This window comes from Larimichthys crocea, chromosome VI, assembly GCF_000972845.2.
Source record: "Larimichthys crocea isolate SSNF chromosome VI, L_crocea_2.0, whole genome shotgun sequence".
NCBI lineage: Eukaryota > Metazoa > Chordata > Actinopteri > Sciaenidae > Larimichthys > Larimichthys crocea.
This window is the reverse complement of record NC_040016.1, coordinates 6,870,123-6,939,980: the sequence shown is the minus strand read 5'-3', so window position 1 is coordinate 6,939,980 and position 69,858 is coordinate 6,870,123. Positions and strand designations below refer to the sequence as shown.

Here is a 69,858-nt window from a genome sequence, read left to right as displayed (position 1 = left end):
TTCACATACATAAATAACCAATATACTGACTTTTTACAAGAACATGGTAAAACTGCAGTAAGTAAAATCATGGCCTAAACTAAAAGAACCCAGACTGCTGTTGTAAACAATTTGGACTTGTTTACTGGCTGCTAAATGTTTCACTTGAAATACAACAAAATGAATGTCACAGTGGAGCTTTCATCTGTTGTATCATCTCAGTGGGGTCGTTCACTGTTCTGTTCACATCTGGGATTTGCAGTTTTTTCTCATTTGCAATAGGAAATTGGTGAGACTGTTTAACTAAAAACACAGTCAGCCGTTCAGCCACATACCAACAGCAGAGGACCTCCACTATGACTCCCAGATGCCAAACGGAAGTTCACACAATCAGTGAAGTTAAATCTGTCTGTAAATCTCTGACATAACATATTGTCATAGCATCCATTTTCTGAAAGGACTTAAATATAACCACTGTCTGTTAGTTCAGTTAAACAGTGTTATCACCAAGAGCCTCTTGTGTTCTTCCATCAGTGTCTGGTTTCAACTCAGTTTCTGCTCACTGGGGGTAGGCTGCGCTGAAATGTCAGTCCTCTGGGGAGGTGCAGTGGCTGCAACGTGTCACTCAACAGCTGACAAGATGTTCTCAGTGACATAAATTGTAACCTGAAGACTTGAGACTGAAGAACTACACTTTATTCTGAAGTTCAACTGACTTCAAGCAAGAAGAAAGTACTAACTAAAACATATTTATTTAGAAGAAGCTTCCAAATCAGTTAATAATAATTTTCCTATTTTACAGCCAACCACATTCATTTGTGTTTAAAAATCTAATATGTAGCATTTCTGAATTGAAATTGAAACTGCAGTGTAAAAACTATCCCTGACATTATCATCCACCACTAGTCATGTTCGATATCCTTGCCTCCAGAAGCCATCACAGACTCTGCACCAAAACAAAGACGAAGCCAGACCTACTTTGCCCTCACCTTGTGTCACATCTGATCTCTGACAAAACTCTTTGTGTAAACAGCTTTATTTGGAACGCATAAAATATGTATCAGGTTTTCCAAGGCCAGCACACATGTCATTTTGGGTAAGCCAAGGTGGAACATGTCTGCCACTGGAGCGTGTCTGTGGACGAAACTTTCCAAACCAGAGAAACCACACACATACACATACACATACACATACACATACACATACACATACACACAGACAGTTTGATTCAGGACACACTGAGACGTGGCATTTACGAGGGAACAAAAAACCCCTTTGAACATGATGCTCCCCAGTATTTGAAAACATCCCATCATAACATCAGGGTGCATGCATGTGCTATAATATTATAAACATCATAATTATTTTGATGACATGTGTAATTTGAAATCAGCTATGGGTTTACTGTGCAGTAGCTTTGTGTGACCACAATGCTTACAGTGGTACTTCTTTGAAGGAATGATGAGAAGGAAGCTACAAAGTATCTGCTTTACGTATGCAGAGCCTCGGAAAGTGTCTTGGACATGATGCAGGCTGTTGAGAAGAACTGCCCTCAGCAGCATTTTTTACCACCATAATGGATGTTGTCCTACCACAGGACACTATTTCTGTTGTAGTACCATAATCTGGAGTGATATTGAAGTTAGTTAAGTTCAAAAGTGCAGCAAGTTGCACACAAGATAGATCTGTTTTATTGGCAATGACATCACCCACCATTAGTGGTATTCCCAGAGCCATGCATGAACTCCCCATGTAGAATTGAATTACTTTATGGTCTGTATTGTGTGCATCAGTGCAGGCTACGGCTGATGGAAATTCAATACTTTTTGGTACAAGCCTAAACGTGTCATCAGAAACGTATATCTAAAGCTGAAATGCAATGCTTAGTCAGATTCCTTCTTTTATTAGCCGTCTGAAATGTCTAGTGGAATATCCGCAAGATAGATTGGCATTGATGATGAATGCTAATGACTTGGGTGATCCCCTGACTTTTTATCTTGCACAGTACTTTGGTTTATGACTAAATACCTGCAAAACTAAGACATTGCCATCAGACTCAGATGTACTTTGCATTTAGTGTAATTTTGAAAATGTGAGCACACTAATAAGCAGATGATGAAGATGATAAACATTATGTTTACTGCATTATATCTGCTATGCATGGTGTACCACTGTCATATGACTATAAAAAGGATGAGGCAATGTGGTTACAATCTGCTACTACACCTCTAGATATCACTATATCTTAGACACCGGTCCTAAAAACGTAGCATCTCCTTATAAAGCTGTAATGTGTAACATTACAGGAAACTTCTGATTTACATATTTAGCGACATTAGCATTTATTTGGAGTTGTGTTTCTGGCCACCCAATGAAATTAAAACCAATATTTACAATCAGTTGAACTCCACTTTAGTCTCCACCGACCTCTGAAGAAATGTCTTGACCTCTGTCAGCTATGTTCGACAGCTAATCACTAACTATGTCCATTTTCCATTTGGTGCTGGACAGACAGAGTTACATAAAAAAGGCTGTATGATGAAAAAAAACTTTTACCTGTACAGAAACTTATATTATATTGAAAACGGCATCAAAAAATACAAATCTAATACTCACCCTTACTGCATGCATACATTTATAAATCATACAAAATGAGTCTTTATGTTTACCACTGTGTTTTACCTCAAATGTCGGACGGTCATTAGAAATGTCTTCTGGCACTGAAAGAACAGCTCATGTTGATTCACTCTCTGATGAAGACATCAAACAGCAACGCATGAATGACTACAGTCTACTGTGTCCCTATGTAAACTAAGGAGATGAGTAGTGAGAAAAGTGGGAGCTGATGCAGTGGTATCTTATAGCACACATTGGTATGAGTCAGCAGTACATCCCAGTCAATTACTGAGCACATGATTCCTTGTCCCAGGGAGAACAATAAAAGTCCAGTATGGGCAAAGTCTTTGTAGGAATCAGTTCAACTGCCTAACTGTGTCCTGTTGCCTTTAAGCCTGCAGTCATACACATGATAGAAATATCTCAACCAACCACGGGATACTATGTTGCTCACATCCTCAACAAACACTATAGTGTAATGCACTTTGTAGTGGTGCACTTGTTTGTCTACAACAAGGTCATTAGGGCAGAATGGAAAGTTAAGATCAATAAAATGATTTAAAAATCAAACTTAATTAAAAGAAACTATGCAGCTGGCATGCCACTCTCTAGTCAAACTGTAATAAAACATACTCTGACAGATATTATTCATCCTCAGTATTCAACAGGGAACTTAAACTTACCTGAGATGAGGTTGCAAAAACTTAGTGAAGCGTTAACAAGCGCAAGGGAAGCTGGGACCACTTGGCGATGAGAGTGTCAAGCTGAGTGATGAGTATTATGTTCAGGTGTCCATCAGTCCATCCCTCTCATGCTCTAACTGTGCAGGGCAGCTGCTCCGAGCCCTGTGCTCGTACTGTACACTGTCCGACACACAAACTCCCAGATGGGGCAGCGAACAGCCTCCAGCTCAAACAGCACCTAGGACCGAAGCATTCCAGCATCCGTCCGATGTCTGGATCAAAGTGGGACTGCTCCCTTCCTGCTTGCATAACAACGCTCTAGACAGATGCTCTGCTGCAGTTGGTGCCTGTGGATCACACTACTTAGCCGACAGGCACTCTCTCTCAGACTTGCAAATGGACCTGGCGCTGTTCCAGCCCCAATCTCTCTGAACAGAAAGTGCTGAGCTTAAACTGGGCTATATACCTGGTGAAACGATTATAAAACTACCTTATACTACACACTGCCTCTCTCTCACTTTGTATCAGTTCAGCTTGCTTTGTTACATATGCATCTTTTCCGCCTGCCGCTTAATGTCCTGAGTCACAGCCAGAGCCAGTGAACTGAACTGATTTGAATTGTCACTGCATGTTTGTAGTTGGCTGCCTACAAGGCACAGGCTCCCTCGGTGGGAATCTGGGCCAAAGGAAACCGACACAGAGGTGTCGGCTCAGGAAAAAAAAAGAATGACAAGGGTGATGACATGGTGACAGCATGGGCTCACACACATTTTCTCATATAATCTTTGAGGTGGGGATTACAAACTGTGACTAAGACAACCCCCCTGTGTGTTGTGAGGCCAAATATTGCAAAGTGACTCACCCAATCAACTTATGTGTAGGCCAAGGACATGTGGTGGATCATGACCAAATTTAGTAAGTGCCAAGGGCAAGAAAACCGGTGTGAGGATACAAAGCAACGGGTGGTGTAACAGAGGGTAATGTTATACTTTCAACTCTTTTGCAAATTTGAGCAAATTGCCTCTCCTTCAAGTTAAATCTCTCTGCTGGATGACTTAAATTCGTGAGGAGAGATTATAAACTGAGACAGTTTGAAAATTAGAGGCCTACATCTTCTGTGGAGTCGCACACAGGAGTTAAATGAGGATTTCAGTCAAAGATGTACAACTGGCTGAACATAGAAATATTCAGAAATGTGTAATTAATACACACACACACACACACACACACACACAGTACACACATGCTGTCTAACCTTGAGAAATACAAATTGCTATCTACATTATTAGATCCCTCACACAGGGCTGAACATGCAGCTTAATTAAAAGGTGCCAAGATAAAGAATCAGTAGGTTCACAGGCAGGTACAAACGATGAACTGAGTCAATAGCAAAGTCCTTCATCCCTCACTCTACTCTCACAGCTTATTAATTGTGCACTTCACACTTCAATGCACGTTCTGCTTCAGTTGATAAACCTTGTCACCTTTGGCATCGGCATGGCTTACAGCAAGTAGTACACACCAAAAGACAGCAAGACACAGCCAGAGAGCGAGAGAGAGAGAGAGAGGAATCAGGGTGTGTCTCAGCATCACTCAAACACAATCTGTACCCGTATGTGACCTCTACTGACTAATTTATGAAACTGCATCTCTTCACCTCTCATTATGGCCACAGTGCGTGCCACAGAGCTGGAGTCAGCAGAGAGCACATCAACATGCAGCTTGATGAACCGGACAAAGGGGGTCGTCCAGCTCAGACATCCTGCCAAACTCCCTCTGCCCTAAATACCCTAAATGCAATTATCTAATTTCCTCCCCAAAATGCATCTAATGAGGTTTATTCTTTGAATAGCGGGTTATATTTTCATATTATCATGCATTTAAATGATCATATGAGAATTAGCACAAAAATTGTTGGCTACTTGTGTCAGAACAGCTTGCCTTTGTTTTCTCACACAGACTTGGACAAGAGCTTTATTGCTTAAAAGTTCAATTTAGACAGATTAGTAACTTTATTATTGACGTGCCTGAACATCGAGGCATTTCGTTCATGAGTTGGATTTAGGTCACTGTTGACATCAAAATGCCATGTTCAAATGATAAGTCAGCAAAGATGGGCTGCAGCTAACAATTCTTTTTTTAAATTGTCGATTAATCTGTTGATTATTTTCTTAAATAATCATTCGGTCCATAAAAGATCAGAATGTTGTTTTGTCTGATCACAAGTCTATAACACAAAGATGTGGTTAAATGTCACAGAAAACCAATAAACCAGCAAATATTCCCATATTTGTTGCTTTAAAATGTCTTCACAATTAAGAGATCAAAATAATTGCTTTAATTTATTTTAAATAATTATTGATATTCAGTCTGCTGATTGTTTCGACTCTACATTTAAATTAAAATACTCATGCAAATAAATGCACTTGGAAAATATTGTGAAATGAGGCTACAGGGGATTATTGAGGCAGAAATAACACACAACAACAACAACGTGGAAATCAGCCACAGTAGATTTAACACTAAACACTGACATGCACAGAGCCAAATACAACAACACACTAACGACTAGATGCAAGCACATTCTCAACTCACCTCCTCCAGCTCTTCCTTCTCACCTGACAACTTGGCAAAGCTTATTTGAAAAATGCTGCAGAAAAAGGAGACCATTACCAGGGGAGGAGCTCTGACTTGAAGTCAGGTCAAATGCCCAAAAAAAACCCCAACTGTGCCGAATTCCTTCATGAGACTCCAATACTGCACTGATGGATGGACCCACAGCCCAGCCCTGTCCCTGCCTCTTATCTTGCTTTGCCTTTTATCCTCTCCTCTTCCTCTGGATTAATCCATTGAGCCTCTGTCACTCTACTCCACTCTTCCTCTCTTTTCCCTCTCTGTCATGAGCATAATCACATGTACTACTACACAACTGGCCAAGGCGGATGTCCACAGAGCAGAGACAGAGGGCTAGTGTTGGCCAATTGCTGGCTATAAATAGGCTTCTTGGATTCATAATTGTCTCTTCCTATGATGGTGAAGAGCCTAGAGGGCTTGTCGAGAGGGAGGATCGCAGACCAAGCAGCATCACTCTCTGCTGGCTTTTACTCTCCTCCTTGTATTGACTTCAGTCTCCCTATCAGTATCACCTTTCCTGATTCTCCTCTTCTGTGGATATCTGAGTCATGCTGGAAGTGCTAACACCCATTTTTTCTAACTGAATGATGATAAAAAAATAAACAATAAATGCTCCAGAATACATTAGATTGTACTCTGAAAACAACAGGATGAGTTTATAGCTACACTGACCATGAACCACCAATGACTATAGATCTATCATAATATAAAGGTCATGTGTGATGATGATGTGTTCTAAAACAGACTGTGAACTCCCGACCTGCACGATTGTTGAATGTCAAGATCACCAATAAAATGCCAACAATGCTTTTAATGTAGTAGTAGTAGTAGCCGTGGTAGCATATTATGTCAAAACCAAACCAAATTATTGGTGGTAACAGTGGTGAAAAGAATTTTCTTCACCGTCCAGTGAAATCTGTGTAGCTCAAAAATCCATCAGCATAAGAGGTGGGATTAGTTTTTTCCTTCAATAAGGGAACACTTAATCCTTTAATAGAACCAAATCATAAACCAATCGAATCATCTGGAAAATGTATTGTTACAAAGTTGAAAACAGGGAGGTTTTTCTTCGCTCATGATAAGATGATGTTTGAGATTTTGACAAAAAAGCAGTAACTCATCAAAGGATATGACTTCTCACATATAACATTACTTTTGATCAAAAAGTGTCTATATTATAAAATTAGACGTAATAAAACTCTCATTTTTAACAACCGTCCTTCCAGAACAAGTCATTAGGTGGCGATAAGGGACATTTTAGGTACAAATCATTGTATTAAGTGCAATGAAAACATAAAATCACTCCACTTGTTTCTATAGATAGTGTAACAGTACATACAGAGATCTTATCCTCTTGGTTGAATTCCTCTTCATACATGTAAGGTTTTACAAGAACATAGTTGCTCTGTACCTTTATTGTCTCGTTTTTTTCTAAGTCGCTTTGGATAAAAGCGTCAGCTAGATGCTTCAATCTAATCTAACATATGTTTAGTGGTATAATGCTGCCTGAAGAAGTGGGTATACTCTTGTGTGTATGCTCTGTGTTATGAACAGCAACACTACTCTTGCATATTTAGCTCACAAAAAAATGGGCCTCTTAACTTCTGCTGCTTCACTTCAGGGAGTAAGGATCATTATGAAATTATTGTCTGTAGAAGAGGTTCAGATATTGCAATAAATACTAGCCAACAGATGGTTGAGACAGCTACATAATTATGCATTTTGAGTGAAGTATGCCATGCCTTCACAATCTTAGGAATACAATGATGCACACCAGAGAGGATACTGTATAGATATGGAAACACCTAATCCCTTAAGATATAGACTTAAAAAAATAAGTAGGTTTACTCTGTATAGCCTGCACTACACCACTGCACATGAGGAAACATCAACCAACCTTTATATTTGTTGCACTGAAATACAAAAGATTTGACAACCTGTTCATTCAAATACTGTTTAGTTTAATATTAGTAGTATACAATGGTACGGTCGAGTATAAGGCTCAAGAAAACATAATAATTAATTATGTTAATTGTTTTTATGCATACAAACGACGATTGAGTTAACATTTCTAGATAAATGTTTGACTGACCCATCCAAAAGATCTTTGAGCCAGCAAGTAATCCACAAGAAGGAACATCCCACGCTTTCTGCAGAAACACCTTGTAAGGCAGCATCAGCATCGTTTCTGCTTCTTAGATCGGCCAAATTTAGGCTGTCACTGCTTCTTATCATGCTATGTTCTTTATTAATGGTTTTCAGACACACACAAAAAGGCATCAGCAGGGCTGTCATTTAGCTCAGTTGGTAGAGCATCCGCCCCATGTACACAGGCTCAGTCCTTGCCGCAGCAGCCCAGGGTTCAAATCTGACCTGTGGCTCTTTCCTGCATGTCATTCCCTGTCTCTCTCTCCCCATGTCACTCTTCAGCTGTCTCTGTCAAATAAAGCTCAAAAAGGCCATGTATATATCTATATATATATTATATATATATATATCTATATATATATATTATATATATATTTATATTATATATATATCATATCTAAAACAACAAACAAACACATCCAACACATACAGTATGCACTAGCCTACAGACAAATCCACTGCAGGAGCTGTCAGAAAATGTCAGATGTGGTTAAGAGCAAGAATCTCAATTGTTATTATGAAATAAAAGAGTTACTGCATGTTAGTTTAACAAAGTATAGCACATTATGTTTCTATACTCAGTTTAAATCTCACACATTAGTGTCAGGACAGTGTCTCTGTTTTCGTGACTGTGGAGGTTAAAGTGGACTTTCAGCTTTAAGAGTCTTTGAGGTTGTTCACATCCATATTTGATGAACAGTGCAGGACCTGTAGCCTTTTTCTTTTCTTTCCCACTCGCTTTAAGACAAAAGCAGCAGGACAATAATTTCAAACTGATGTACAAAGCAGACCAAGTTTTCAGTGCCAAACAGTGGAATGTTCCCAACATGCCAAATCAGCCATGTGACCCCAATTCAACCAATCATGTGTTTTATTTATTAAGGATCAGACAGATGGGAAAAAGACAAAAATTCCTTAAAACAAGTGAGAAGGAATGATGGCTGCATTACAGGCCTGGCAGAGCATCATCAGGGTGCCTGCTAATATTTGTGGTCAGTAAACTGCAAAGAATTCACAAATTAAAACCTTACATGATTTTTTTTCTGGCCAAGCTTGAAACATTGACATTGGCTTTTTATGTTGATAGGGTGAGCTCGATAGCAAGTTACCCATCAAGCAGGCCGCAGCAACATTTATACAGATAATTCTGGCCATCAGATGAACACAAGTCTAAAATTCACCCTCCTTTTAGCTCTGTTTAGGTCTCTACCAAACACCACCAACCAAATATCTGGCTCCTTACCTGCTACGTAGTTCACAGTGTTCACCAATGAGCCACCAACATTGTCTATCTTCCAGTTGGGGAAGCAAGAATTACAGATTTTGATGGCATGTTTCTAGTCTAATGAAAAACACGGTTTTGTGGCTATAATGAATTCATTTTTTTTATATAATTTATTGTTAATTGTAATTTGTAAATGATAGAAATCAGGAATCAGTGTAGCTGAACCTTTACAGTTACAAAACTGAACTGCAGTAACCTACTATTTCACAGCTGCTGAGACTAAGCTGAGAGTTCAAACAATTATTGGTATGGGAATCCTCAAAACTCAAAATGGTTACCACTTATTTCCATGTGGGATCGCAAATATGCAGAAATACAATGTATCACAGACCTCAACAATGTGGGCTCCATAATAGATAGAAGAAGTTACCATCCATCTATTGATGTTAACAACATGTGAACACTCGACTGTTATCTGGAAAGAAATCTTCTGATTTCACCAAGTGGGGCAGTTAATAACACATGAGAGATGATGGATATCTATCTCTTATAGTCTCCCACTTTTCCCATCCATCATAATCTTCTCTCACTTTCTCCTCCTTTTCATCCCAACTTGTCTCTCCCTTGTTTTGTGTCTGTGTCCCAACTCCTCCCTCAGCTCAGCCTGGTGTAAACTCACACCTCCCTCTGCTTCCCTCCATCAGACCAGTGTCTCCTCTCAACCCAGTCGTCTCTTAATACCACAGAGAGGATCAGCTTTTCACATCAGCTCAGGTAGGTTTGTTTAAGTTGTAAGAAGTTAATTAGCTCAAGACTTAACTGGATTGGAATTAATTTAAAAGTAAATGTACTAGAAAGCATAAAACACTTTCACTGAGGTCAAATTAAGAATAAAATATGAAATGTGAAATGTGAATTTTCTCACAATTTCCAAAGATATTTTGAAACAAATAGCTATGAAGTAGTCTGCATGCATTTAAGAGTGCTAACTTTAAAGTTGGAAATTTCCTGTTATTGTCTTGATAGAATGTGTTTTTGTTTCCAACGTGTTTCCTGAGCATCAACAGGAAAGGTAGATAAGAAACACTGCCACTGTAAAAACAACAGAAACAAGCTTGGATATTATGCTGAAACTAACCCCAAATATTGTTTTAATTTGTTATTTTCTAAAAGATCGATTGAGTAACCTCAATCAGATCATTGTAGCTTGTCGGGTCCTCTGAGGTCATGACTACTAATGTGCAATAACAAAATTAAATAAGGGGAATTTCCTGTTTATCCAGGGCGGCTGACATTCTCTCTGGATGACAACATTGCATAAAGTCGTCACCATAAAAAGACATTTCATTTTTATTGCTCAGAAATGACATTGGTGTGGTGTCCATGATGTCATTTTATCTGTGTGAGGTCATCGCCAGCAGACAATTTGCATTTTACAAATGAGGAATGAACAGTTGTTCAGATATCCACTCATACCTACACACTGAAACAAGGAGAGGGAAAGAAAGAGCAATGTCTGGTACCTCTCCTTTTATAGGTATTATTGCATCTAGTCGTAAGTGTTGCAGATGGTCTCTGTCTGCTGACTAAAACTGCTCAGTACTCCAGAAGAGAGATGTTATATATACAGTGAATGAAAAATGTACACAACAGGCTCTCCTGCATGCTTACAGAATGCCTTTCGGAGGAGGAAACAAATGCGGCTGCTGCCAGAAAACTGTCTACTTCGCTGAGGAAGTGCAGTGTGAAGGGAAGAGCTGGCATAAATCCTGTTTTCTGTGCAGTAAGTATTAAAGTTCTCAGGTAATCTGCTTCATTCGTCTCCAGACTCCCAACTGTGAAATCATGCATGCCAGGCTGGAATGCAGAGTATTTGGCATCAGAGTAGGAAAGTGAGTATATGCAGGTTTTTGCTCAGACATCTCAGTCCTTATTTGGACTCAGGGGGAAACATGTGACAAAGTCTTCCTTATATGGCAGAGGAAGGTACACTTACTCCTCCTCCAGCACAGACAACTATTTATCTGAATCATTCAGGCACATAGTTTTTCCTTTTTTGAAACGTCACACAGAACTGATAAGAGCTGCTTTTGAGAGTTTACTTCCTCTAGTTTCTGTAAAGATATTTGTGAGCTACAGACAAAAAAGTTAATTTGTATTGAGTTTTTTCCCCCCTTTTTTGTTGTTGTAAGTGGTCTGTAAGAAGAACTTGGATAGCACAACAGTGGCCGTTCATGTGGATGAGATCTACTGCAAATCATGCTATGGGAAGAAATATGGACCAAAAGGCTATGGCTTTGGAGGTGGAGCTGGTACTCTGAGTATGGACACAGGAGAAGGACTTGGAATCAAGCCTGAAGTGTGAGCAAGAACAACACTTTTATGAACACCATCAAGCTATACTGTATACTTTAGGTACATTTTAGAACAAAACTACTTCTCCATGTGCTAAGGGATGAAACATTAAAAAGGATTCACATATCTGTATTCAGTCTCAGAGACATCGTCTGTTTCCTCCCTAAGTTGGCCTTACTGTCTTCTATAAAGCTTTGTTTTTTTCTTGACAGACAAGGCCCTCATCGCCCTACAAATAACCCAAACGCCTCAAAGTTTGCCCAGAAAGCAGGAGGATCAGATGTGTGTCCTCGATGTGGGAAAACAGTGTACGCAGCGGAGAAGGTTATCGGAGGAGGCAATGTAAGAACAATCGATGCATACTTATCTCAGTTTACGAGTTTTGCTGCAAATTAATAATAAATGTGTTGGTTGTCTGTATATGTTTGTTCTTGATCCATCTCTGTGCTCTCTCATCAGTCCTGGCATAAAGGCTGCTTTCGTTGTGCTAAGTGTGGCAAAGGACTCGAGTCCACGACCGTCGCTGATAGAGACGGAGAGGTCTTCTGTAAAGGTGTGTGTCAGCGAGGGCTTAAATGATGCTTGATGACAGAAAATCAATACTTTAGATTAGTTGATTAATTGATTAGTGGTCAACTAATAAACTAATATTGATAAATCATTAATTGGCTTGGAAAAATTAAAAATACTTTTAGTCTCTTTGACAGTAGACTGAATACATTTGAGTTGTCGACAAAACAAAAGATTTGAGGATCAAACTGGATAATGAACCAAACAACCAATTGATAATTGTAATTGATAATGACAATAACAGTTCAGTCAATTAACAATTAACAGTCTCAATCCTAAATCGACAATTCCCTTAGCTCTTCTTAAATGTAAGGATTGAGTATTTTCTTTGTCTTATCTCAGGGGTTTTGGACTGTTGGTCAGACAAACGAAAGCAAGTCAAATATGTCAATTTGGGCTTCAGAAAATTGTATTTGTTGGTCTATTTTATTGATTAACTGAGGGAAATCTACAAATCAATAAATGTGTTACCGTTCTTACATCAAAACAAACAAATGCAAATGGGGGAATCATGAATGAATCCATACATTAAAGAACCTGCAGTACAAATATACAACAAAGAGTACTTTAGATGTCAGTGGTTGAGTTAACCTCAACTAGTAAGACCTGAATCTCAACCTGCAGATCATCTTCTAAATTACTTCAGGCAGAGACCCAGTGGGTCAGTAGCCCCTCTGATCTTTTGCCATTTAATATATTCCTAATCATATTCGAACAAGACTTCATTTGTCATTTACAGTAACTAGTTTAAAAAAGCTAGCTGATAACTAAAATCCTCAGTAGTTCTGAGAATGTGGCTCTTCAAACTAAGGTTAAACAAACCACTAGTCAAACTAGTGTGTTATGCAGTGTTTCTCAGTTTCTGTATTGTCATTCACAGGTTGCTATGCAAAGAACTTTGGTCCCAAGGGATTTGGCTTTGGTCAGGGTGCAGGAGCTCTGGCTCATTCCCAGTAAAGCCCGAAGCATCGGCTCAGTCTGGGACTGACATCTGCGCTCTGATAACATCGCTTCCAGGATCCTTCAGTCAATATCTAGCCTACTCCACTCCAGCTAAAGGCAAATAGGAACGATTGAAGCACACAACACAGCTTTCACCAAGTAGATTTTGCTCTATGTGCTGCATTTGAATCTGATTTATGATGTTGCGGTTTGACGCTTTAAGAAAACAAGATATGCTAAACATTTATAAAACACACTGAATTCTAACTCTAAGTCGGATGTGCACATGCGTGTGTTTAAACCAACTGGAGCCAAGCTGGCTTCATTCACAGAAGAAAAAAAGAAAGCAAATTAAACTCTGCTGTTAGAATACTAAGAGACACAAATGTCAAATTTGATTAATATCTCCATGAGTTGGTGTCTGGGTGAGAACAAAATAGGATCTGAAGACTGACAGCTTTGAAAAAACTGCCTCACATCATGCTTCAGTTACCGTCTTCTTCTCCGCCTTACATGTCAAGTGATGTACATACTGTCTTAAGACATGCATTATTGCAGAGACACAAAATAAATATCAGGCAAAAAAAAAAGAAAAAAAAAAGATGCTAAATCTGGCATTTCTTCCACTATTGTCTTCTTCCTTTTGTGCTTCTGGTCTGGTGAAATCATGTGAAGGTTTTGAGAGCGCTTGTTGATCCTTGTTATCATCATCAAACAGCCAGCTGTTGAGAACAACAGAGTTTCAGTGCTCGCCCTGTCTCTGCCTGCACCGAGAAGGCACAATGACCAGAGTACCAGGCAGCTGTAGTAGTGGTGGTGGTGGGGCCTGCTGTTTGTTTTGGCACAGACTTCAACACGTGAGTCACATCAACAGCAACACTAAGTCTGAAATTCACACAAAGATTGAAGTGTTACACTGGGAACTGCTTCAGAGCTTTCACGTGTTTAGATTCTTAATAATCAAGTGAAACAGAAATGTGCTTTTTTTACGTTTCATGAAGTTTCCTCTAGATGTTCTGCTGGATACCATGCGCATATATACAGTAGTTTTCTCTTCAGTTTCTCACCCACCAGGAGGCAGTATGGAGACCTGATCTGTCTGACAGTGACTCCATCAGGTGAAACGATTCAGTCATTTCCAAAGAAAGTGTTTTATTTACTGTGAATAATCCACTATGATTATATATACTATACTAATTGCATTATTTTCAAATGTGTTTGTTTGTGTCCTGTTATATAAAATCAATTATCTGTTTGCTAAACCCCAAACAGCCCAATCATAGCTTGGCAACTGTTGCCAGACACCACAAGTTTTGGATATCTCCACATGTGGAAGTGGTATGCATGCGCATATTTGGACTGAAAAGTGCCCTAACTGCTCCAACATGAGCTGCTAGCTTTCTACCTACTATAAATATCAACTTAACATTAGAGGCTCTGCCGTGTTGAATTTGGGGAAGTTCACACTTTCAGTTTAATTAAGTTATAGCTTAATTAGCCTTCGCATTGTAGCCATAGCTAACAGCATCTGCTAGTGATAGCATTCATTACAGCATGCACAAATTGACGGTGACTGGCTGGAAATGTGTTTTAAATATGTTCAAGTTTTAATGGCAAAACAGCCTGTTATTATTGTAAACTGCATGTGTGAGAACTGGAAGCTTCACACAGTAGGTAATAGTCATTTCCCTTTCATATCAGACTTTACATAAACATTCAAAATAAAAGAATGAGCAAAATATTGCTGTTGTTTCGCAATTATATATGAGAAATTCATGCATGTTACAGCAGCTGTGAATGTTTTTAGTCATTATCCTGTTAAACAATATATTTTACAGCAAACTACTGTACGGTAAACTGCTATAGAATCCACTGGCATTTGTATATGAGTCCGTGTTAAGTTTCCTAGAGACAGTCCCGCAAACACACAGCACTTTGTTAAGCCTGCTGCCATATATACTGTGGAATTATAATCAGCTGCCATAAGCCAACAGCCTGGATCTCTGCTGTCATAAATCAAATCAGCATCAGGGACTTTAAAGTTCTGACTCAGCAAGAGCGAAAGAACAGTTCTGCGAATTTTAACAAATCTAACCTGACAAATAAAAAAGAAAAAAAAATAAGAGCACAGTGCAAATGCAATCATCTCTAGGCTATACATCCATAGATCTATTTCACTATAAAAGCTGATTCAGTGCTAGTGATGTAGGGTCCCATCCTTGATGCGAGTTTGAATAATGCACACTGACTATAAATATGAAAATGTAATAAATAGCAGCGTTGGTGGCCCAGCAGGTCACACTCACTGTGGTCTCAAGAGGCTGACAGCTTGCCAGTTATCCCATTGAGCTGGCTCCTGCTCCACTGTAAGAGAGAGACAATACAGCAGCCACACATGTTCCCTCAAATGCAAAGCATGTGGACAGTTTAAAATGCAGCGGTATTAAAATGCTGTTTTTAATAATACTGACATTTACTGAATATATGCGGACGGGCTACAAATTAAAGGGAAAACATGAATTAATGTGTGGAAGAACACAACAGTGCAGATGCTTTCATTGAAGAGGTCACAGAATATGAAAATGATGTGAATCATATGGCCTTCACAGTCACAAGATGTCAACTCAGTTCAACATCAAGATTTTAGACCGACATGTTTGATTGGACTCTCTGCCCCCATCATCAAAACACCAAATCCAGCAGAGTTCAGAGACTTGAAGAACATTATGCAATGGAGCACTGAAGCTGTTCTGCCGCCACTAGCTGCGAGCCAAACTCAGTAAGTGTTCAAGACGAGAAAGTTTGGGTGGCTGGCTCAGGAGGTAGAGTGGGTGGTCCACTAATCAGATAATCGGCGGTTCGATGGCTTCTGCATGTCGACGTGTCCTTGGGCAAGATACTGAACCCCAAATTGCTTAAAAAGTGTGAATGCATATGAATGGTTAGTTACTAAAACTGATGAGCAGTTGGCACCTTGCATGGCAGCCAATGCCATCAGTGAATGAATGTGTGTGAATGGGTGAATGAGATATGTAGTGTAAAAGTGCTTTGAGTGAATGAAAGACTAGAAAGATGCTATATACTGAAAGGACAGTCCATTTAGCATTAAAGTTTTTACTGAAAGCAGTGGTGAAAGTGTGAAAATATGTATCTCTAATGGCTTTAATGATTGTGGTTACATGACACAAATTGGCCATAAACACTGAGACTGCGGCCGGTCAATCGGTTCACTGTTTTTGGAGACACAGCACAGCTCTTTGAGATCAAAGCTGCTGTGTCACTGAGAAGTGTTGCTAAATACGTGACCGACTTTCAAACCGGACTTCTAACTTTGTGCCATCAATGTACAAGCTGAAGACAATTAAATCTCTAACACAAACACAAACCAGACACAAGTGATTTAAGGTCTTATTGTCCTCCACGAGCTAACTGTATGTTCACAGTCATCTGTGTTTACATTTTGCACACACACAGGTCACACAAACCCCAACACATATGCAGGCCGTGTCCCAGTATCAAAGAGTGGCAGCATCACATGTTGCTGTAATTTGTCTATGTTTAGTGGGTAGGCCTTAGCTAAATGTATACTGGAAACTGCATTCCTGGCTTAAAACCACAGCTTAGCATTGTCTGCAACTATTATCCTAATCAGACCAAAGGGGCCCTGCAGTCTCAGAGGGAACAGGGCACGTCTCCAACATCAGACTCAGTAGCCAAAGAAAATCTCTGAAAATCATCCTCAGTAACAAGAAAACAAACAATTTGGATATGGCTGCTTAATGCTTGTTTCAGGATGGGAAAAAGTAAGTAAGTTCAACTTTAGCTTTTTGTACACAAAGTATTGGTCTGTGAGGATGAACAAAGCTGGTGTACAAAAGCAGAGAGCTAGTTTACCCATGTAAAAAACTGAGTAACAGCTGGATGAAGTGAAAGTCAGCTAGGATGCTCTTTATCTGGTCCTGGCACATTGAAAAGTTCACACACATTATTATACAGCAGCAGAGAGCAGTGACCTGTCAACACAACACAAGCATCACAATCACTGTTATCCTGAAACCAACCCCACTCATGGAGTGTGTATGTGTGTGTGTGTGCATGTGTGTGTGTTTCTATTTAAGTCTCCTTGTGACCGAGAGGAGGGACAATAGGGGAGCAGGGGATACATTTTCTGGTACGTTCTCCTCTCCATCACTTTGTGTCTGTCTGCATCCACAGCATCAACACAGAGAGGTAAGTGCGTGAATCTTTAAGATAGTGCTGGTTTGATTTGAGAACAGAGCTTTACTTTTCAATCAAAGTCTTACAAAAACGTCGTTTAGGGCTGCAGCTAACTAACTAATCATTTTCTCGATTGATCATTGGGTCTACAGAATATCATTAAATAGCAAAAAATGGCCTTCACAAGTTCCCAGAGCCCATGGTGATGCCTTATCAAACCTTATTAAAACCAGCTTTGTTATCTTTGCTTAAAAATGTACTTACTATTAATCAATTAACATAATAGCTATCAATGGAATTTCTGTCCATTAACTAATTGATAAATCAACATTTCAGCTCCAATTGCAAATTAAAAAGTTTAAATGAAAATCATATTGCATGATCCCGAGTAACTTTTGGCAATGAATTGGCAATATGTAGAAACTATTTTATTAAAGTGTATGTAGTTTTATACTGCAGTATTGATAAATATTGTGAATAATAAAAACTACTGCCCACATTGCAATAATCAATGAATCATTATCAAACTAACTTCCAGATATTTCCTAACTGCAGCTATTTTAATTGGGATTATATGTTGGTTTTCTTTGTCTTGTGTGTATATATATATACTATATATATATACTGTCAATGTAGAAATCACCCAAAGAACATGCACATTATTTTCATCCTTTTTCCTCTTTGTATTATTTATCAATGAGACAATTTCCTGGTAAGATCCGCTGGGTATTCATAAAGGCTTCAGTTGGTCCTGTTCTAAGAACTGGCGTCCCTGTCTATATTTGTGTCTTTATCCAGCGGAGAAGTGGGAGTGAAACCAGGAAATGTTATCTATTTGGAATAGCTGCCTTGTTGGGGGCCTTGAATGCTTCTCCTTGTCTGCCATCACTTAGCTTTTTAGCACATGAGTGTGCTATCAGCGCTGAGAGGTGACTGGATGATTTTGGCCAGCAGACCTTTCCAAAAGTATGACAAAACAATGCCCGATAAACAAAACATAAAAAAAGGTTGTTGGTGTGAAACGTCACATCCTTTAGTACTTTAATAAGAATTCACAAATCATTGCTAAAGAATTATAAAAGTAGTGTAGCCCCAATCAACACTGTATGTCTGTAAAAGCTGAATATCTCTATATATACGCACTGTATCTTTCCATTCTTGTAACACTACACTGTTGAACAAGGGAAACCATAGTTAAGACCCAAGTGGTCCCCACGGTTGAGCACTTCAGAGGAAAAAGGTTTTATTTTTGTCTTCCAGGGGGAGCTGAAATAGCCAAGATGCCTGAGAAAGCGTAAGTGTATTGTGTTTCTGTTATTGTTTCCATTTCCAAATTAGAGGATCAGTTTCATACAACAGATGGGATTTATCTATAGAAACACAAAATGAAATATAACATAATAACAAGTTTTTGTTATCTGCAACCACATGCTAACACTACATTTCTATGTCCTTTCTGTATTTTCTATCTACAGGCCGGAGGTAAGATTATACAAACCACCAAGACATCTAATAATTTAACAGGTGCACATATTAAGATTATCATTAGGGTACAAAAAGTATCAGCGTTAATTAAAAAAAAAAAAATTCTTTTCGCAGAGGAAATCTAAGATCTCAGCCTCGCGCAAGCTCATGCTGAAGGTGAGTCCTCACAGATTGTATCTTCAGTCAGAATCAGACAATTATTATCAGCACATCTATTTTGTGTTTATTTCAGAGCTTGATGGTCGCCAGGGCCAAAGAGGAGCTGGAACAGGAGATGGAAGAAAAGGAGGAAGAGAAGAAAAGGTATCTGGAAGAAAAATCTCCTCCTATACAGACCAGTGGCATGTCTTTAGCAGAGCTTAAGGTATCATTTATCTCTTTTACTGAAATAATGTTGCTAAATATCTCATATTGATGAGAAAGAGGATGAGAAAATTAATATTCAATTTCTCTTATTTTCTTTGTAGGCACTGTGTGAAGAGCTGCACACCAAAATAGACATGGTGGACGAGGAGCGGTACGATATTGAAGCCAAAGTCTTGCACAACACCAGAGAGGTAACTGAACCCTAGTTAAGGAGTGTAACAATGATCAGCATTGACGTGATCTGTTGAGCAAGCACAGTGTGTTGAAACATTTACTTTCTCCACAGATCAAAGACCTCAACATCAAGGTCCTGGACCTGCGAGGAAAGTTTAAAAGACCCAACCTGAGGAGGGTCAGAGTCTCTGCTGATGCCATCCTGCGCTCACTGCTGGGCTCCAAACACAAAGTCTCTTTGGATCTGCGGGCTAATCTTAAATCAGTCAAGAAAGAGGACACAGAAAAGGTGAGTTCTGAAGTCAAGAGAGTGTTTTTGGACAGAAGACAATGACAAAATTTATTCCCAGAAAGATGTGGCAGAGTTGTTTGGCGGTGATAATTTATATTGTCATTTTAAGACTTTGGCTGATGTCGGTATCAAGGGTGACTGCCAAAGTGTGAAACTGATTAATCAGCTTTCTGAGCCAGCCAAAACAAAAAGTGAAAAACCACAGGCATGAGGGTCAATAGATCAGATTATGTTTAGCAAGATACAGCCCTGTCTCTGTGTAATACAGCAGCTCAGTCTGAAGAGATGGGATCATTTTAGGGTTACACATGTACATTTTAGACATGGAAAGACTTTGAATAAGTACAACTCTTTGGTTCTTTCTGTGCAGGAGAAGACGGTGGAGGTGAGTGATTGGAGGAAGAATGTGGAAGCCATGTCAGGAATGGAGGGCCGCAAGAAGATGTTTGACGCAGCAAAGGGCCCCAACCAGTAAACAGATGTTATTCAAGAAAAACAGCTGGCTTTCATTTTATGTCAAATACACAATTACTTAACAGCACAAAACATACATAAACTCTCCAGTGCTTCACATTTGTATTTTATATTCAGTACATGTTTCCTATGACACCCACATTTTCTATGTGTTTTGTTTCATTATTACTGAAATAAACACAGCATGCTGAGAGGGACTTTTTTTGTGTCTATTTTGCCAAAAGGAGGAAAGCCTTGCACTCTCACACACACACCCACCCATCAATCAGCTGTTCTTTAGGGTATTGTTTTGTGCATGTGCTTTGTGGACTGCTTGTCACGCACACATTTTAAGTGAAGATGCAGAAACACAGCTGTTTTTAAAGACACAGTCATCCAAGTCGGATGACTCAAAGGCTGCAATCAGTGGAATACCATGCAAGAAGTAGTATTCACTACGTACTACAAGACAAGATCAGCAACAACTGAGGCTATAAGTCACAGTTACTTACAGCTTGACATGAATGCATGGAAAAACTGAAAGATTAATTCACTATTACTACCAATACAAATAAGGTAGATGATCAGCTCCACAAATCCAAATCTGTCCTGAAACAACACGACTGGACTGTTGGAAAGTTTCATCATGAATTAAACGCTAAATGATCAGTGGGCAGGGCAACAAGAGAGCCCGCTTCAACCCACAAGGGTTTGATATATCCTACAACAAGTGGAGTATGTCATCCGTCATTAACACGATCCTAGTTTGTTATTATTATTATTATTATTATTATTATTATTATTATTATTAGTCCAAATATCAAAAATCTTACACCTGTAATCATTAAAAACTGTTTAATCCTTTTTTCCCCTGCTATTATCAAAATGTCATTAATAATAAAAAATAATATTTATTATGTATATATAATTATTATTATCAGAGCTGAATTAATAATTGTTCCAGCTCTGATCTATATCTTGGATGAAGATATAAAAAAAATAAAGATGGCCAACGGTGCAAACAGATGCTTTGGGTGCAGCTCCACCAGCCTTATTTTCTTCCACGAGGTGGCAGCATCAGCTCACAGTTCACTGAGGAAAATTACAGAAATTTTCCAGTTTTTCAAGTTTCAGTCTGGAAGATGAAAACATGAATCAAAGTCACTAACTGAACACACTGTTTACTGAAAATGACACATTTTTAATCAATCCTAAAAATACTGGGACTTGCTGAGTTTAAGATAGATATCATAAGAGAGCTGGTGCCATGTCATGATTAAACAGTAGGAGGCCTGAAAGCTTTGTATTGTTTTTTTAGTTGACTCAGGTGCCAGATGGGTGGGGTTTGCAGCAATACAAGCAGAGAGAGAAAGTTTATTCAATCAAACTCAAGTATTTAGAGTTCACTGTTGTGATTTTCTGACTTCCTGTCGATGCCTTCAAGATTTCGTCACACCTGGATATGGATATTAATGAAGTCTAAACATTCAAACACAAGATTATTTCACTGAGTTGTTATTAAAGGAGCGAAAACCATCACCACATGTAAAGATGTAGGTCTTTCCTGCCTATGAATGACTTCTGTGGACATCATGCCATTGTTCTCTGAGCTCACTGATTTAAATCATCTGTTCTGTATCATAAAGATATGTCAACCAGATGATTACTCAAAAAAAGGTGCCAAAATGTTGACTGATAGAACTAAAAAAAGAAATTATTTTATCTGAGTTATGAGCTCTTCCAGATTCCATAATACAAATTACAAACATGTTAACATGCCAGCTGACTGCTTCTCTTCAAACACCTCAGGCTTTAACCAAGAAACACAACTCAAAAATCAAATCCACACAGAAGTGACACAGAAAAGGTTTCATTCTCTATTTAGGTGCTCACACATGGTGTCCTGCAAGAAAAAGTTGAGTATTACATCATGTGTATGCTTAATTGTTGCTTATACAGTATATCTTTTTTAAATATTTTTAAATGTTAAAATGTTAAATATTTTAAAAATGATATAAAAATGCAACATTTTAATATTATTGTAGCTTCACTTTGATGTTATAATGAGCTGGTCGAGGGTCAAATACACTAGCCCATAAAGTTGGAACAAAATATTTTTACCTCTTCTCGTGAAATGATTGTGATTTATTCTTGATAGATAAAGTGTATCTTCTCAAAACGTTATTGATCACTCTCTTTCAAACATATCACAGTGAAAATTAAACCATAGTTAACCCGATGTGTATAAATAAGAACAGAAAAAAGGAAACAAAAGGAATTTTTTCCATTAATGTAATAATAATAAATCAGACCTGAAGAACTTGAGGCTTCTTTGACAACTGATATGATCTGAAATGATTTGTGACTTGACTTCGACTTGTCTCGACAGACTTGAGACTTGCACTTGCCAAAGAAAGCTGCACGTGTAAGCACATCCAGATTTGAGGTGAAGGGGTTAACTTCAACGTCTGATGAGTCATAATCCCAATGGTGTGGTCAGATACAATAATAAAAGAAAACATTGGGAGTATCAAAAGACTTGGCATGGTCATAAAGGGTGCTGTTGATAACACGTTATTGCATGTACTGCATGTACTGAAGGGAGAAATTGGTACTGGTAAAGGGAGTTTTTAGTTTACTCATTCACTTGGCAACCCGCTATGGGAATAATGCTCAATGATTTGATTGCACTTCCAGTTTAGTAATAACTTGTTGCTGTTATATAAACCTGAAAAGTCAAACATGACGAACATGGCGTCGATCAGCAGCAGAATCACAATGACAGTAAATAACGTGAGCTTAAGCCGTCTCTTTGTGTATTTGTGTGCACGCAGGTGTAGCTTTACAAGGATTATTTCTAACCTTCGACATGTCTACCGGGCCTGAGATACTGAGAGTGATAATCCCGTTCTGTATAAGTCTAGGTTTTGCCGTGTAAAAATAGACAATGTCCATGGAGAATGCATGTTTTCCCCTTCTAGTTAATGCCATCTGCCATCTGTTTGCAGGTATGTGCCCACCCATTGTAGATTTGGGCAGCTTGCCGCCATGTGATCCATCACTGGGTTTAAAAGCTTATGGCCAAAAGAGAAGGGCACAGTATACAATTCTCCATTGAGCCCAGTCTGAACTGCACATCGCACTCTTTTGGTAAGTCTGTGTGCTCTTTTTGTATGTTTCTGACATTAAATTGAGTTTTTGTCTATTTTTTTTTATTCTATAATCTCTCAGTGGATACATTTGTCAGGCATGTGGGCTAAACTTGGCATTATTAGATCAGTCAGGCAGTCGTTGATGCATTATCACTCACTACCCTCCTCTCAACTGGACTTACTTGTGCAGGTGCTGCATCCTAAACATGTCAGACACAGAAGAAGCCACATATGAGTGAGTAAATCTATAGGCAGGAGGGTGATGATAACAATATGATGCCAACAAAGGTGAAACCAATTTGACAAAATATCTTTGGTGTGTGTGTGTGTTTTTTCTTCTTCTTTCAGGGGACAGCGTAAGTCTGTTTGTCAGCTCACACACATATGGGCGACATGTGTCTTCACAGTTTGTAATTGATGTTTGGCTGCTTTGTCTGACTGGCTGGATGCTCGGCAGCTGCTTTACAAGACAGTGCATGAATATTGTGAATATGTTGCATGCATAGACACATCAGAAATGCATTCATGTCCAGACTCTTGTATAGCTGACCTCTGCTCTTTACCCCTCTCTGTGTGTTCTCTGTGAAGAAGATGAGGATATTGTTGGTATGTACTTTAATACAAACAATATCTATGAAAACAATGTATTGCTTCTAAATGCATCGACCATAAGAGGCCACTTATGTTTCCGCTGCCACTTTGTTACCTGCTTTACACACTTGAGCCTTGCATTTAAACTTTGTTAGGCACTTAACACACTGCATCTGCTAAGCTGCTGGCTTCACCACACACCACACTGTATTTTTGGCATGATGGTGCCACCGTAGAGGCATCTGCTGTCCTTGAGCTCCTCTGCAGGATTTGTCCTCTCAGGCAGCCCTGTCTGTCTGAGGCTGGAGATAGTTCACCTAGTATGAACATCCCAGGGGATCTATCCTTTCAATTGAAATAGTGCAATGGGTCGCCATCAGAGAGATAAAGGGTCGTACCTCTATTTCTGTCCCCTTTTGTGAGGCTGTCCATGTGGGCCACTGTACAGAGAGGCACCTGTCTCCCTCTACATGGAGTACAGTCTCTGTTAGGGAGCAATGTAGGCCAGCTTATGTTCTCAAAAGAGTACCTTAGGGAAGATAGCAGCACAAGCACAATGCCCACTTTCATTTTTATGCCTGTTAGAGGGCTTCTAAAAGCAGGTTGGCTTACCTTCTTTGCAGGGGAAAGAGGTTGAGTTACACTCTCTGGCCAACGGGACTAAAGGCTTGATGTCACTTTTCCCACAGAGGCCAAATGTGAAAAGCAATGTTGGGAACAAAAAACACGGCACTTTAAGCTCTTTGTAAATAGTGGAGCTAATTGTAACTAGTGGAATTGGTACACTTTCATTTTTTAATATATATTTAGGAAATCAGTGGATCAAACAGCCCATATTAAAGATTCAAATGAAATGACAGGTTGTAGACTATACGAAACAAATGAACAAGTAAGAAAATGCAAAAATGTTTTTTTTGTCTTAGTTTTGAAGGCACTGTCAAAAATGCATGTAAACGGCAAAAACATGTTGATCTAAATGCTGTGTGAGATTGTCACATTGTTTGCTTGTTAACTCTACATGCTTGCTTTGCACAGAAGAGGAGGAGGAGGGGGTGGAAGAGGTAGCAGAAGAGGAGGAGGAGGAGGAGGAGGAGGAGGAAGAGGTAGCAGAGGAGGAGGTGAAGGAGGTAGTAGAGGAGGATGAGGAGGATGAGGAAGGTAGTACCGCTTATGCTAATATCTGTTTGCATGATAGCAATAAGTAAACATGACTTAACACCCTGTTGGCAATCATGGAGTTTAACCACAGGCAGGATATTTTGTTGTCGCTGTCCAAGTACAATCTTTCTCCAAAAACGTCATGAACTGAAATATCAGCTTCATGACGATGCATTTTTCAGATAATGCAGTGGTGTGTTTATGATTTATTTTTTGCTTAATGTTTAATATTTACACCTAATGAGTCAGTTCTTCTGAAAAAATGCCTGTTCTGACTGGACAACAACAAAGTTGTGATACTATGATGTGGCACTACTGTATCTCTAATATCATAATGAACCTGTATACCTGCAGAAATTTAAGTTATTGTTGAAATTTTATGTGGTTTAAAAATGGAAATGTCAAATTAAATAGGAATCTGAAATCATGTAGATACATGATATGTAAAGGTGATGATGATGAGTCAAATATTGCAGACTCTAAGCACTTAGTAGCAGCAGGACAAACATATTGTGTACATAGTTGCTTTTCTCTGTGTCTCATGTTATTTATTACTCTGACAGCCTTTAATGTATAAACACACACACACACACATAAACGCATACTTCCCTGGCTCCAGTCCATCAGCACGGACAGGAGCTGGTCAGTCATGTTGCCTGTGTCACCTGTTTAGTGTCTGAGGTCATTAGACTCTAACGTTGTTGACAGCTATTCACTGCCTTTAAATTACAGAACAACCAGAGGGCAATGTGTGTCACAGTCAATCAACAATGTCACTTCATTTATTTGCATTACAACAAACAAACAAAATTCTTTATGTTAATTTAACACAATCACATTTTTATATTAGTGTAAAAGCAAAACACATATTTTATCCAAAACATACACACACACACACACTATCCAAGGACTCATACATGTAAGAGAGATTCAAAGTATTACAGTTACTGCAGTAGTAAAACTTGATCTCTGTCAACACCAAGATATTGGACAATAATAATGACATAAATCAAACTTAAATACTTTTATACAACCAAAGGAGAGTCCCCTGTAAGTCTGTCATCATGCACCTTTTTTTACATGACTCAATGTTGACTTACTCTCTCATCTTTCAGCGAATGCTGCAGAGGAAAATGAAGGAGGTATGGGCAGTTTATTTAAATAACTACAGAGGCTCTGTTTGTGACAAACTTTGTTCTGTGTGTCACTTCATATACTTGATTACTTCATATACTAAGATTTTTTACTTTGCTTTTTTGTTTTTATTGATACACAGAAGACTCAAAGCGCAAGTTAAAGTAAGAACAGAGTTTTAAAATATCTAACCTGAAACACAATCTTGTGTGAGAGACATACTAAGATAACGAGATTTTTAATTCTATCCTCCTCAGGCCTGGTTTTTTACCCAGCTTGGCACCTCCCAAAATCCCAGAGGGAGAAAAAGTGGACTTTGATGTGAGTTAATCTGATTAAAGTTACACCTGAAAACTGGCAGACAGTGCATTAACATTTTAGCTGACATTTCACTTCTCTCTATAATTTCAGGACATTCACCGAAAGCGAATGGAAAAGGATCTGACGGAGCTTCATGCTCTGATTGAGGCTCACTTTGAGAAGCGTAAAAAGGAGGAAGAAGAGCTTATTAGCCTCACAGATCGCATTGTAGGATCATATCTCATTCTTCTGCTGCAATATATGCCAAATTCTTTATGTGTTGTCTTTTGACATTTTGAGTTTCTGTTCTTTCCTTTCCAACTCAGGAGCAACGCAGGTCAGAGAGAGCAGAGCAGATGAAGATCAGGGCAGAGAAAGAGAGGGAACGACTGGCTAAAGTAGCTGTACGTACATTTACAGATCATAACTGTGAGACAGACCAGCTTCCTAAACCCTGCGAGGTTTCTTGGAAACTATCAGCTACAAAACTTTTTTTTAGAATATGGCTGTTTGCTTGTCCTTCCTCGTAATTTTTATTTGCAAAAGATTAAACCAAAATGCTGACAATACATAACAGAATATTGTAGATGAATGAAGAAAGGAAGGTACTATTCTTTTTTTGCCACCAGGAGGAGAAAGCAAGAAAAGAAGATGAAGAGGCAAAGAAGAAAGCAGATGATGATGCCAGGAAGAAGATGATTCTGTCCAACTTGAGTTTCACTGGATACAAGGTCATGATTTTCTTTGGGTTTTTTGTGGGGTTTTTTAAATGTCATAGACTGATAAATAAAAAAAAGGCTCATGACATCCTGTACAAGCACATCACCACAAGTGTCCTTTTTCTGATCATCAGACACAGAGTGGTCCAAAAAGACAAACGGAAAGAGAAAAGAAGAAGAAGATCCTAAATGAACGACGCAAAGAGTTAAACATTGATCAAATGAGAGAGGACAAACTCAGGTATAAATAAAAACACAGTCAATACATACAAAATACTTTCCATGATCAGTTTTGGATAAAATAATTAACCAGTCGACATTATTAATCAAATGAGCATGATTAAATGCTTTCATTCCCTCCTACCGTTACAGAGAAAAAGCTAGCGAACTGTGGGACTGGGTGCGCCAGCTGGAGGCAGAGAAATTTGAACTTCAATATAGACACGCAAAGCAGAAGTATGAGGTAAGACATGGTATAACTCTTTGTAGAGTTGTCTTAATGATCAATCATATGTGTCCTTTGAACAAACAGATTCTAGGATACAAGCCAGAATAGAAGCGGACCATGACGGAAAGATTTCTGAGATAGCGCAAGTGGAGCTCAGCCAAAGATCTATTGTGTCAGAAATAGATGACAAGGCAGAAGAAGTTGAAAAAAAATTGAGGAGCGGAAGAAATAATATCAATGCCCTACCAAAGCAGAGGCCAGTAACTCCCCCACATACAGCATTAACTGCTGCCTGCAGAACAGGGTGTGGTTTGAGTACTTTAACTGTCGAGTTTAATCCCATCCACCATGAATTAACTGTGGGATTTAGGTAGTGTTACATTTGTTTCATTGTTTTGGTTTTGGTGGCACCTCTGTTAGCTGTGCAGCTAGCATCTTCACTTCACAAAAGCACAACTCTACAATTGTATTCACTGATTTTGGTGAAAGTGGCGATATGGGGCTCTAAATTTGAAATGAAGTTACTGTTTATCAGGACACAAATGACACAAGAATTAGGTTTTAGTAAGATTTTGGTAAAACTCAATCATAATTTATGGAGAAAATGTTTTTTTTTTTTTCCTTCTGATGTCCTCTGGCTTTATCTTTAGCAACACTCACTGCTGCTAACCGTAGCTGCCGTTAGCTAAGTTAGCCGTGCAGCTAGCTAGCAGAGCCCACTGGTGCTCACACTCATGGCTCGGGCTCTGGTTCTCCTCCAGCATTCCTCACTGGGTCCCCCTTGCCTCGAGCCTGAAAACTTTCCCCTCTTCTGGAAGTCAAAAGCTTTCTGTACTAGCAAGAACAACAGTTCCTCGATGTTGCCAGCTGAGACAGAAAGGGGGCTCTAATTTTGTTTTCATCCAAAGAGGAGCTCAATGCACAAAGTTAGCATCCAATCACAATCAACATTTATCCCCACCCTAATTGGACAGTTACACCATATCATGGCGCAGATGTGAAAGTCTGTCACTGACTTACAGAGTGAAAGTTACACCAATGGTTGGTTGAGTGCCGAAGGTTCCCCGCTGACCGTTGCTCTTTCAGAACGAATAGGTGCCAGCAGTTCTCACTGGACTGGTTGCTGGAAAAACACAGGTGGATTTAACAATGGCTCAGTCCCAGTAACAGTGACAATGAACCAGCCATACTATCAATGAAACCAACATGCACAACAGTGGAACCTCTTTTCTGTGAATGCAGCAATCATTAATTGTGAGCTTCTTGCTATGACACGTCGAAATGTCTGCTGTGCAACCAGTCCATTACATCCTCAGGAGTCTTTCACAGTGGCACGGGCCCTCAATTACATCAAACTGATTCAGCTTTGACCAAATGTTCACTGAAAAGATAACAATCGTTGTATATTTTTAGTTCAGAGGATGAGGATCACATGTATCACATGTATTTCAGTAGTTGCGATCAAACTGTAATAATTGGGTTGTACAAATATTTTTCATTTCAAGAAAATGTACAAAGAACGAATAATAGACTTGTGCTTGATTGTGAATTACTTTTTTTAATTAATAAATGTAATATACTTTTTGTGCATTACATTGAATGGAGTGAAACAAAGCGGTGGAGGTTAAACACATTATTTTCCACAGGTCACTGTGCTGAGAAACCGGGTCAGTGATCATCAGAAAATGTAAGTCTATTTTATGGATGTATATATTATGATTTTAATAAGTAGTTCTGCAGTGAATTGTCTTAAGTGTGACATCATATCACTTCTTTATATAGCTACTCTTTTCATAATAATCTGACACCTAATGGATAACACATTGTTGTGTTTTTGGACAATAGAGTAAACCTTTCATCAAGACAGGTAGAAAGATAAAATCATACAGCAGGCACCTACAAAAAAAATAGAAAGTAAGACAGACCCAGACTCAAATCCGCTCTGACCTCCTTGTGTTTCCACCTCCTCCTATTTCAACTTCCCCTCAGCTACTCACACTGCACTGATCTCCATTTGTTCAAAGCGGGGTCAATAACAGCTGTGTGTGCCAGCTGTCTGACAGTAGACTAAAGTTTCTTAGCCAAACAGGGGTATGAAAACAAAAAAGGGCTAGCACACGAGAGGTGTTTTAACAAAGGGCAGGCTGAGGTATTTGAACAACATACATGCACTCAGTCTCGAAGGAGAAATGGATTGTCATGGAGATACAGCAGCTGAGAGATCTCATAACTGCTATGTGATATCATCTGTGTTAATGTAGCTCTCAATAACACAGTGACCATCCCCTGGTGCCATCCAAATCATGTGGATCTCTTCTCCTGATCTTATTTAGGCTGTGCTGCAATGATTGCTCAGGCTCTAAACAAAACTTTAACAGGCTGATAGTGTTTTTTTTTCTGAAAAATATCTCACAGCAGTACTGTGATTGGTCACTGGTCACTTCAAAACAAATAGAGCCTCAATTTATATATACATTTTTTTTTATTTTCTAGTAAAATAGCTACTATTCATTTTCAGAAATGGGAAGAGCTGACAGTGATATTTAGTCAAATATATTGTCAGAGACTCTCCTAAAATACAGAATCTATGTATTCATAGGGAAGCCACAGAGGGCAGGTACCTCTGTAGCAACAGTAGATAAAGATAGCAGTAAACTATTTAGTAGCAAATCCCCTTCCAATGGCAGGCAGCTATGAAAAGCTTTCAATAGCTTCAGTATCTGAAGCCAGCAGCAGCTTTCTGTAGAGCTTTGTTTCCCAAACTGGGGGTCGGACCCCGGGGAGGACTCACAAGAAGATTATTTGGGTAGAAAAGAAGAAACTAAAGTTTAAAAGAAAATGTGTCCATCTTTGATTGTTTTCCATTTGAAATCCTGCAGAATTATACCTCTTCAAGCTGCTAAAATCATTAAATACAAATCTGAAAATCACCCTTTGAACTTAACACAACTCACTGACATGCACCCTGTCATGAGGGGTCACAACAAAGAGCCCAGTGATAAGGGATCAAGATTTTGGTTCGCTGCTGTAGAGAGATGAACTACATTGAGACCAGACTTTACACTGACCTGCTAAGACTGTAAAAGAAAGTTTCAGGATGTCTATTTAAATATATTCCGGTCTACAGTTGTTTCATGCAAGTGCAAAAAAACATCTAATGGCCACATTCTGAACTATGAGCATACACTGCTTTAAATAAAAAGGTTAAAGATATAAATTCCAGCTGTTAATACCTGAAGGGTTGTTTGTTGTTTCATACAATGATGAGCTGTGACTTACATTCCTTGTCTGTGAGGAGAATTTCCCTAAAACAATTAGAATTTCAAATGCAGCTTCAGAGAGTGACTTATTTGCATCAGTAGAATAGATCAAATTCCTGAAATTTTAAGAAACAAAGCAAAGATATATAAAGTATTTGCTGCACATATTTCCAAATGCACGACAGGTTAGTTAAGTTGTGTGCTGGCTTATGTGACAGATCTCTGTTGTCTTTTACTTTATTCTCAGCTCAAAGGGCAGAACCAAGCGCGGCCTGAGGAAGTAACATCTTACATCAACCTGATGAATACTGGCACCATCTGAGTCCCGTTCAAGTTAAGAGTAACATAAACCGCATTATGATGTTTTCTAAATACATGAAAGAACAAATGACGATTCCAAAAACATCATACGTTCTCTTAAATATGCTTTATCTGTGAAACAAAGTGCATGTTGAGTATATCTGCAGGAATGTAGACAGTCAGATTGCAGACTGATCAGGCAGCTTTTGTTTGTGACATTTAATTGATCTGAGGTGTGTAAACACATGATTAATGTTATCCGAAATTATATGTCTGTCATTTTTAGAGTAATAACAGTGAGTTATTTGTTGAGACTAATTAATTGGTTGTTGTGTAAACAATTTTGTCCAACAAATTAAAAAAAAAAAACTTTAACAACTCGGAAATAGTGTCCTCTTTCTTTTAAGTTGAAGTCTTCACTTGTGGGAGCTTTGAGACGATTACTCACTGCATGGTAATTATAAAAAGCCACACCTTTTATAAGACAATTGTGTTTGTCAAAACAAGAGTTTGGTTAACTCAGAACCAGTTATTATGATTGGCACCGATGGACTTCAGTTGATTTTGACTCTTTGTATGGCTTTTTACAGTATGTTAAATATCGTGGCAGCCTTGATGTGTGCCAACTGTGTGATCAGTTTTTTATAAATACTTATGAGCACATAAATCTGTCGGTGTAAAATAAAATGATTATGAAAAAAGATCAGCTGTGCCAGAAGCCTCGTAAATCTAAGTATCATCCATGATCTCTGAATTCCCTCATGGCTGCTGGGTGGATTACGTGGTTTGAACTGTGTCGGACCAAAGTTTAATTCAGGTCAATGACTACATAATGCACCGACTGCAACAACAGCGGCAGAGTCTGACTGTACAGACTAATTCTTTAGCGTAATTACATAAATTATAAGGGTGGAGTAAACAGAATTTAAAGTGTTTCTCATTTGCCTAGGAGCATTTCAAACTTTTCAGCCAAAAGTTGGAGGGGTGTGATGAGATATGTAAGACTGACACAGCCCTTTATGCTTCACTTGTTACCATGTCAAATGACTAATAATGGAATATTTAATACCTCATAAATTTTACGCCACAAAGAGTAGAACTCTGTCATCTTTTATTGACACTTTTAAAGATAATACAAATAGATGATCAAGATCACACACATAAATGTGAAAAATAAGATTGATACACCACATAAAAGTTGTCTTTACAAAATGTAAACACACATTGCTGCTTAAGACAATGCTACTGTTTTTTTATGGCAAACTTTAACACAACAGAAAATGTCCTCTATTGTCATCTATGTTCATTTTATGATGTTTTTACAGTGTTGTGTTATGATATCAAAAACAGTAATTTCAGTGCAAAGTAAGATCCTAACCCTTATGTTATTATCTAATATATCAAGCTCATGGTACCAGATTGCATATTGCAGGTACACGTGAAGAATTTACATTCAAAGACGGCAGTTAAAGCAAGAAAAGCAACTAAAAACTTGAAGTCTAACATCTTAACCTTCACCTTTATTCCAAAATAATTACAACCTTACAGCATACATACAGGGCTACTGGTTACTGTATGTAACCATTTATTGATGGAATGATTATGAGGATATGTAATCAATAATTGTAATCAGTAATTCTTTGTGAAATGACAAAGGATGCTGCTCAGCCTCAGAGCATATAGATCCCGTGGATGTGCAAAGGAACGTCCAGGTGACTTACTTCTTTAATAATTTTCAGAGCTCCATTTAGAACGTCGTGTTAATCGACAACTTGAACCGACTTGTGTGCCGCCATGGTGACATCATTCACAAAGAAGGACTTAACCATCCCTTGCTGCAAGACAAATAGATAAATATAAATTAGTGTTTCTGCTAAGTAATCATGCTGAACTTTGCAAAGAGTGATGCACACTGTGCTCATGGAAGTTTCTTGATGTTACACCACCAGCTGCAATTAAAACGAATGAGCATCCTCAGAGTTACAATGCGTCTCGCTAATGTGCTATAGTACGTGTGCAAAGACAAGTTTCCTCAAACCTGAGCTACGAGATTCCTCAACTGTGTCACTTTAGTGTCTCATTACCACTGAGCATTTCCCAGACAACATTGTCTAATCCATCAATCTGTATCCCTCTGTTTCTCACAAATACCTGAGAGGGGTGTGGAACCACAAACAGGGTAGGAAACAGAGAGGACACACCCAAACACTGACAGATCTTGGCACTCAGGATTAACCTTTAACTCACTTTTTTCAGGAAGCTTTGCAAGTCCTTTTCTGACCAGAGGTTGTAAAGAAGCAGAGCTGCGGCTTTCCTGGATTTGGGGAGATACCTTAATGGAGGGAAAACAAATATTAGAGATCAGATTCAACTTGTGGGAAGCTAATATGCAATTGTAAATCCTTGATGAGTAATCCCTGTATCATGAATAATTATTATCTATTCTTTTAAGTAAGTCTGCGGGAATGTTGTGTCTCTGCTCACAACAACCTCACCCGTTTTTGCTGAGCTCATTTAGTGAGTTTATCAAGTTGTAGTTCAACAGGGGCTTTCCTATCTCGGGGTCCTTCATAAACAGGCAGTTGGCGGTTTGGCAGGCCATGGCCAGTGTGTCATCAGACTCATTTCCTTTCTTGGTGCCTTCACTCAGGGTGGCCAGCAGCTCTGGGAGAGCTTTACGAGCTTCAGTAACAAGATAAACAAAACTAGGCGTTTAACACATGCAAACACTTGTAAAAACTTGTAAATGATTGTTTGAGATAGAGAAGATAATGGCTTCAATGGAAATGACCCATGTTTGAAATCTACTATGAAGCAAAACTGTAAAGTCTAAAAACATTTTTCTTCTTATTTCATATATCTTATCATATTTACATTTAAATATGCTCTGTTAAAACAAGCAGCAGTTTTTGATAAAGCAACTTGACGTTTTGTCTTGCGGCTGCTTCTTACCTATATTATTGTGCAGATTTGGGTTCTTGGTCAGGTTTCTTACCAAAGCCACTACGTTCCTCTGCAGATTGACTTTGTTTGACTTTAAAAGGGGACTGATGGTTTTCAGGCCATTCAGTTTCTGCACAATTATCTGGCTCATTACACCGGAGACCTGTGAGCACAGAAAAACATATAAATCTAAAACAAACAAACTTACAAGTTTCTAGAAAAACATTTACAGTAATAATTTAAAGGGAATCCAAATTGGTTTCCATGAGCTACAACTGCACAGATGTAAATCACATTTTTTTTTTCTCCTGGTCATTGTGCAACAGCACAAAAAAAAAAATTCTTACAATGCCTTCATTTGTGGTGAGGTTCTGTAACGCTCCACAACAGGCTTCCTGTGTTTCTTCTTGCTGGCTGGAGCCAAGCAAAGACAGGTAACTCTGCAGAGTTTTGGAGTGAATCAGCCAGCCTGCACCACTTGGCAGTGGATCCTCAACAACCGGGAAATCAAAGTGGCACTGGACAAGAAAGGGGACACATCATCTTCAGCATGCAGACATGCAGAATTTCACATAGGATCTTTAGAAACATATGATCCTAGTAAAATATAACATGAATTTGAAGTGATGTGTAAAACACACGGTCACTGTGCTAGAGGCAAACAGGGAACACAATGAAGCCAGACGTGTTTAATCTTGTGCAAATATTTAACTCAAAGTAAAAGGTGACAGTTTTTCAGACAGTTACTCTGAAGCTTTGAGAAGCTGGATTGTAATTATCAACATCACGATTATTATCATTATGATTATTAATGAATCAAGTCACGCTAAGGGATAGGACTAACGACACAGTGCAGACTGATAGGTGCTTTCTCTAGACAAGATGACACTTGTGGTATCTGCGGGTACTGACTGGCATGCAATTAGAACTGAAACTATCTCTTAGGCGTCAGTGTGTATGTTTGTCACTGTTGTGCACCGTCCATGTCTCACCTCCTGTTCTAGTTGTTTGCTCTGTGGGCTGAAGCAGCCGATGGGCCCGGCGTCACCCTGGCTGTTGTTCCTGTTGACAGGTTTGGCCAAAGCTGTGATCCTTCCAAAAAGAGCCGGAGCCTCGTCCTCTAGCTGGAACGTCAGGTTGTGCAGGATGCAGGCGCAGTTTTCTACAGGCTGTTCCAGCAGGTCGAACAACACCCAGCATAAGGGCACATTGCAGATTAACATGCGTATATGTGTGTGTGCATGTGTGTTGTATCTTGACTAGATGCAGCCACACAAATACATAAAATAATACGTTCTTCAGATGTACACAGGGGTGGACACAGAATTGCCAGTGCTAATGCTCAATAATGCTGTTGAGTGCTAATATTATACTATATATTTAACTGCATTATATTGTGCACATTTTACTGTCACTTTGTTAAATTCTGCGTTGAAATATATATCTAATAATTAAGTTTTACTAAAGAAATAAGTCATATTAACCATTTAAATATATTAAGTTATATTAAGTTAGTTATATTAAATTGATTTGAGGCAGACAGCGTAAAACATATTTTACTGCCTATGGTGCAATCAAAACAATTCTCTAATTACACAAATGAGGCTCAAGACTAAAGCAACATAACATTACAAGTTGTCAAACAAATCAGTTATTCTGCTTGAGAAGTCCTATCATTGACACATAATCAGCATTTACAACACTGTACAATAATAAGCATTACCAGCCTGCATATACATCTTGTCCCTTATCACTGGTCCATATCCATGACAGTAAAAAGGCCACATACTGTAAATAGTTTCCTGCGTATGACTCAGTTATACCTTTTGTTGCAGCAGAACGACTCTGTAAATTACAATAGTCCTCTAACATAATGGCCCATAAAGGGTTGGTGAACTGCTGTTCCTCGGTATAGTTTGTTTTTTTTGTCAGCGTTCCACATGAAGGTGTGATACATGCACGTACCTGACAGACATGTGAGGGGCACAGTGTAACAACTGACAGCTACAGTAATATCAATACACGTTGTCTTTTCTCACAAATTACCTTATCATCAGGTTTTCCTGCTTCCACGCAGTCTTGAAGATATTTGACCAGAGAGTCGATCAAACCTCGACATTTCCTCATCGCCTGTCTGTTGTTTTGCTTTGCACTGCTCAGGTTTCTGTTAAGAAAAGAAAACGTTGAATGGGATGTGAAGATGTCAAACAATGTTTTGACACACACACTCGTATTAATATAAGATGTATCCAGTGGTTTTATTCAGTGAAATATACAGTACAGTCTGTAAATATTTAATTCATACTCTATATTGGATTTATTTATTGTTCATGTCCAAACATTTATGGAAAGGCCTTGCAGTAAAGGTTAAATAATAATCATAATAATATATTGTCTGATCATTTGTTTAATTCATAATAATTAATTTAATTTTACCTTGCCTGGTAAGTAATAGTACGTGTGTACAATCAGTAAAATTAATGAAAAGAAAGCAACCAAAACGATTACAGCTTTCCCAAAATGATAGAGGAAGTCTGCTGATGTAGTACATAACTATTATCATACTAATATCACCTGTAACTCTGGTCAGACAGATGATAATGTTCTAGATTTACATTCAAAATTACAGTAGTTAAAAAGCCTTCAGACTGTCTGAGGCACCTTAAAGTCTTTTTTTTTTTTTAAAGGTTTCACGTCAATCCTGGCTTCTCTAGAGGCTTTGTGTTTGAGAGTTGATTTTATGTGGCTCCAAGCTACATAGCAGACCTGTTGACCCTTTAAGTGCCAGATGGCAGTCTGAAATCTGAAATGCCATCAGGGCTCCTTATCTTTGGACTGACCTTGCAGAATCAGTGAGTCACTTTTATAGACTTGCTTTTACGTTATATTCATTCATTTCTTTTATTCTTTATTTATTTTTTTTTAGCTTTAGTTACTTTTATCTTATTGCATTTATGCAATGTATGCATCTTTATTCTCTTGTATTGTCATGTTTCCTAAAGGATACACCTCTGACCATGCCTATCTTGTCTTCCACCTATCATGCTCTAAAATCTTCTTTGTTTGGCCGCAGTGAACAACTGCACTTTGTAAACCCTGTTGCTCTATAAAGGTTAGTACTATTAAAAACAGCATCTCTGACAGGAAAACCTATGTATTTACCGTTTGAAAATGAGCTTGTAATGATTTGGAAAGCTACTGATGGCTCAAGAAATGTGCAAGATAATTGTTTTTATCAATAAAAGCAGAATAAATATTAGAAACAACCATATATAATATAGCATACAGTAGTATAATGCAACACATGCAAACTCAGTGCAGCCTCAAAATGAACTTAAGGTTCAATCAACATCTCTAAAACTGTTCAGTAAAAACTTTTAAAACATGGAAACAGGATTACACACATCAAATAAAAATAAATAAATTAACCTATATGTACTGTCACTTAATTGAGAAATGTATTTATCCTGGGCCCAGTCTATAATGTTCATTACATAGTCGTTTGTAATGCTGCCCTGCAGATCAAAAATATATATATGACGTTGCTGTATACTCCACACCCCTGAACATCACGTTTAACCCGCTCCCATCACACTACCAGAAATAAGGAGTTTGTAGTGTTCAACATCAGCAGTCAGAGTAACAGTGGTAGCTTCACCCTCACCGCCGCCTTTCAAACATGTTAATAGAACGAATTGCCCGGAGGAAAAAAAAACGGTTTTATACCGACCAGTCTCACAAATCTTTTCTCCACACATTACCACACTCAAACAAAATAAATCTCTACAGGAAAACATCCTTAAACGCATATTAAGTTACACGCCACTAACCTGTTATTTCCAACTGTTTCAACTACACAGAGGTAATAAGATCCAAAGCCTTAATTCATTTTTTGCTTACCTTAGACACCCGGTGGCATGGAAGAAGGCATCATGATCATTGTTAGTCCGGTCAGGACCTGTTGTGTAAGGCAGGATCACACGCTCCATTAAGACAGGCAAAGCACTCTTCAGCAGGTCTGGCTTCAGGCTGTCGACAGAGGACAAATTCCACAGGAGACCTAGAAAGAAAATTAAAACATCAACTGCACCGTGTCAATCACACCGATGGCAAAATGATTAAATTATTTTTAGATTTATTATTTTTCACTGTCTATGGTAGAAATATAAAAAAGGTTTGGGTACATTTTACTATCCTATTAAATGTTTTAATTACAGGAAAACTTGAGTGTTTGCCCGATAACAGAACTAAAACTTAATTCAATTAATGTTCAGATGCCATCACAGTTTCACCCTCTGGGATCTGAGCAATCACTTACGACTGCAAAAGCAACAGATAGGGGTGTTGATGGGACTCCAGAGGGTTAAACATTTAATACATTTGCATCACTTAGAATGAGGATATGACAGAATGATTGACAGCAGGATTATATCTATAACTACACACATGTGGCTTACTGTCTAACTTGGACAGGTGTGTATGTAAATGTATGTATCATTGACATAATTACATACTTCAGAGCCAACTTGTACCTGTCAGCTGTTTCTGTATCTCTGCAGAGTCTGTGTCTCTGAGCAGAGTCACAGCCTCTGTGATGCCACCGCAGCGACTGATCTGCTCCTTGCTATTGTTGCTTTTGAAGGACAGGTTACGTAGGGCGGCCGAGGCTGTCTGGTGGACCTGCTGACTGGAGCTGCGCAGCAAAGCCACCAACGCAGGGATCCCATTGAGTTTCAACAACTGTGGGACAAGAGCAGAGCTTAGGAGGACAATATTAAACACAAGACAATATATTTCTTCGTCCATATGAGGCCACTATTTTCTAACACTTTGAGTCAGTGGCAAGGCTAGGATACAAACTGGGAAAAGCAGGCCCAGAGGCCTGAGACCCATATGAAAGAAACATGTAGTTTCCATTGTTAATGGTGGAGTCTGTCATTCCCATGCAGGATTCAAGTTACCAAACCAAACAAGTGGGGCTCACAAGAAGTCTCAAATGTTATCTGACTGACAGGTTCACTGGTTATTGTACTCCTAACACCATATCAGAGCTGTACTAAAAGATACTGTTAATGCAAACTGAACATTTAATCTAATCTACCTTCATCTGCTGCAACATAGGGTGGCAATTATTATTATAATAAACTCTTTGTCTTGTCCATCACAGTTAAGGAAGTGCCAGAGAACTCGGTTAAACCAAAGTTAAAAATCCAAGCAGACACATATGAGCTAATTTGAAGTTTTAAGAACTACTTTAATTGGTGTTAATAGAATATTAGTTTATATTGTGCTGCTAAATAAAGTTGACTTTAATTTAACTGCAGTGCAGAAGGCTTAACAGAAGATAGAACAACAAATTAGTAAGGTAAAGGTCAGTAGCAGCTCAACAACAAATTTTCCCCCCTTGGCCCCTGAATCGGTGAACCTATCCATTTAAAATTCAAATTCAGCACACCTACTGGCACGGAGCGAATAGATAGAATTTACATTTTTCATTGTATTTTTCCTCCAGTGTCAACTGCCATTTCTCAGACTTTGCCCTGAATCTCACGCTTCCCTAAAATGGTAATGAAAAGCACACTGACAACGTGATAAGATAACGAGAAAAAACACCTCCTCTTTGGCATTATCGTCAATAAAAGTGTTGTGCTGTATGTAGGAAGCACCGCAGTGCTGATAGGTTTCGTCCTTGTTGGTAAGGTACTCCACAGCCTCTTTCATAGTGATATCAGCAACTCCAGTGTTCCCATTTGACCTGTAAGAACAGTACAGTACAGTACAATACAATGAAAGCATGCATATTCCGTGAAAAATCTTATTTATATTATTTGAAATTAACAAAATAAGCCATGTGCATTACAGAAAGGTTATTCTCCGACTTACCCAGAATCTTCTTTTCCCTTCAGACCACTCTCTGTAACAGGAGGCTTTGAGGATTGTTTGGAAGAATCAACTTTGCTCAATCCAAACTGGGTATTTATTTTGGTCTGGCCTATGCCATTAACACTGAATTGAGACTGAAAGAGAGGAGTCTGGGTTGTGGGGCTCACTACAAACATACTGGTGGGTCTTTCTGCCTTGAAGGTGGGCCTGTTGGAATGGAACCTCTGCCCAGCAACAGAGCGTTTGGTGCGCTGCCAGGCTGAATCAGGCTCGCTGCGGCTGGTGTTGGCTTGACCAAACCGCATGGCGCCACCGGTGGCGTGACTCCTCTCTTGTTGATAGGTAGAAAATGTGTTCCTCTTCACAGGGGAACCCTTTATGTTGTTGATTGGTTGACGGGTGGTGTTTTTTTCTAGGTTGAGCTGCAGAGCCAGAGAATACATGTGTTTGTAATGAAATATAATCTTAAAACGGATGATTTCAACAGAAACTCAGCAAAGAGACAGAGTGACTGACAGTTGGCATTGACAGATGAAATTGTGAAAGAACATTTTAATGACTGGCAGACTCTATGGGAGGCTGGTAAACACATTTTTTTAAGACAGAACGATTCTTGGAAGAGCTGGAAACGAAGAAATGGGAGAAGTCAACTGGGAACAACCCATTTCTCAATCATCGATGAGAACTTCTTATTTGGATAGCTTTAGAAACATGTTTCAATAGCTTTTTAGCAGAGATATAACACCACTGTGGTGAAGATTTGGTTAGGTTTAGGCACAAAAACATCTTGGTTAAGGTATGTCACATATCCTTAGAATCTGCAGACAAAGTAAAACAACAGATCCAAACAAAGCATTACCTGGTCAACCTGGAAATATGTTTGAGGTTCAGACAGTTTGTTGGACAAAAATTTTGAAGACATCAGATTTTCAAACAATTGAGTATTTGTCAGATTAACCAACCATGGAAATAGTCATTAGTTGCAGCACTAATCTAGATAGCATTCTAAACACACTTTAACAATGCTAATCCACACAGATATCAGGTTCTAATGAGCGAAATCAGCCTAAAACTCAGAACTCGCAGATACACTCTCCTCAGTAGTAGCTGGTTCAGACAAACAGAATAGTCAACCTTACCAGTTAATGTTTTGATTTAAAAAAAAAAGAAGAAAAAAGAAAAGATAACTCCACAACTCACCGCTTTAGAAAAGCCATTCCCAAAGAAGACAGTTCCATTAGATGTGCTCGACTGTGACTTTGAGGCATCACTGAACACTGAGTCATATACAGGGCCTGAGGGGGAACGTGGAAGTTTATCAGCTGTTATCATGCAGAGTACATACCTAAGATCAATGTCATTGATTTACTGCCTTCACTTAAGGAAAGAGGAAAACTGTTACCTACAAAGATTCCGTGCCCATGATGTATTTAAAGAGAAATTAAAGTCATAAAGCTAAAAGTCAGCGAGCGCTTTACACTGGTAGATAGCAGTGAGAACATGAAAAAACAGAGCTGTAAAGGTCACAGTGCAAATGATCAGCATATTCTGTTTGAATTAATAACCATTTCTATCTTATATTTAAAATGTCAGACTTCTGGACACCGTGTAATTCATTGATCTGCGCCAGGTTTTGAGATTAGCTTCTATCTTTGATAAATGTTTTGTAAGTCAGTCACTCCGGATCAACATCCTATGGAGTGCAAAAGATTTAGAGAGGTCTGGACCAGGAGGTTGCCAGGATTTTAGAAATACAAAGGTCATGAGTCAGCAAAATCTGAAAAAAAAAAAAAAAAACTAAAGCTTATAAAATTTCTTATTGTTCACATTTTATATATTCAGCTCACAAGTTCCTTAAAGGAAAACTGCTCATAAAAACGCAACAGATTCTAAACTTCAACTTTAATAGCTGTTTAATAGAATTGTGTCTCAATTATCTCTATAATTAATCAGTAAAATCATTAAACTGTAAAACTATTTTTGATCTGCTCAAACTCAAACAGCTTTGGTGCACTAGCTGCTCTTACTTGTTGGAGACAAAGAAGTAGATAAACTCCTGCTGCTGCTGGACTGCCTGGATTTGGTCCTCCTGATGGTTTGCACTTGTTCGAGGACGCGCTGCTGTCCAGATCGATACTGGTTCACTGAGGGCAAAGCCAACGACGTGTCGTCCACACTCGTGATGGAAATGACGGATTTCAGCGGATACTGGTTCGTCATTTTTTTTTTTCTTTTCTTTCCAGCTGTCCAGGTGGCCCCAACAACAACATCCAAAGGAGGGCTCTGCTCGTACGGGAAACCAGTCAGCTGCGGAGTGTTGTCTGAAGTGCACAGGATAAGCGCACCTTGCCCTGCCCAGCCCTGCACGATAAGACCGCACCCATCCAGGCACAATGCTGCAGTCAGGCATTATGTCCCACTCTCTGCACTTTCTCTCACTTGTCATGACAAATACTCGATTCATGGTGGAAAGTAACTAAGTACAGTTACTCGTGTATCTTACTGCACACATTTACTTTACTCGCTTGTACTTTTTTCTTGTTTACTTCACCACAGCTTCAGTAACAGATTGCGTTACAGATTAAGATTATGCATATCAAATATAAAACATTATGCTTTGTTCATAAATTTAACTAGTTTACTTTAGTCAATTTGTCAATGAATGACAGAAAATGAATTGGCAACTATTTTGAAAATCCTACATTTTTATTTATTTGTTTGTAATTTATTTTAATAATGTAAATAAATGTTTGGACACCTTTACTTAACATTTTAAAAGCAGAAGTTATAATGGAGTATTTTTAGAATGTGCTTTGTGCTTTTATTTAAGTAAAGGATCTGAAAACTTCCTCCACTGCTAAAGTACTATTAGAGTACTTATACCTTACTTGAGTATTTCCATTTAATACTTATACTACAATTTTATGATACTGTATATGTACTTTGTACTTACTCCGCTACACTTGTTTGACTGCTGTCAGGTATGATGACGAGCCTCCAAAAAATGCAATGCATTATTTAAACTACCTACCAGTATATTAGCTCCTACTCCTGATGATAAATGCTTCACTTAAGTAAAAGTACAAATACAACAATGTAAAAATACTCAAAATCCTAGTTAATTAAAAGAGAATCAGCAAAATGTAAAAAAAATAAAAATATCAACAGCAACAACTTGTTTGGCAGTAAAATGATTTATAATCATTTAAGACATTATTAGATTATTAATACTGATGCATGAGTGCTAAGTAGTATTTTAGTGTTGTAGTTTGTTGAGATGAAGTAATTACAGTCTTGTCACATTTAAAAGCACATAATAGACATGTTCATGACAGACACAAAAAGCCCTTAGGTGTACATGTGGAATGAGAGCTTACCTGACACTGCTGCGAGAGCTGGAAAACGATGCCATTACCATCATACAACATACACTGCAGGAGAAAATTATTGATTTATTTTTGCAAAGATGGTAAAACAGGATGAAATAATTGAACAGGACGGGACAGGAAGGTAAGAATCTGGATAAATATTCTGAGTAATAACCACCAAATACCTTAGATATGCTGTGACTTGACTTAAATATGAGAGAAATAAAAGAAATGATATTTGTTTAAACTGCACAAGAAGCTGTAAAAAATTGTGCATTTTTACTGGCTCTGCCTCCAACTCCTCTCATTTAAATGTAAACACTCATGTGCATATGAAAGAACAACTCCAGAATTTGCTCCAAGTTAATTTGCATTAGGTGTAGGGCTGCCTAATTTACATATAGTATGCATATTTTTCACATTTAGGGTCATGTAGGCTTAAATGTGCGTAGCTCTAGCAACCTATCAATGTTTTACTTATTGGCCAAAGCAGCTTTTTGGGTGGGCCGTGGCACTAAATGTTCCAGTTTAATTTTATACCTGGTGTGAATCCAAAAGGCACTGATCTAATTTGCTCTGGGAAATAAATAAAAAATTGAAATACACCACACCCATGGGTGCTCTTTCCCTGAGGGTGTATATGTGCCAGTTGGCACACGAAACATCTGGCAAATCAGGCTCGTCTTTTTCCTCTCACATGCTCGGCACATTTGTCTCGCTGCCAGTTTGGTGTTTCATTTACTGCAGAACAAGAGGTGTTTTCATTTGAAAGGTTCACCTGTCCTCGTGTACTCAGACTGCTCTCTAGTGGTGAATGTTAAGTCCTGTTGTGTATCAGTTAGCCACTGTCACATTTATCCAAAGCCACAGCAGTAAAGTAGGGTGAGAATAAGATCTTTATTATTGCTTTCATAATCGTGCCCATTACAATTTTCAGTTGGAATGAACATCAGGTGTCCGAAATTCTATGACTAAAAAAAACAACTAAGAACTACTAAGTGCATTTCCATCGCAGTGAAAGTTAAGAATAAAACTGAACAGTTGCTGTCTTGTGGAGTCATAATACTGCTTCAAAGAGATGTGGAACATTAAGTGATTTCCCAGCATACATAAAAGAAAGTGGTTTAACAGGTTAGTCAAGTTAAGTGCACAGCACACTAAAGATATATTAATATATATAGATAAGTTAAGCATTTGTGATTTCTACAGCACGGCATTTTTGTAAAACCACAAAAAATTAAAGTTAAGAAAGTTATTATTAGTGTATATGACTGAGAATATCTTCAGCACATTCCCACTGCTATACATTGGGAAAGAGGAGTGTAGATTGTACAACATAAAGATACTTTCAGGAAGTGTAAGACAGTGAACATGATAACCAAGAGATATACTACTGACAGTACACTACTACACTGAAAAGTGTCATGAGGTTCTGGAAGTGCTACTGGAAGCCTGCAGCAATCTGTCCTTCCTCAAGTGAAACAAACGTTACTGACCAAAATGTAAACCTTCGGAGTGTGTGTGTCTTCCGTGTAGTGGGGACTACAGGGCTACTTTCTGTAACTAAATCAGCAAACAGTCTGGACCCGCTATCATTGTGTGGTGCACTCTCCAAAAGGGAAGCGTGGAATTTAAAAACAGAAACAACTGGTCCCGCTGAAACTACTGGTGGGTGGAATGCAAGTCGGACCTCAAAGGGGGCACGTTTCTGACCTTTAAGAACAGCAGTAGCACAGAAGTATCATACTATGTCATAGGAAGCATGTTTGCTGAAGTGAAGTGCATAGAGGGAAATCTAGGGGTAGAAAAGGCTAAAGGTGATTATATAAAAAGTTTTAAAAAAAGCATGTGTCCTGCAATACTTTCGGAAAGGTCTTTCAGAACTCCTTCATTCTGCAGTACGGATCTAAATCTCAAGAGTATATAATACATTCAGGGGATAAATGACTCTTTGAAACATCCATCTTAAAGCTCACTTCAAAGGCTTCGCTTTGACCCAGTTGGCTCCAGCTTTATTCCTCTGGGTCAAAGGCACTGGGCTCCAAACCCTCTGGGGGCCTTCGCTGGGTGCTGTGGGGCTGAGCCAAAGGAAAGCCCCTGAGCTTTTCTTGTAGACTACCTATAGCCAGCCTCATCTGGTCTTCAGCCCCCTGAAGAGATTTTAGCTCCATGGTTTTAAAGATATACAGCAGAAAGGTAGTCAGAAGGATAGCAAAGCACAATCCAGCCAGCATGTAGAAGGAAGTGAGAGGGAAAGGTTGTTCTGCTCCCAGGGCCAAATACGGCACAGCAGCGATGGCCAACTCCAGGAACAGCAGAGCCAGCCCCATCACTCCGGTGCGTGTTGCCGTGTATCGCATCCTTTCAGCACAGTGCAAACCCACTTTGACTTCAGTACGTGCCTCTGTCATAATGTCGACCAGCTCAGCTACCTTCCCTGAAGACGTGACAGAGACAAAGAGAATGTCAAAACTCTTGCAACAGCTCAACACAAGCAGCAGCATTGGTGTGTTTAATACAGGTCAGCTGAACAGTGAAGTCCTATGACTATGACACTAGTCATTTTAACCATGATGAAATTACAGGATGTGAATACAGGACATTTAGGCCTTAAAGAGAAAACCAATACCTACCTGTACTGACATAACAACAGCCAATTGTTTCCACCTTTCAAAATAACTAAAAGATGTTTTTCAAAAGGAGAAATCTGGACATGATTGAAATTAATTATGCAGGTAGAATGTCATAAACCTGATGTATGTGCACAAAATCTTATGGCAATCCATCAACAATTCTATGCCATTTCAGTCAAGATGCCGATAAACAGAAACTGCCGTTTTTAAAACCACCCTGTGAGCATGGCTTGTAGAAATACCTGCAGCAGAGTCATGTTTCCATAATTTCTTGTCACTTTGGGCCTCAGATGGAGTGTGTGTCTCCAGCCTAAGTTCAGCCGTCAAAGCTTCATGGTCGGAGTATGGGAATGGATGGTCGGGTACGGAGCCTTTGGTGGTGCACATGTAATCACAATAAATGTTCACTTTGGGAGATCCCTGGGAATAAATAAATAAAAAAATTAAATAAAAAAAAAAAAACATTACAAATTCATATGAAAACTTCAACATCTTGCTGTGAACATGAAGGAACAGAAGTAGAGCAGGTTAGACTGCACAAAGCGTTCACCCACCTTGTACAGGATGTAGTCAATTCGAAGTCCCTTTTCGAATGGAAGAATCTCGTTTTTAGAGATAAAAGGATTGTCAGCGATTAGAGTCATACCGTCCTCACATCCCTGCAACAGAAAATGATTTTTAAGTGTTGTGGATGAGAATATCAGACTTCTTGAGAATGGTCGTCCTGCTTTTACATCCACATTGCTATGTAGTGTGCAGCACTTTTGTGACTATTTACATCAAATTTAGCAGTCTCTAAATAGGAGTCTCGGAGTCCAGTGGAAGTCCTCAGTAGTCTATTACCCAGGTCTTGAGGGTGCATGTTGAGATCACCACCTAAAATCACCAAATCTGCTCCAGCAGAGGTGTGGCTAATAGACATACAAAAACATATTATTACCAGCGACACAACATAAAGATGGAGTGAAAGTGAAGAACACTGCCGGGCACCAACTGACAACAGACATGCATGCAAATATATACCAGAGTAAACAAATATAGCATTAGCAGCTATGTATTATGTGCGGTATAAACAAAGAAGAACACAATACCGAATGAACTGCTGCAGCTCCCATGCCTGAACCACTCTGTGAGGTAGATAAGGATCCTTGTCTCTGCAGTACTCTGCATGCAGCTAAAATGAATACGCAGGGACACCAGCTGTTCAATAACTATAAATGACATGTACATAAGACTGAGAGCTGATGTTATGATGCCTTACGTGAGTAACATAGATGTTTGCAATCAGGCTGCCGATGCTTAAGACGGCCATCCCGACAGCTTTCCCTCCAAACCAGTCTCCATGGTGAGCCTAAATATTCGGAAAGAGAGAAAGGGAGATTCTGCAAAGAGAGGTTTTAACACTTAATAATCACATATCCACTGTGAGCCAGTGTATGGGACTAACTGCTGACTTTCTTACTCCAGTTTAAGTGCAGCCTGAGTGCCACTGATAGGTCTCTATAAATAATTCCCAGGTCAAGAATAAAAAGCAGAGGAGATCTGGCCTTCGCAGTCAGTGCTTCTCAACTCTGAAATGACCGGCTGGAGAAAGCTGGGCGAGCTAACTCTTTATATGTGTTTAAAACTCAACTAAAACTATGATTTTCTTTGTGTTTTCTTAAATTGTTTCTATTCAGTTCTTTCTGTTAAATTTGCTAAATTTTAGTCTCAGTTGTAGTACCTAGTTATTGCACCAAGCACCTCTTGGATAAACCTGTGTTAAATCATATTTGTATACAGAGTAGAGTACAAAACACAACTCAGGCTCCCCACACTTACCATGTAAGGATAACCATTCAGCGAGTAGCGGTAAAGAAATGTGTCATGGATTCTGTGTTTGGAGAAAATGGCCAATCCACTGCCTATGACTCCACTGCAGAATGAGAAGTAAGGCAAAACATGAACAGAAGTTTATGTTCCACACCAAACAACAGCTTCAGCAGTACCTGATTATTGTTTAATAAAATCACATGAATGTGAAAGTGTTATCTACAGTAGACGTGAGAAATCTACTAAATGGGCGTTCTTGTGAGCCGCAGAGGGGATTAGACCCTTTAATTAATGTCAGTGTTATGCCTTGGTTTGGCAGTCAAGAAAGAATTAAGCTTCAGAAGTTAATCCTTATAGTTAAGGCCTAAGCTTCAGTTACATTTTGCAGATGGATCAATGCCATGAAAGTACTTTTTTTTACACTAAGGCACGTCATGGGGCCTTTGGAAGATATCACAACTTACTCATGAATTTTAATCATAGATTGGGCAGATAACCGGTTCAAAAGTGTTTGCACAGCAACTTTGGGTTGAGAGTAAAACTATTACCTTTTAAAGTAATGAGAGTGAGGATGACAACTGGCAAGTTTCTGTTTCAAGGAGAGATAATCTTTCTCGCTCCAAACCTGCAAAAGAAAAAACTATATGTCACTTGGAAAGTAGATTGTTGCGTAATTAAGATTTAATACGAGTTTACCACATTGATGTATTAAGGTTTCAGAAGATATCAAATTCAAATAAACGCAAGACTTTATAACATTGTAAGATGCCACAAACCTCTTGCAGTAAGACGATATCATGCTCCTTCTTGCACAACATATCTCCAAGCATAGCATAGCGCTGAGAACAGTGTTTGCTAAGGTATCGGATCCCCCTGAGAAAATAAACATAGTAAGGACAATGTGTTCTCGCTTGTGTTTCCATACATGTATAAAGACATAAAAAAAAAAAAACGCATGCACTGACCAGCAGTTCAGAGAGAAGACCTGGAGACGGACAGACTCTGCATTAGCCATGCTGGCAGGTGAGTCAGGAACGATGGCAGGAACGATGGAGTGTCAGATCCGATGCGATAACTGGGATAGTTCCTTAGTGTGACACATGAAAACGATTGTTAGATGTTGATTTTTGATATCCAAATCCCAAATGGACATATCAGGTGGACTATCTGGGTGCACAAAACCTTCCAGCATATTCTCATGAACAAAAAAAGTGTGTTTTACAACTGGAATTTGTAGAACAAGGGAAAACACACACGTGAATTCAATTAATAAAATATTTAAAAAACGTTATCACCTGAAAAAGCACACAATCACGAGTCACGGGAAAGAAGAATAAGCAGAAAGAAAATTAAAAAATTAAAGATAAACATTAAGAACTGCATGGTAAGCACCAAAAGTGCAAAACAAGCACATGACTATCAGCCTGACTATAGTTCCAGCTCTGGGTTTTAAATTGTCAGCAAATTTTCACCATTTGATACTGAAAAACTGTAAATAAATCAATTGTTCCTGTGGAGAGTCAGACAGTCAGATCTGAAGACATAAGCAGCCGAGCTGACCCCAGCAGGCCTCACTGTGCCATGCAGTGAGAAAATGTATTTTAAAATTAAAAAATGAGACAAAGTAAAGAGGCATTGCATTCACTCCTTTTCTCCTGGGAGTGAAACAAAGCACCAGGCCCACACACAGAGTGCTGACATAGCTTTGCCCTGTCTGGAGAGGGGAAACAGCAATGCGATGAAAAGAATCAATGGGCTTTTGGGTTAATGGTCTCCTTTGAACGAGCAGAGCTGGTTAACCACTGTGTCAACACAGAGAAAGGTAAATAACACAACCCATTTCCTCGTATATCTAAGACTAGCATGAAGCTAAAGTCCCTGGACCTGCAGCTGAGGGGTGCTGCATCATTCACACACACACACACACACACAAGCTGAGGGGTGCTGCATCATTCACACACACACACACACACACACACAGTAGATGTCATGGCTGGATAACAGACTTTAAATCCAAATTAAAGTCATTCACATTAAAAAGTCAGTAAGCTGCACATCCAAATGAATCCATGATTAAGTTACAAGCGACCCGACATGTCTGACAGGAAATGCAGAGTAACTTCAGGCAGCACGTACTGTAGGTAAAGTTTTGTCCAACGTTGACAGTCAACATAAACCCCAGCCCTGAACTGAACAGATGTTTTATTATTATTTATTTATTATGACTTCAATATTACGCAGCTATGCTCCTAATCACTGCAGGTGGCCTGTTTTAGATCACAGCTGCTGAATAACTCTGTCCAGCTATCCGGCTAATCTCTGTGAGCATGAAACAGGCTCCGGTTTCTGTTTGACATGTTGTCCAAATGGTTTGTCCATCAACTCGGTTAATTTAACTCACCCCGCGAACCTGTTGACGTCAGCTGTCGTTAACGGGGCCGTTTCATGCGCCGTTATGTCGTCGGACACTTCCTGTGCTAGCTGTTGTAAAACTGGTTAATTATTATACATGGTCGGCTCTGGCCGCATTCAGACTGCGCACACTAACTTGACGGTGTTTAGCCTTTGCTCCATTGCTGCGGACTTTTCGCTTTTCCTGCCGGCGGAAAGTCAACAGGGACAAAAATATTTGTTACGACTTCCGGTTGGAGTTTCCCCCTAAAAATAAAACACGAGCAGAAAGAGTGCTTTTCACTTCCGCTTTACTTCCGTGTTCCCTTTAAAAATATAAATAAATAAATAAATAAATAAATAAATAAATAAAATAAATAAAAACACAGGGCGTGAATTAAGATGTTTACTCCCCCCTCCGCTGCGCATGTCAGCTTCTACCAGATATCAAGCGCGCCATACACGGCCGGTGTGACCCGTTTCTGTAGCGTGTTCACCCCGCCAGACTGTGTTTACTAAATATACATCTGCATGTGTAAATATGCTACGTAGTTAATCAGTTTAGCTTTTTGCTTTTTGCGCGGGGTAGTTTATTTTGAAAGTCCACCGGATTCTCTTTGCTCTTTCTTCCGCCCGCTCGACGTGTTCTGTGTGAAGTGACGCGGACCGAGGCTGAGCAGGTGGGATTTGATACATTGACTTGAAAACATAATAAGATAATAAGATAAGATAAAGATAAGATGTATTTTATTAAAGTACAGGAAATTGTGTTAGGGCTGCTCGGCATACACGCAACGCTGCGTGTCCGGTGCTACTGTGGTTGCCGTAGTTACGGCGGCTGTTTAAAACAGGATGGGGGTGTGTAGCTGTCCAACAATACACAAAACAGACGAACATGGTGTTTGTTTTGTTTTTTTCGACATTGTAACGTTAATGAAAAATAAACAAAGCCAAGGAAATTTATAAATCACCACCGTAGTGTTATGTTATTCCCTGTGGGTACCAGGCTGTGCTGAGCAGAAGTTATCATCAGAGGGAAAACCAGCAAATATGCTGTGTATAAAATATGATACAGTTTAATCAAAATCAGTGAATAAAGTTAAAAAGTTGTGCTTTTAAACAGTCATCACTGGGGCCCATATATGCCTAACGCAGCCCTCAGAATCATTTATACATTGTATTACAAGGTAAGTTGGTGTGACACCTCCATGAAATAAATACTAATTTGCACTTTTTATTCAGTAAAATTTGTATTAAAAAAGCTCACATAGCCAACTTGTTGAAGCCAATGCATACACAATATTTGTTTTCATAGGCCTCTAATATCAGTATGAAAAGAAAAATCATGGACAAAACAAATTTACAAACATGTTTAATAAGTTTTCTGGGGAAAATGGCCCCAAAGGCACCATGCGTCTTTTATTGTTAGATACATTTGTTTGATTACATAGTCCAACCTCTACTTTGAAGTATAAAATTGCAATGCACAATGGTAACAAAGACAACAGTAAACCACCTTAAACCAAAAAAACAAAACAAAAAAAACAACAACAAAAAAACTGCCCACACCATTCAGAATATGATACATTAGATATCTCATTATTAATTATCAATATCGGCACAATCACACATTATTTTCAGTGAAGCATATGGCAAACACTGAAAGTCAAAAAGACAACAGAATCAAAACAAAACATTAATCTTGATAATGGCAAAAAAAAAGTCTGTATAAAAGATACATTGAGAAACCTGCTAGAGGAGTGTTATTGTATCTAGCTTGTGAAATATGACATTCAAAGCCAGGTGCAATTATTTCACCGTACAATATCTTAAATTTGAACTTTTATAGCACAATTGTCCAGTGAACCACACAGAGTAGACACTTGTCTAGCAGGATCAATGGGATGACAGTTCTCCTGTCTCTATGAGTCCTGCAATACTTTTAACATCTCCATCACAATGGAAAATGATCAATACATCTCTAGTACCCCACCCTGCCCTCCCGTTATTTATTTTCCAACCCTATAAATAACAATCAATGGTCATACTCCACAGCACAGAGACAATAGCTCTCATTCAAGACAATTGTTTAGTGTGATTTAAAAATTATGTCACGTGTACTGTCAGTAAAAAATTGTCTTAAATATCAAAAGTCAACTTTTATCAATGGATGCAGCTTCTCCACACATTCCACGGAGAAGGGTGAAGCAAGTGAACCGACTTCACAGCATACAATCTCTTTTTTAAACAAAAGAAACAGTGATTAACTTCTCTCCACTTAAACCATGGTCTCTGTGCTGAGTTACTTGATCACAAATATGAACATAAGTACCCCCCAAAATACTCCTATGTAACACATATTCCTTTAGCATCCGCTGACTCACAGTACAGAAACAATTCATTTTTTCCTTTAGGCTACATAACTCAAGGCAGAAAATAAGCACTGCTGTTGCTTCACCCCTCCTCTTCTTGATCTTTTAAGTGCAACCAAGCACACGTCTTCAAACAGAGAGAAATAACAGGGGATCTCGTAAGGATGGCAAAGCCCTGGCTTTATTTCAGGCTAGCAATGGTACAAAGCATCCCTAGTGTCACAAGTCAGTTATAGATAGATGCTTGTAAGACCTGATTTTAAACTGTGTAATAAAACATTAAAAAAAAAAAAAGCAGAACCTAAAATAGTACGGTAACACAATAAAGCTTCTCCCTGTACACTTGGACTGTAAAACTTGGGACGATTTGTGTTTCTAAAACAACAGGCTACATGAAAATTAGTTATCCCATACCATTCCTCTGTGTGCCGGAATACAAAAAACTGCCTCACAAGATGTTGATCTGAGAGGTTTCTTTCCAATTTTTTTTATTTTTTATTATTTTGACAAAATACACCTGTCTGACTATTTTCTGTTTGTCTAAAAACAAGAGGTAGTAAAAAAAGGCAATCCAAAGTGGCAGGCAATGATATAATCTTTGGAAAAAAGGCACTTGCTTTACTAACAAACCTACTGCAACAACACCACTTGGCTCTGGTTTTCCCCCTTCCGTGGTCCTGTTCTCTCCTTGCTCTTATATACACTTCTCTTATTGCTCAGAGTGTGTTCCCTTGGATACTATAAGAGTCTTTTCAACCTCTGCACACATTCTCGTTCCCTCTATAAAACATTTCAAGCTCCATCAGTTAACTTGGGAAAAGTGACCCACTTCATCTAAAGCATGTTTAAACACATGGAAGATAACTAGTTGTTCGAAAAATCCGTAATTCTTCAAAAATTTCTTTGCGTGTCGGCACGTTGATATTCACTCTTTTTTTCCCTTGCGAACAAGACTTTTTTAAAGCAGAAAATGTGTCCATGTTAGTTCAGGCTAAGATTGTTTGAATGTTGTTTTGTTTTTAGTTTTTCCTGGATTGTTGAGCTGGTCGAAGAGAGATTGTGTCACGCTTTTATCTGGCTTTTCCAAAACCTCCCTGAAGAGCCGTTAGTCTTTAACAAGTCTGTAGACATGATACTGAGCTCCATGTTCACTTGTGGAAACCTCAAAAACAAACGCTATACAGAGCAAGGTCTCCTGGGTGTCACGGTTCGTCACCACCTGAGGGGCAAAGGGGAAAACGTCAAGTGAGAAATTTGTGGCAGCACAGTCTGCTTAGAAGGTTTGGTGAGTTTGACATTTTGGTAAACTTTGGCGAATTGGCTTCTTTTGTTAAGTTAAATGAGAAAATTGATACTACTCTTACGTCTGTACACTAAATATTAAACTACCTACCAGTTAGCCTAACTTAGCATAAAGATAGGAAATACAAAAACATGTAGCTTGGCTGTGTTTCCACCACCTCAGCTCACTAATCAGCACACATAATATCTTGTTTGTTCAATCCCTACAAATATACATGTATGTATGTCTCCCTAAATGTCAAACTATTCCTTTTAAAAATGCAATACAACTGAGTGTATGTTACCTGTAGGATAGTGAAGTTTTCAAGAACACTGTTCATCATGTATTTTTCAGGCAAGTGTTTGAGTTTGTGGATAAAGTTGATCATGTACTCGCACATCGGAGAGCGGTGGATCCTGTAAACACACTTTCCTCCCTCCAGGCGGGCGTACTCTGTCTGAAACGCATGCAAAAAACCAAAAAAACAACCAAGTATGAAAAGGTGAAAAATGTAAGACATATCAGTCGTTTCAGAGGAAAATACAGAATCAATGCACATACTTACCTCTACTTTCTCAACAACCTGCTTGCCAAACGAGCAGACTTTGGTTGAAACAGTGATCGTCATGTTCTCAAGGCTGCTGTACTGGCTGCTGACACCGTAGAAAGAACCGGGGCCATCCTGCATACCGCTACTGTTCAGATCAGCCTGCAGAGGGCATACATTTAATCTCATTAGTGATGATCATCACATATTCGGACATAACTTAATTTCCTCATAGCACATGAATTGTGAGGTTGTAAGAAAAAATGTAAGGTATTTCAACAGTGTTTGGTTTCTGTGCAACAACACACATCTTGAGACATTGGCAGCCAAACCATTGCTGTGTCATAAGAAAAGGAAGCAATTTGCATAAGCTGTACCAACAGTTGTGTCACTGTAAAAGTAGGTTGTACGTTAAAATGGTCAAAATATGGTTTGGTATGAGGTAACTACCTGAAAATGTATGACAAATCTATTATTTGTACACGTTGGTACTGAGCTAACAGCTTGTCCTACAACCCAAACAACCCACCCAGAATTTAACTAGGAAGAACGCATTCTGAGGGCCTTTCTCATAAAGCTCTTTGAGCCCGCCCTTCTTCTCAGGAAACTTGTCGTAGATCTGCCGGATGTCCACAGCTTCAAGGAGCGGGTCGCTGTAGGAGGGGTTCGTTTGTCCAATGTGGACAAACAGGTGTTTGCTGTACTGCAGTGGACAGAGACAGAGGAGACAAAGGAGGACGTGGTTAACCTCAAGAACATCAGCTGCAAAACTTAATATATTGAGTTATACTTTTGAGTTATAGAGTGTTGTAGCTTTCCGGACTGGTTCTAAAGAGCACTTAAATATTCGGCTGTCCTTAGCTTTTGTTGTACCAGATAGTTTCACCACATCAGGACAGACGGGATCAGAGCTAACCAGAATCCCATGTTTAGTTGCCCTATGTGTGGATGGATTATGGACGGGCCACTAAGCATAGAAAGGCTGCCCACCCTTTCTACTTAGGAGCAAGACACCCAGACAACAAACAACACTGCTGGGTCATTTTTGTCATTTTGTGTCTCTTTGTCGTTGTTTGGCATCTTCACATTTCTGTGATATTCTAAAGTATCTTGTCGGACCAAAAGCCGCACCTGAACTTCAACATTAAATTCACACTTCAGATAAAGAGAAGCTGTGTGATTCATGTCTGAACTTCCCATCTAAATACTAAATTAATACTAAACACTACAGTCAACTTTACAATATATTATAGGATACACTCAAAGAAAGCCAGAGATACTGGGTCTATTTTCCTAAAGCAGCTACTACACAAATGACCAGGAGACCCTTGCTTTCATCTGAACTCTTTGACTTTCAAACAGGAAGTCTTCAGGAAAACACTTCAAACAGTGGCTCAAGTCCAGTGGTCCCCTGACCCTTCCTGTCCCCTCTATGTCCGTTCAGTAATCCATCCATGTCTGACGGTTGGAAGCCTTATTATAAATTTTCACTCACGTTGTCTGGATCTCTCTGGACCTCCATGAAGGCTGAGTACTCCAACATCCGCAGTTTAGAGGAGGCGATGGTCCGGTCCTGCCACACTGGCACTGCGGTAGCAGTTGGTGCAGGAGGAGGTGCCAAGGGCTCATAACCTGGATGGCACACAAATGTTTATAAAACAATAATTTATTTAATTTCCGATAACAACTCACAGACTCTCACCTCATACTTACTTGGTATGGACTGCGGTACAGGACCTGATAGGCTTGGGTATGGGGGCTGTGCAAAAGGTTTGATACTGAAAGACAATGAATAGTTCAGTGAGACAACGATCTCTATTGGCCAAGTATTAGACGTGTGTGGCACATGGGTCGGACTATATTTGTATTTCTGATGTTTTTTTATTGTGAAAATCTGTTAATCAAAGTGTAAGCATGTGTTGTTGCACCAGCTAGGCGTAAGTCCACCTGCTTCATTGCTTCTTTCTGATGCAAAATGGCATCAATTATTTATCATTTTACGGACAAATCTGAGAAAATTGATGAAAATATTTATAGATTTTAGTACTTTCTCAGTGAACACAAGTCAATGAGGATTTGTCTTCTCTAGTCCTTTTTTTCTCAATCAAATTTGAAGCAGTTAATTTGCCTGGTGGTGGTTTACATCAGTGCAGGAAACATACAGTACAATACAGTGTAGAAGAAAAGTTAGTGCTGCTTTGTGTTCACAGTTGGGCCTTGGCTAGGGGGAACTTACGCATGGCTGGTGCGGCCAAACCCAGGAGTCCTTCCCGGGTTGAGATCTAGAACCAGCCTGGTGTGCAAAAACGTGATCTGTTAAACATGCCCTGCAATACCCATCTGACATTAGACCTACACCCCCCACCCCAACATTCACTCATTCGTGTATTTACTCATCTCTACTACCAATCTCTCTCTTCAGAAACTAAATGCACCCTGATGTTACCCCATAAACACCCTGTGGGTTCAGTAGAGGGGTTTACTTACTCCTGAGAGGGTCCAGGCTGTCCTGGGATAGCAGGCCAGAACTGGAGAGCAGAAAAACAATGTGAATTGTTTTTGTAGTATTAATAAATCTTGTAATTTTCATTGCTAAAAACTGCAGCAAAACATGGAAATATGTCTTAATTGCAAAGAAAATAAGTGGTGTGCTCACTCTGGCTGGTTGGTAGGGGGCAGGAGGCAGTGGTGGAAGATGATTCTTTATCATACTCGGGGAGACGATCTGTGCAGACGACAGTGCTGCCATGTTCTGCAAGGCTTTGTCTTTAGACGCCTGATCCTGCAGATTGAAACAAAGGAGTGACGGGAGTCAACCACAAGGTGGCACCATAACATCAACATTACCTGCCTCTGTGCTAGAGTATATAGACTTCCACGCTATAATCAAATTATTTGTAGCTATTTAATCCATAATAAAAACATCTGAATTCTGAGGAGAGCTTCTAGGAGTTACAGTAAGCCTAACATGAGTTATCTTATCACATGGTAACTGTTTCAAAATGCAATAAAGAGAACATTTTTTTTGAAAGAGCAGCTTGACAGGCTAAAGCAAGACACAGAGAAGATGAAGCAGTGTTGCTCCAGTGCTGGTATCTGGTATTTAAGCTTGGGTGACGAGACAAATTCAATGTCAGTGAGTTATTGGGATCACCACAGGAAAAAGAGAATAAAGAGTGCATTGGTTTGGAATACAGATTTGCATCAAACAGCATACATCAAAAAATTCAGGTTTTACTATGCAGATGAAGGTTGTGCTATATAAGTGAAAAAATAGGTAAAGATACACAAAGTCAACCAGATCATGTCCATGGTGCATGATGACTTACAAACACATCAAAACTTTTATTTTAACATACGAAACACAATTTTAAATGCATCCTCTTCCTCGTTTTTCATGTTTGCAGAAAAATCCTAATCAAGCTATGACTTTGCACTTAGAGGAAAGATGCCTCAGAAGCGAGACCCCAAATCAAAGAGCGACACCTTATGCAAAGCAAGCAAGATTTCGGCATTTGGCAGAGGCTGGGGGGGATTATGCTACATCAGGCAGGGTGCACAGCACTATTGTATTCAAAGTGTGGCTGTTTGCTAAAAGCATTGCTTCATTACAGGATAGCAATGGGATGCCATGCCAGCAGAGGGCCATAGCAAGGGGACAGTGAACTGGTGCTGCCAAACAAAGGGGTGTAGCGAAGCATATTGCACAAGTCAGATTCACTTACCAAATTCATCGCCTGAATCAAAAAAGAGAAAAACCATTAGTACTGTGCAGTTCTAAATGATGTGTTAATTAAGAGGTTTGGTTTACAGTGCTTGACTGTGCATTTCAGTCTAGGTTTGCTTCTTCTGTTTTTATACTGTATACATGGTGTGCCTCCAAATATACCTCCAAATCCCATGTTTATCTAAACACACCACAACTGACGGCTTGTTCTGGTTAAAAGGGGATAAGGTTCAGTAGAGAGCAGGGTTAGAAGAAAGCTTTAGTACCAAACCATCAGAAAATGTTGAAAAGTATTGGGTATAGCAATTTTGCCAAATCTATAACATTACTTTGTAACGTAAATTCTTCTTTATTTAATTTAATTTCATTAAAAAGCAGTAAAAAGTTCAAATGACCCCCAATAATTTAATTAAACTCATGTATGAAGACTATAAACCATGTGTTTGCAGAAAGTTCCCAATAAAAGGGTGTACTTTATATTTACATCACTTCATAACACTAAACATTTCCCCACTTTGAAGACCAACAGAAGAGAAACATGACGCAAACAGTAGATAAACAGAGAGTTAAATCCTTAGAGTGTTCAGTGTATTGCGTCAAATATACAGCTGGTACTACAGTGTGTAGCCATTTTAGCACCCACACTTTTACGTCATGTTTGTTCAGCTGATGCTACAGTTTCACTTATTCCCAAGAGGAAGGAGTTGCTCTTTGTCAGCCTTCTGATCCTAAAAGAGTTTATTGGAAACTAGTTTGGCAAGAATGTTTTTCTTTGATAAATAAACTACTTTGGCTTAACTTCATAAGCTTGGTTGATTAAACATTCGGACAAGATGTTAGTACGGCTACAACTGCATGTGCGGTTCATTGGTTGTTATTTAATATTTAAAAGCTACAAGGGGAAAAAAAGAAAGAACAGCACTGAAAATTCTCTCAAGTGCCACAAATGCTACTATCTAACAAAGGTGAACTCACTAAGCATAAAAACACAACTGACTGGACTAATGACATGTTGAGGGAACTCAAAGTTACAATAAGTAAAATTTCTGTAAACTCAAATACGTTATGTTGTGTGAAGGATGCAAGACACTGACGGTTTTATGTGCCAAGATGTATCACAGAAAAAACAGAATAAAACATGATGAATCCCTTTCAAGCAGAGAGGATAAACATCACCGCACAGTATATTACACGCCTGAGTTTATGCCATTATACTGCTACCTGTTAGTCCATTTTCAAAGCATATTTTGTATAAAATATGGAGGGTGCAGAGTGTGTCAAATGTATGACATGGTTGCCAAGAAAACCCAAGAAAACAACAACATAAAGAAGTCTTTTCATTTCCAGACAAACGGCAGAGAAAGGAAAGGGAAGATATGGCTCACTATGAATAGAACAAACGGAAAGCTCACAAACTTGTATGACTGGATGAAAAACTTGATTCTTCCTACTGTATGTTACGCAGTCACTAAAGGATTGCAAAGGTGGCTACATCCGTTTCCTTTTAGGTTATCACACAAGCCACTGCTGAGCGAACTAAACAGTGAACATCACTAAAATAATGACTAATGTGTCTGTTACAGTTACATTTCAAACAACTATATGTCACTAGTGTCCACTGGAGGATTAGTCTGTATGAAGGGGTTCATTTAATTTGAAGTTAGCACTACAAAATGCCACAATGTCTTCAGTATTTACAAGTGTCTGCGTTGTGTATATGCAAAAACAATAAAAAAACATTAAAAGAGACCAGAGGTATTGGAAGAACTACAAGACGAGTCAAAGGGACAGTAAAAGATGATTTTTTTTGTGACTGTTTTACAAAACACACAACAAACAGACACATTAAAGGAACTAAAGTAGAGAGAGTTTTAGGGAAAGAAGAAGTTTCAGAGAAGTACAGTATGCTGCAGAGGCATGGCCGGCACAGAGGACAGATACAGAGCTGGAGTAACATGCAGCTAAATGAAATGTTAACTGTACGTGTGTAGTAGAAGCTTTAGATTCACCTCCTATACTTTCACTCCTGAGTGATGCCTTTGAGTTCATGCAGGTCTGACATACAGCAGTTAAAAAGCTGAGTGTGCGCTGCATGCATGGTACAGAAGCAGGATTGTGATTCCACCTTAAATATACCTCTATTATCTGATTAATCTTTAAACTGTGTATTTTATTTGCCAAGCTTGCATCCATTTATCTAGCAGGAACTGGCCTTGCATCAAAGCAAGGACTGATAAGCTGTGCACAACTTAGCAGGTTAGTGCAAAGCCAAGCCTTTACCAGCCCCGCCGAGCCCGCGGTGAAGCGCATACCTTTAGCTTTGACTGGATCTCGCGAGATTTTCTCCGGGCGAGAACCTGCAAGTGGCTAGAAACCTGCACAGAAGAATAGCCAAGAGGAGGGAAGAGGAAAAGGAGACAGGGAGAGAAAAGACAAGGGAAGAAAGAGAGAAGCCGTAACCAAAGAGGAAAGAGACGCCCAGTCAGTGTTGCCGAGAGGCAGGTTTGCGGCACCTACCTTTATACCCGCCTGGTATTCACGAACTTTCTTCCGTGCTAACACCTGTATGTGACTAGACACCTAAAAAGGGTGTGAAACAGTTTTTGAGCTTAAAAAAACATCATGCACTCAGATGCATGCACACACATGCACACAAGTGCAGACATGTACACAGACATACTTACAGAGATACACAGTGAGAGTTCGTGCAAACAATCAATGTGATTTAAAGGATAAGCCTGGTGATAATCAATATTACTCTTATTATCAAAGAAATCCAAAAGACCAAAACCATCAACACGTACTGCCTGTGTAGCTGAAGTCTGACATAAGTCCCCCGTAGACCTCAATGGTTATACATTGAAAATACATCAATGAGCCACACTGTTGTATTGTATTTTATTTAGAGTCAGTCCCAGAAACACCAACCTGCTGACTCACTACAGCATTGGTGGGAAAGTATTCTCCAAGGGGAGGCTACATGCGAAATCAATCAGGCTGCTGTGGGCCCGATACAAATCTGCTTGCAGTTACCTGAATGAAACCATACAGCTAAAATTGTTATCCTTAAACGTAACTCCTTTGTTTGTTTGTTTTTACCATCTGTGCAATACTGTTGCTACTTGTGAAACATCTCTCACACATCTCTCATACTGACAAACTAATGGACTGGCTGTGATGTTAGTTAGCATTACACTTTTCAACCACAGGATGTCAGTGTTGGATTGTAATTGTGAACGTTACACGCAGACCATAACATTTTCATAATTTCTAAGAATTAAATAGTCACAAGTGTGCTGTATACGACACACCAGTAATGCATGTAGATGTAATCCATGAGCTAACAGCTGGCTAACACAGTAATGCACATCTACTCTTGGTCACCCTTGTAGGTTACATGTAACCTTTCAGAGGCCTGCAAGTCTGTATCTTTGCCCAGGTCTGCGCTAGAGCATAAAATGTATCTGTATTAATCTGCAGCTAAAATGAGCTAAAAATGCACTTCAACTCCTGTTTGAATGACATTAAAAATTAACTTACACTGCACAGCTCTTTTCACTACTTTGCCTATTAAAAAAAACAATCTACATATCAGTGAATCACTGTTAAAGATTTACGTATTCGGTACAAAAAAAGGGGCTTTGGGGCTGACAGCTACAGGATAAGTCAAGCGAGTGAAAGACAGACCGTCACATTCTTGGTTTTGGTCTTTTTATGGAATTTGTTGACAATAAAATATATACAATAAAAAAAATAAATCCAGACTTGCCCTTTAAATAACTTGTAGTACATTTTTTGGTGATTAAACATGACTTCATAAATCAGACTTCATCTTCTGGTGATTTGTAATTTGTTATGTCTAGTACTGTTAGTAACTAAAGCCAAACTCATGCATGATTTTTTTGATCTAATAAATAACTGAAACTTGTTTACCTGTTTTCTTGTGCGGGTTTTGCCTGTCCTCAGCTTGATGTACCTTGCTATCAATTCATTGCGGCCTGTAACAAAAAAAGACAGCAAAGTCACAAACAGAAAGCAAGGTCACAAACAAAAACAAGGATACACAACAGAAAATTTAACGTTTATACGTGACTGATAGATATAATATTCCAAACCAGACAGAAGGTGGCACTGTTGTCATACCTTGAATATACGTCTTATGTCAAACGAATAACAAAGTGACCTTTCCCAGAGCTCCTCAGACCCAGGGTAAACACACATTTATCACAGGTCATAGGACACAATAACACTTCTGTTCCCTATATAAAATGTAATTCCTTATTTAAATAAGCCAGATATTAAAAGCTTGATTTTCTTGTTTTCATTAACTTGTTTCACACCTACTTATTGTCTGCGCACGTGGCCCTGTAGCGTAATTAAACAAAAAACAGAACCATGTTTTTCATGACATAACATCTCCTCTCGACATTCTGCACAAACAGGTTGTGCAGAGAACAGGCTTCTATTCTCGGCTGTCGTGGTCCTCTTTACATTTTGGGCCGTGCATCAAATTTAACAAGAGCTGCCTTTTTAGCTAAACGCAGCTGGGGTTTAAATAAAAAAAATCATCATTGGTGTATAAGAAGTGCATAAAGCATTATGTTGTCTCAAGGGAAAATCAGTCCATCAGTCTTTTTCACTTCTGTTCTTTGCCAAGTCACGTTTACTGGGTTTCTGTGGCTGAAAATTGGGCCAAAGGGAGAGGTTGAACCGCTGTATCATTATGAATAATGACCCAAACTCTTCTAAACTTGCTGACAGAAATTTACACCAACAAAAACTGGTCAAGATGTGCCTTCCTAAACACACACAGACACCAACAATAGACTGTGTGTCTAAGAAGTCTACGGTTTAACAGTCTTTAGAGTATCCAGACACATAATGACAGGAGAAACAAGTCCTGTTTTTTCACACACTCTTTAGCACTTGGCCTCCAAAAGGCCCTGGTTAGAGCAATTACCATAAAAGTACTGCAGGCCATCTTCAGCAGGCTTGCAGCACTCACCATACTCTCCAACCAGTCAGCCCGGCGGTCGGCCAGCAGAGCAGAGCTGAACTGTCTGCCGATACTGAGCTAGCCCGTCCCCCTCTGCCCCGGGCCAAGGATGGACACGCCCGCTCCAGCGCCTCCGCATTCCTAGCATTCCTCTAAGCCTGTCACATCTGTGCTAGCCAGTCTGATTGGCCTGGGCCTGCGAACACAGCCTGAGTCCGGGCGAACACACACATGCTCATATTCACTTCCAGCTCTGGGAGAAGTAGGGGTTAGAGCCGGGGTGAAGGCCATTAGGTTGGGGTAGGGGTGGGGGGGTCGTCGGTTAGAGGGGCAAAAGGGGCAGCTGATGCTGTAACTCTTGGAGGAAACACAAAGCCATAACTGTCTCTACCAACAACTGCCACCTGGCAGCAAAGCAACCCCTTTTCCCAAAACAACACCACTGTGTGACCCTGCACTCAACGGACAGCAGCACCTGCTGCCGACCATCCCAGCAGAGGATGGCAGAGAAAGAACAATGCCAGTTCGACCCCCACGCAACTGTCACTCTCAATCTGTTCGGCTGAGGAGCAGAGGGGGGTTTTTGGGGGGGGGGGGGCATTACATCGTCCCAACTCAAGCCAAAGTTCTGCTATAGATTACACAGATATCTCATTGCAAAGTGAGATACGGTATGATCCAGATGCTATAGATCTGACTGAGAAAGATAAGCGGTCAAGTGTTGTACGGGGATTGTGCAGGCTACCATATGCATTTTTTGCAACTTGCTTTGTAACAGAGTCGAGCACTGTAATTGTTGCGTACTGCATGGTAAATCAAAAATGCGTTTAGATCATCTGCTGAACAGTGCAGTTCTGCGGTTGTGAGCCGAGATGATATCTCCAGTTTTTTTTTTTTTTCTCCCACATCTGGTTGGTTTCGTGATATTTTAAATCACTGCTTTTGTTCTATGTGATATACAGTTTGCTGCAGAGACACCACTTTGAAGTGGGTCAGGCAAATAACTCCAGTTTCATATAATTTCTTTATAAAGTTGAATGTTAAAAAATGACTTGGAAGTGAAACTGTAAGACATATTCTTGGGCACTACTTTTTCTATTTTGTGGAAAAAGACAATCTGGATCATAATACTACTGCAACATATTGAAGTCAGTCTTGATTTATATCCACTGTTACAGCCCTACATGATAGATAGCAGGATTCATGACAAAAAAAAGACAGTTATTCACAGAGTGACAGTAAGGGATTTTAGAAACACTGAGGTAATCAGACCCAAATCACTCAGGAGACATGTTTCCAACCCCAGTCCTCAGGCACAAAAAACTTCTGAACAGAACTTATTTAACAGGCTCGTGATCACTTTAAGTTGATATCTACAAAAACAAATAATGTAGCTGGATATTTTAAAAAATAAAATCAAAAGCTGAATATTAAAATGGGACTGTATGTATTAGATGATCATTTCTATTTTAGACAAACTGCTCTCTCAGAGAGAATACAGAGAGTGCGATCTCCGTGTCGTCTAATGGTAGCTGCAGCCGTGGCAGCCGCGATCTGCTCAGACTTGACACGGTGGGGGTCAGAGAGACGGTGAAAAAGCTGGTCCACCCAGCAGGGGAACATGACAGGTGCACAAAAAAACACACACACACAATCGCACGCAGCGCCTCACTTATCCTCTGCCTCTTATTTCCCCACGCTGGCTGTCTTTCCATCTCTCTACCGTCTTTCTGAGCTGCTTATGATTCCCTTGTTGATTGCTCAACACCCACTCACATCGCTGCAGGCTGCCATTCTTAACCTCTTCCCTGACGGGACACGCCTATTTTTTTTTTCTTTTACTACATGACCGCTGGAATTTTCCACTTCCACGCTAAGATAGTGAGTAAAAAGGTAATCTCTCCTCACCCCCCCCCCCACCTCTTTCTCCCTCCATCTCCCCTGCTCTGTCTCTCTTCTGAACCCTTTCTCCACCCATATTCTCTCCCCTCCTCCCTTCTCATAACATTGAGGTAATCCTAAATTGCTAACATACTGCTCAGCCATGACTGAAAACATTCCTAACATCTCAGCGAGGGGGCTGACAGGGAAGGCCTGCTCAGTCATCATTGCACAGTGCTCATCCCCCCCCTCTGTTACACCTTTACATGCGTCTTTTCTCTCAACTTTGCACATGCATCGAACACGCAGCCTTCAGAGGTCAAAATAGACATAAGCCTCCCTCTAGCACTGAAAGCTTTCTTATTTTTTTTACCCAGAGTGCTTTGCAGTAGTGACAGCTGCAGGGCTGAGAGAGAGAGAGAGAGAGAGAGAGAGAGAGAGAGAGAGGTGTGCGGTTGGGGTTTGACATACCTGTCTAGGCCAGAAAACGCAGAAGAACAACAAGTCAGTACAGCCCCAACAGCAAAACAAGACAGGCAACATTTTTTTTGACACACACGCATCTTCTGAAGATACTTCCTCTGAACTTAGAGTGTAAAATGCGCCAACTATTTAATTGAACCAAGAATGAATGTCTCTGAGCCGCAACTATTCTTTGAGTGTTTTGCTTTTAGTTTGTTAAACAAGCAAAACACACCACAAATAACTAAATGTTACATTTGTGAATGACTAAAAAAAATCAAAATCAACAAAATCAAAGGAACCAAAGGTCACATTTTGGCAAATAGGCATATTTGTCTTCCTGCTGAGAGTTAGATGAGAAGATTGATATCATTCGCACACGTCTGTTAAATAAAAATGAGAAACAAACCTGCCTCTGTCCAAATGTCTAACAATAGATCCATCCTAACACATTATTTCTTGTTACGTAATTTTAATCATGAACATAATTTTCATGGTTTTTGGTGAGGTTATGTGCTGGACTATTTCTTGTTGGGTAAGTGACTCTCTAGTAATTAACCCCCTTGGTTTACACTTTAGTTTTTGCACAGGTTAAACAAACAAGATCAAATCAAACAAGATAGGACATGTTAATTTTTGAGTTTAAGAGGTGCTTGTTAATAGCTTTTGTATCCTTTGGACAGCTAGGCTAAGATAAAGACATGACAAGTGGTCTCAAAAAAGGTGCAACAGGTGCTAGTATCAAGGATGAATTCCTGAACGTTGTGCTAAATTTGATACATTTAAAAAGACAAAAGAATTATGATATAATATACATTTTATTATAGTGTTTAACTGTGATTACATCACAAAGAGATTATTCGTTAAGCGTTGCTCATGCTCTGAAACAACTGGAGTGATTATTAACATGTGTAACACATTAAAATCGAGTGTTATACTCCTTTGAACTCTTTGTCACCCTTGAGCTACGTAAATGACTGGCAATGCTGCTGGGAAGTCTAGACAGGTTTGTAGAGCAAAGAACACACATGTATAAAACAGTCTTCCTGGTAAGGCAATGGAAATTTGCAAAGGTTTCCCACCAAATGAGAAAAAAAAATCCTGGCAGAAATAAAGTGGAATTCCCAATGGGAGGGATGACTTGCCTTGCTTTTGGAGGCCACTGGGAGTCTGAGACTGCAAGGTAGACAGTATTACATACAGTGCAATCGTTAACATTCCCCTAACCTCACGTCAGGGCAGCTTTTAGATGTCTGAGGTAATCACCTTGTGAGAAGGCTTCTTCTGGGGCATGCCTTGGCTCTGCCAGCAGAGCCTCAGATGACTTATTGTAAATGGAGAGGGTGTTTAGTGCTCTAGAAAAAAACGGGCCTCTAAAAGGGGTCCTGACAGTTTGTTGCTAAGGGGGCAGGTTTGTGCACAGCCTGCCTCTTTGTTGACGTTCTCATGACAAATGTATGAAGGCTGGCACACAACACTGCCCTGCTAAACAGGACTGGAGAATTATTTAGGTAAATTTAGAGATGCCTGCAGCGCACTTAAGGCCTGTACACAAATTAAAAGAAGTGTGTAAAGTAAGTTGTGTCATTCTGAAAAATCGTACAATATGTTTACTTATACGGGCATATTTTCAAGCATATGTCCTTCAGCAAATTTGACTTTGAGTTAGATTAAATGTTCCAAACATGGTATCATTTGTCTAGAATGTTAGTTTAGTTTTCTGTTCTGGCCTGCAACTTTTACAATTAATTGCTTGTTTAGTCTATAAAATGCCAGAGAAAAGTACAAAGAGGCCATGGTAATTAACATTTATATAAAACTTCAAGCAGGCAGAATCAGCAAATGTTCTTACTTAATAAATAACTAAATTCATTCAAAGGATGAGGGGGGGAAAAAAGGCTGTTGATTCATCTCCTGTTGGAACAATCACTCAGCCGCTGCTTGCCTCGTCCCTATTATGCTCCTTAAGACAGGATAAGAGTCACAACAGAAGCTGCAACAGTGGTGAGTTATCTCAGATAGGTGCATCTCCTTGAATATCGAAATCTGCCCGCCGAATGTGAGGATGAGATTCCATCTCGGGTGAATCACACCAAAAGAATCCCATCTGACGTCAAGCGCGAAAAAAACCCCCAGAGCTTTAAAAAACAAACACTAATGCTTCTAAAATACACAGTATGCCTGAAACTTTGGTGGCAATGATTGATGGTTTTTATGGTTGCTCTGAAGCAGGAATCAATTTCAAGTTTTCGAGACATGATGGACAATAATTAAAGGGCAGTGAAGTCTTACAAAGCATGGCTTGAGGGAGTTGAATTACTATGGTGAAAATAACATAATTTTGCAAAACCAAAAAGGGGTTTGTTGAGGACAGGAGAGAAAAAAGGCTGTGCAACTCCTGTCAATCAACATTTATTGCTATTCAGCAAAATGTCCAACCTTAAAATGCTAAATCTAATTAGGACACCGCACACTCTCTTAACAAGAGGAATGGGAAAGTGGGGTCAAAATAATGAAAGACAAATGCATTCAATTTCCTACACCTGGATGTCAGTGATTCTACCAAAGAACTTGCCAACATATCCATCTGGAGTTTTTCAGGACATTAATGGCTCAACACCTGCAGTTTAATGAACACGCTGCAGGAAACAGCATAACTTATCTGAAACCATATGGATGTTTAAAATCTTCGACATGCCAATGCGATGTTTTTGTTCCTGAGTCTTGATTCACGCTGTGCTAATTATTGCTAATTTAACCGAGCCATCCAGCATCAAACGCAACACTTCTCTAGAAAACCAGCTTTAACCAGTCACCTACTGGCAAAACTCTCCCAGCAATACCGGTGTGGGGAGAAACAAGCGCATGACGTTCGGCGATAAAAAAAACAAAGAGCAGGTTTGCGACTGAAAGGTGCAGTGAGGAAGAGAAGAGGTCATAAAACAGTGGGCATAAAAACAGGCTGTAAAGACTCTGAAGAAACAGACAGGTGTAAATCAAGGGAAGAGGAGCTGAGATGCTCTCAAGACAGCAATAACCAGCTCTGAGAGTGCTGGTGTGACTGGAAGAACCTGCCCCTGGGTCACAGCACAACAGGTACAGACTTGTTAAAGAGAGCTGTGTGTGGAAAGAAAACATTCACCTCTGTGTCAAAGCTGTGAGATGAGCACAAGAGGAAGAAAAGTATTTTTCTCGTTTCTTTTCAGGGTATTATGGATGTTTGTTTTCTTTCAGCCACAAGTCTCTGTGGAATGAATCATGGTTTTCTCATTTTTGTACACTCATTATGGAACTGATTTCCATGTAATTGTTCTTTTGTTGTCTCTGGCTGTTATCCAGTGTACTCACCATACATCTTTCCCTCATCTGACAGGATGATTTTCCTCCTGCCACAGGGAGGGTAGATGGCGAGGGCCTCCTGGAAGCTCTGCTCGATGTCCGGGCTCCACACACCCTCGGCGTCCCCGTCCAGGGTCTTGTCCTCGTTATCCCCATCCAGCCCATCTTCTGGGCTACCGTTGGCGCTCCACTCGTTGGACGCAATGGTGGCGGCTCCCCCTGGGCCCGACCCCGAGCCCCAATATCAAAGGATCTGTAGGAGATCTGTGGAATAAACAAACAAGTTGCTTAGCTATTTTTATTGAACTCATTTGAATTTTACAACCTTAGCACACGTTAATCATGATAATTATAATTACACAACACAGGACATCCAAACTTTTAATGGTTTGAAAAACAGGTAAGCCTTCTTTACCAAGAAAGAGAAATAAAGAATAAATAAACAAATTTACTCCAGTTTGATAGAGATTTGCTAAAAAAAAACCCAGCTCATCTGACGACATGTTAACCACAGCTATACAGCTTTGCAATACTAGAAAAGTCAGTCAACATGATATTATTTTTAGCAGGAGAAAATAGCAGCAGAAACTGCTTGTATCAAATGTGGTCTAGCGACCAAAGTTGGAACTGCAGGCTATGTGATGCCATCTGGCAGAAAAAATCCATTACCAACTAGAATAGCACTCAGAGATCGCAGATCGCCAAGGCCAATAGTCCAGTCTTCTATGATAGGCCAAACACTGCAAGCACACACACTAAATGTGTCTGAATCACAATTAACGAAGGTGAAAAATAAAACGTTCCACCAAAAAAAAAAATCAGGCTTGTTGTGTTTCCGTAATCCTGCCTACAGGAACTGTGAAGAAAAGCTAAGAAGAAAATTTCCTCTTTTCCAGTGTCACAACATTAAAAACGTTCATTACATTATTTAACACAAGCCAGCGTTTGTCTTCTAACCATATTATTTTTGTGACATTCTTGTGTTGAGGAAATCAACCAGGTATGCGGAAGCCTTTTGGT

General features: G+C 39.3%; 7 protein-coding genes across 21 annotated transcripts in view; 3 read left to right on the top strand and 4 right to left on the bottom strand.

The window, feature by feature from the left end:
- Positions 1 to 6,101, bottom strand: part of nav1b (neuron navigator 1b) — a 67,250-nt gene extending 61,149 nt beyond the window's left edge. For 5 of the 8 annotated variants that reach the window (XM_027279081.1, XM_027279084.1, XM_027279085.1 and 2 more), the window contains exon 1: positions 5,874 to 6,100. The gene's annotated coding sequence lies outside the window, so the exon portion shown is untranslated. Of the gene's footprint in view, positions 1 to 3,278; positions 3,442 to 5,873 lie in introns of those variants that run through there. The other 3 variants (XM_027279087.1, XM_027279083.1, XM_027279082.1) reach the window with 3 other exon arrangements.
- Positions 6,102 to 9,937: 3,836 nt separating this feature from the next.
- csrp1b (cysteine and glycine-rich protein 1b) lies at positions 9,938 to 13,762 on the top strand. Its single transcript, XM_010730121.3, has 6 exons — positions 9,938 to 10,059; positions 10,959 to 11,068; positions 11,478 to 11,646; positions 11,853 to 11,982; positions 12,100 to 12,193; positions 13,091 to 13,762. The coding sequence occupies exons 2-6, from the start codon at positions 10,960 to 10,962 to the stop codon at positions 13,165 to 13,167; spliced, it is 579 nt and encodes a 192-aa protein (XP_010728423.1). The 5' UTR covers positions 9,938 to 10,059; position 10,959; the 3' UTR covers positions 13,168 to 13,762.
- A 3,287-nt stretch (positions 13,763 to 17,049) lies between these two features.
- tnni1b (troponin I type 1b (skeletal, slow)) lies at positions 17,050 to 20,352 on the top strand. The gene is made up of 8 exons (XM_027279106.1): positions 17,050 to 17,382; positions 18,631 to 18,664; positions 18,846 to 18,852; positions 18,970 to 19,011; positions 19,088 to 19,219; positions 19,323 to 19,412; positions 19,508 to 19,684; positions 20,058 to 20,352. Exons 2-8 carry the CDS (start codon positions 18,651 to 18,653, stop codon positions 20,160 to 20,162), a joined length of 567 nt encoding a protein of 188 aa, XP_027134907.1. The 5' UTR covers positions 17,050 to 17,382; positions 18,631 to 18,650; the 3' UTR covers positions 20,163 to 20,352.
- Positions 20,353 to 23,226: 2,874 nt separating this feature from the next.
- Positions 23,227 to 31,610, top strand: tnnt2b (troponin T type 2b (cardiac)). Of its 5 annotated transcripts, none has more exons than XM_019272677.2 (14): positions 23,227 to 23,290; positions 23,483 to 23,527; positions 23,641 to 23,648; positions 23,884 to 23,898; positions 26,157 to 26,183; positions 26,318 to 26,339; positions 26,433 to 26,496; positions 26,587 to 26,703; positions 26,802 to 26,879; positions 27,105 to 27,206; positions 27,329 to 27,435; positions 27,567 to 27,657; positions 29,289 to 29,329; positions 31,150 to 31,610. In XM_019272677.2, exons 2-14 carry the CDS (start codon positions 23,499 to 23,501, stop codon positions 31,184 to 31,186), a joined length of 738 nt encoding a protein of 245 aa, XP_019128222.1. In that variant the 5' UTR covers positions 23,227 to 23,290; positions 23,483 to 23,498; the 3' UTR covers positions 31,187 to 31,610. The 5 variants fall into 5 exon arrangements, with proteins under 5 accessions (XP_019128222.1, XP_019128221.1, XP_019128223.1 ...); XM_019272676.2 differs by having other exon boundaries at positions 23,881 to 23,898; XM_019272675.2 differs by having other exon boundaries at positions 23,245 to 23,287; positions 23,482 to 23,527; positions 23,881 to 23,898.
- A 686-nt stretch (positions 31,611 to 32,296) lies between these two features.
- Positions 32,297 to 43,909, bottom strand: pkp1b (plakophilin 1b). Of its 4 annotated transcripts, XM_027279535.1 has the most exons (15): positions 43,582 to 43,648; positions 43,406 to 43,459; positions 42,056 to 42,389; positions 41,229 to 41,323; positions 40,029 to 40,450; positions 39,759 to 39,900; positions 38,678 to 38,885; positions 38,046 to 38,205; positions 36,192 to 36,309; positions 35,138 to 35,314; positions 34,493 to 34,663; positions 34,155 to 34,308; positions 33,698 to 33,884; positions 33,450 to 33,534; positions 32,297 to 33,037 (listed from the first exon to the last, which is right to left on the bottom strand). In XM_027279535.1, exons 2-15 carry the CDS (start codon positions 43,454 to 43,456, stop codon positions 32,963 to 32,965), a joined length of 2,379 nt encoding a protein of 792 aa, XP_027135336.1. In that variant the 5' UTR covers positions 43,457 to 43,459; positions 43,582 to 43,648; the 3' UTR covers positions 32,297 to 32,962. The 4 variants fall into 4 exon arrangements, with proteins under 4 accessions (XP_027135336.1, XP_027135338.1, XP_027135337.1 ...); XM_027279536.1 differs by lacking the exon at positions 32,297 to 33,037 and having other exon boundaries at positions 33,441 to 33,534; positions 43,582 to 43,895; XM_027279537.1 differs by lacking the exons at positions 43,406 to 43,459; positions 43,582 to 43,648 and having other exon boundaries at positions 42,056 to 42,591.
- Positions 43,910 to 44,274: 365 nt separating this feature from the next.
- On the bottom strand, positions 44,275 to 50,516 carry smpd2b (sphingomyelin phosphodiesterase 2b). Its single transcript, XM_010730115.3, has 11 exons — positions 50,243 to 50,516; positions 48,807 to 48,928; positions 48,618 to 48,714; positions 48,390 to 48,466; positions 47,851 to 47,944; positions 47,291 to 47,380; positions 47,121 to 47,203; positions 46,808 to 46,940; positions 46,584 to 46,688; positions 46,272 to 46,449; positions 44,275 to 45,833 (listed from the first exon to the last, which is right to left on the bottom strand). Exons 2-11 carry the CDS (start codon positions 48,854 to 48,856, stop codon positions 45,409 to 45,411), a joined length of 1,332 nt encoding a protein of 443 aa, XP_010728417.2. The 5' UTR covers positions 48,857 to 48,928; positions 50,243 to 50,516; the 3' UTR covers positions 44,275 to 45,408.
- Positions 50,517 to 51,587: 1,071 nt separating this feature from the next.
- tead3b (TEA domain family member 3 b) lies at positions 51,588 to 69,080 on the bottom strand. Its single transcript, XM_027279553.1, has 14 exons — positions 68,848 to 69,080; positions 62,094 to 62,158; positions 60,678 to 60,740; positions 60,473 to 60,535; positions 58,159 to 58,170; positions 57,090 to 57,215; positions 56,921 to 56,961; positions 56,670 to 56,726; positions 56,147 to 56,211; positions 55,929 to 56,065; positions 54,963 to 55,136; positions 54,452 to 54,595; positions 54,191 to 54,343; positions 51,588 to 53,823 (listed from the first exon to the last, which is right to left on the bottom strand). Exons 1-14 carry the CDS (start codon positions 68,852 to 68,854, stop codon positions 53,710 to 53,712), a joined length of 1,221 nt encoding a protein of 406 aa, XP_027135354.1. The 5' UTR covers positions 68,855 to 69,080; the 3' UTR covers positions 51,588 to 53,709.
- Between the last annotated feature and the right edge of the window lie 778 nt (positions 69,081 to 69,858).

Coding starts and splice junctions, on each gene's coding strand:
- csrp1b (XM_010730121.3), top strand. CDS start 10,960: ATGCCTTTCGGAGGAGGAAACAAATGCGGCTGCTGCCAGAAAACTGTC. Junction 11,069..11,477: donor TAAATCCTGTTTTCTGTGCA/GTAAGTATTAAA, acceptor TGTTGTTGTAAG/TGGTCTGTAAGAAGAACTTG. Junction 11,647..11,852: donor CTTGGAATCAAGCCTGAAGT/GTGAGCAAGAAC, acceptor TTTTCTTGACAG/ACAAGGCCCTCATCGCCCTA.
- tnni1b (XM_027279106.1), top strand. Junction 19,012..19,087: donor CGCGCAAGCTCATGCTGAAG/GTGAGTCCTCAC, acceptor TGTTTATTTCAG/AGCTTGATGGTCGCCAGGGC. Junction 19,220..19,322: donor TGTCTTTAGCAGAGCTTAAG/GTATCATTTATC, acceptor TTTTCTTTGTAG/GCACTGTGTGAAGAGCTGCA.
- tnnt2b (XM_019272676.2), top strand. CDS start 23,499: ATGTCAGACACAGAAGAAGCCACATATGA. Junction 26,704..26,801: donor TTAGCCTCACAGATCGCATT/GTAGGATCATAT, acceptor TTTCCAACTCAG/GAGCAACGCAGGTCAGAGAG. Junction 29,330..31,149: donor GTCAGTGATCATCAGAAAAT/GTAAGTCTATTT, acceptor CTTTATTCTCAG/CTCAAAGGGCAGAACCAAGC.
- pkp1b (XM_027279535.1), bottom strand. CDS start 43,456: ATGTTGTATGATGGTAATGGCATCGTTTTCCAGCTCTCGCAGCAGTGT. Junction 34,664..35,137: donor GCAAACAACTAGAACAGGAG/GTGAGACATGGA, acceptor TTTCTTGTCCAG/TGCCACTTTGATTTCCCGGT. Junction 33,885..34,154: donor AAATCTGCACAATAATATAG/GTAAGAAGCAGC, acceptor TTGTTACTGAAG/CTCGTAAAGCTCTCCCAGAG.
- smpd2b (XM_010730115.3), bottom strand. CDS start 48,856: ATGGCTAATGCAGAGTCTGTCCGTCTCCAGGTCTTCTCTCTGAACTGC. Junction 48,715..48,806: donor GTCTTCTCTCTGAACTGCTG/GTCAGTGCATGC, acceptor TTATTTTCTCAG/GGGGATCCGATACCTTAGCA. Junction 47,204..47,290: donor CAAACATCTATGTTACTCAC/GTAAGGCATCAT, acceptor TATTCATTTTAG/CTGCATGCAGAGTACTGCAG.
- tead3b (XM_027279553.1), bottom strand. Junction 56,066..56,146: donor TGTACCGCAGTCCATACCAA/GTAAGTATGAGG, acceptor TGTGCCATCCAG/GTTATGAGCCCTTGGCACCT. Junction 55,137..55,928: donor TCCAGAGAGATCCAGACAAC/GTGAGTGAAAAT, acceptor TGTCCACTGCAG/TACAGCAAACACCTGTTTGT.